The sequence below is a fragment of the Lytechinus pictus genome, chromosome 12 (genome assembly GCF_037042905.1).
Source record: "Lytechinus pictus isolate F3 Inbred chromosome 12, Lp3.0, whole genome shotgun sequence".
Lineage (NCBI taxonomy): Eukaryota > Metazoa > Echinodermata > Echinoidea > Temnopleuroida > Toxopneustidae > Lytechinus > Lytechinus pictus.
This window is the reverse complement of record NC_087256.1, coordinates 3779294-3840000: the sequence shown is the minus strand read 5'-3', so window position 1 is coordinate 3840000 and position 60707 is coordinate 3779294. Positions and strand designations below refer to the sequence as shown.

The 60707-nt window shown below is 35.4% G+C and overlaps 3 protein-coding genes across 3 annotated transcripts in view; all 3 read right to left on the bottom strand.

Annotated features, from left to right (window-relative positions):
• LOC129272851 (aqualysin-1-like) overlaps positions 1-5468 on the bottom strand; it is an 11356-nt gene extending 5888 nt beyond the window's left edge. The window contains exons 1-3 of the mRNA XM_054909943.2: positions 5352-5468; positions 4536-4676; positions 630-759 (exon numbers count right to left, since the gene is read on the bottom strand). Of these exons, the coding sequence (XP_054765918.2) occupies positions 630-759; positions 4536-4676; positions 5352-5468 (388 nt within the window). The remainder of the gene's footprint in view (positions 1-629; positions 760-4535; positions 4677-5351) is intronic.
• Positions 5469-6757: 1289 nt separating this feature from the next.
• On the bottom strand, positions 6758-20280 carry LOC129273382 (aldo-keto reductase family 1 member B1-like). The gene is made up of 9 exons (XM_054910409.2): positions 20001-20280; positions 15656-15823; positions 15004-15120; positions 13997-14074; positions 13245-13361; positions 12696-12802; positions 11953-12118; positions 11424-11506; positions 6758-10363 (listed from the first exon to the last, which is right to left on the bottom strand). Exons 1-9 carry the CDS (start codon positions 20073-20075, stop codon positions 10315-10317), a joined length of 960 nt encoding a protein of 319 aa, XP_054766384.2. The 5' UTR covers positions 20076-20280; the 3' UTR covers positions 6758-10314.
• Positions 20281-28158: 7878 nt separating this feature from the next.
• On the bottom strand, positions 28159-60416 carry LOC129273381 (WD repeat-containing protein 1-B-like). Its single transcript, XM_054910408.2, has 16 exons — positions 60191-60416; positions 57702-57823; positions 55950-56040; positions 54099-54243; positions 51614-51791; positions 49719-49796; positions 43313-43396; positions 40748-40839; positions 39398-39539; positions 38635-38716; positions 37199-37352; positions 35943-36027; positions 34369-34476; positions 33437-33610; positions 32687-32831; positions 28159-30282 (listed from the first exon to the last, which is right to left on the bottom strand). Exons 1-16 carry the CDS (start codon positions 60210-60212, stop codon positions 30176-30178), a joined length of 1809 nt encoding a protein of 602 aa, XP_054766383.2. The 5' UTR covers positions 60213-60416; the 3' UTR covers positions 28159-30175.
• Positions 60417-60707: the final 291 nt, after the last annotated feature.

Below are 60707 nucleotides of genomic sequence, written 5' to 3'. Positions count from 1 at the left end.
TCATGTCTTATTAAATGGAATGTCCAAAAGTTTGAGCTTGTGATTCGCGCTCGCAACATTTCGCGAGGATGCTCTTCAATAATTAACACTATAATTGACCAAAAAGTGAGTTTCATAACTTCAGGTGTGATATATATATATATTTTTTTTAACAAACTGCTCGCTCGCCGAAAATAAAGCCTAAATGTCAATTTCATCATACAGAAATCACTTCAAAATGCTTTGCTCAACTTGATTACTGCAAAGCACACAACTACTGATAATCTTATTGTAAGAATAACTGTTTGCACCAAAATGCCAATTTTGACATCTGACGATCTGAGTGCCCTTCTTTGGCTTTGCCCCCCCCCCCCCAACGAAAATACGTTTCGCCGCCCCCGATCTAACATGATTTACATCAGTACATTATATATTTGTTTCCTATCTGAAAATAATTATTTAAAAATGTACATATGCCTATTAATTTTCCATAGATATAATTAAAAATTTGAAAGTATTTCCTCTCAAGGACAAAAAGGTGAATTTAGTGCATTTCGGAAAAGTAATTTTTACATTACATTCACTTCAAAAGATACAGTGCATCATGAGTGTACGGGGAATGCCGACGCCCGTGGAATTATAGGTAATACCTGTGTAATCTGCTTTTCCGTCAAGAGGAAGGTCCTTCTGATCTACACGGTCCAAGCCCCATGAGGATACTGAGGACATTCGGACAACACTATCCTGGACAATGTACTTGATCTCCTCTCTAGCTAGCAGCTGAAAAGGAGGAAAAAGACATCGAGAAAATTATTTTAGTGACAATTTATAATAATTAATACAGAGGCCGCTGGAATCTGGGGCAGGGTACTTTATTTTATTTATTTATTTATTTCTGATATTTTGACAGGGTAGCCCATTCACCAATAAGTAGTGGTCTTCCATGGGGCCCTGAATAACAATAAACATATTTACAAAATGCATAACGTATGTACAGAATGTTACAGCATTAAGATTCACATTAGGATTTGAATGTAAAACGAAACATTAACAAACTTAGCAGCAAACAAAACGCAGACGGGCACTCGTTTGACGTATAATAAAATATCAATAAATCAAATTAATTAAGAAGGACATCTTGAAAATACTGATAATATACACCAAATCATCAAGGTCATGCTAACACAAAATAAGCACAACAGTGGATGTTCCGCAAGTTATTTATAAATTACAAGTTCTTTTAAACATTCTCTTAAATGAAATGACAGAAGGAGCTGTTCTAATTGAATTATCAAGCTTATGCCATTCAAATATTGAAGATACGATTGGACTACACTTATAACAATCAGTGCGAAACTTGGGCACGCGTAAATATCCACTGTCTCTCTGTCTGGTATGATGTTCATGTACATCATTTGGATTGGTTAAGTTTACCTGAAGGTAAGAAGGTGCTAAATTATGAACACATTTAAATATCATCAAAACGCGACTGAGCTCAAATCGTTTGTCTAGTGTCATCCATTTAAGACTTGTGAACAAATCAGCCGACGGTGTGTCGTATGTCTTGTTCAATATAATTCTTGCAGCCCTCTTCTGAATTTTTTGCAGCTTAATTGTATGGGATTGAAATCTATTCGACCATACAGCAGAACAGTAATCAAATATTGGCAACACTAAACTGTTATAAAGCAACTTTAAGGACTGCACAGGCAAAGAACTTTTCGCTCTCTTTATTATGCCAATGCTTTTCTGAGTAAGTTTACATACATTTTCAATTTGTTTTGACCATTTCAGTTCTTCATCTATCAAAACTCCTAAGCATTTGGTGAATTGAACTCTATTTATCAAATCACCGTTTAACGAAATCGTGAAAGAATCTACACTCTTAAAAATGTTGGGCAACATACGGTCCACACAACAATTGGTTAAAACTTTATCCAATTCTGGGTAGTTTTACACCAATAATGTGTAGTTTTCACCCAAAGCACACATTATTGGTGTAAAACTACCCAGAATTGGATAAAGTTTTAACCAATTGTTGTGTGGACCGTATGTTGCCCAACATTTTTAAGAGTGTATTTTCCTGAGATTAGCACGAGAACCTATTATCATGACACAAGTTTTTTCAGTGTTGAGGACGAGCTGATTATCTTTAATCCATGCCATGACCTTGTTTAATGCAACAGTTAATTTTTCTTCCAAAACTGTCGCATCATTCGCACTGACGGTAAGTGTCGTGTCGTCAGCGTACATATCTATAATACCTTCATGAATACATTCAGGTAAACTATTAACATATATTGAAAATAAAAGGGGACCTAGAATTGACCCTTGTGGCACGCCTAATTTGACGATTGAAGGGTGCGATTTGGCTCCTTTGAATTGTGTCACTTGTTGTCGATCAAATAAATATGATTTGAACCAAGTGATAGTCCTCTTACTACAACCAATGCAAGTTAATTTCTTTAAAAGCAGCTCATGGTCCACGGTATCAAAGGCCTTCCGAAGATCTATGAACGCAACTCCAGAAATTAAATTGTTATCAATGTTTAACGACCACTGATTTACAAGTTTTGCAAGGGCAGTAGTTGTTGAATGCATAGGCCGAAAACCAGATTGATTTGGGTGTAATAAATCATTCACGTCCAAGAATTCACTTAGCTGTTGGTGAATAGCCCTTTCTAAAATTTAACTCACGATTGGTAATATAGAAATTGGGCGGTAATTATTCAACGAAGACATATCACCAGATTTAAATATTGGTACAACCCGAGCCTTTTTCCATTCACGAGGAACAACTCCAGTAGTAAGGAATTTGTTAATAATATCACAAAGGGACTCTGCGATAACATTTTTTGTCATCTTTAAAAGTTTGCAGCTGACATGATCTTCCCCAGTTGATTTATCTATACTCAGATTATCAATCTGTTTCAAAACAAAATCTCTAGTAATCAACTCTAGCTCAAATTGAGAGTGAATTGAACCAACATTTGTATCATCTTCTACTTGAACTCTCTGTTGAGACGTATCCCTTTGCAGGTCCTTAGTAATATTAGTAGCATTTGAAATGAAAAATTCATTAAATGCTTCAGCAATATTTGCATTGCCCGACACATCTGTTCCATCTACGTTTATGGTGTTGGGAGAAATAGGTAATGACTTGGGCACAAGTTCTCTCAAACATCTCCACATTTTCTTACTATTGTTTTGATTTTGTGAAATCTGGTTAGCATTATATTCTTTTTTACTTTTTCTCATGAGATGAATAACTTTATTTTTCAGAAATTTGTATGTGTCCCAAATATCGTTATTTTTGTTAACTTTAGCTGTTTTTAGAACCTTATCACGTTCCTTCATTAGCTTGACGACCTCGTCAGATATCCAAGGACAAGCTTTTTTTCTTATCCGCTTTTTACAAAAGGGAATGTGCCTGTTGATTACATCATTGAAAAAAGTCAACCATACATCCCAAGCAACATCAACATCATCTATATCTACATGGGTACGTGGGCTCGATCAGCCCCTGTCTCAAACTTTTTTCCAAAACCATGTACAAAAACGTAAAAATTACCATCTAGCAGTTGTGTTTTTTTTTCGTATGGTCAGCTCCCTCCCCACTTTTGGCTCAGCCACCCCCCTTCAAAACCGTTCCGCGGCCCCTATAATGAAATAGCCTGCGTTGTAACTGTTAGAAAATTGTCGATCATAAATATACAGGATGATTCTGTATTTTTTTAATAATGTGTACTATAGTCCTACTGTGTTTTGCTCTTATACCAGCGTTGTACACAGGCGGGCGGGCAGGGCGAATTAACGCCCCTCATGAATTTTCAATTAAGTAGGTAATAAAGAGGAGAAAAGGTAAGAAAGTGTTTTTAAAAAAAGAATGAAAAATTATACGATTACTATGAATATTGAGGAGAGGTCTTCGGTCATACTTGTATTTCCCCTATAATTATAGGCCCATATAATTCAATTGAAAAATATAGGATGTCATAATTATCTAGGTCGTCTGCCGCCCCGCCCCACCCCCATCAACATAGCCTGGCACAGTTTCAAACTGTGAATGTAATGGGGTAATGATAATGATGATAATCTGTTATAGCACTCAATGGAGGTGTCTATTAGCGCTATCAGCTATTATTGATAAACTACAATTACATGCACACGACTTCCCATAAATGTACCTTTCCAGCTACTCCCAGAAGCTTTGAATGGCCCTAGAGTGATAGTAGTTGAGTTTTATAAAATATCAACGAAGATATCTCAACAATGACCATACAAAATTATCAGATACATATACCACCACCAGCACCACAGCCACCACCACCTGACCACCACCGACCATTATCATCATCATCATTATCATCATCATCATCATCATCATCACTACCACCACCACCACCACCGACCATCATCATCTGTATCAACATCATCGTCATCATCATCATCAAGGGTAAACAGCAAAAGAATGAGAGTTCCATGATGCTATGGTCGGGTGCAGATCAGCATTTCCATCATCATTATAAACACCCTATCTAATCCCCTAAATTCACCTTTTCAAGTCCTCTTTTCGGCAGTTTAACTGAGAATCCTCGAATGGTCTTAAAGTAGGTGTGTTTGATAGCTGCATCGGTGAAGATACCAGAACGATCCCCAAGGATAAGTTTCTTGATTGGGGACATGTCATATCCAGGCTATATATAGACAAACAAATATCATCAATTACTTATGTGATTATTGTGATGCGGAAAGAATAGTCTAAATGATTATACGTGAAGCACTACTGATTTTTTCACTGAAGTTGAAATAACTTTGTCTAAATTACAAGTTCTGTGGAAGTTAAAGCAGATTCTGCGTTAAATAATAACGTTTGAAGAAATAATTATATAACCAACATATTCGAGTAGTGAGATTGTTTTCTCTGTTCTTATATGTGTACTATGTAGTTCTATATAGTTATTACAAATGTTTAATTTTATAAGAATGGTGGGGACGTTGACGGACATAGAATCATACCAGCTAACGTAAGGGCAGCGGGACGTTTCTGAAATTGGGGGGGGGGGGACATAACAAAATCACGAGATTGCTTTATGTTCTCTGAATAGGTGGGGGCTGAAGCTACCTCAGACCCCGCGGCCCTATATACATTTACACATCATACACAAAATCAAAATGATACTATTCTGCACCCACCCCTCATATACTTCATGTACTTGAAATAATCTCCCCGATTAAAAAATAAAAATCTAAGGGGGAGAACTTGATGGTTACTGAATTTTAAGCATTCGTTATAAGATAGAAAATGATTATCCCGATTTTTGTTAAAAATTAATGATGGTCGAAATACAATATAGACAATATCCTCTTACCTGCATAACGACTATATAGCGATCTTGAATCGGTTCTTCCACCTCGTAAAATGTCGCATTCTTTTTAGCCGTCGAAAATGCCACAAAAGCTGTCAAAATCATGAAAATCTGCTTCATTTTCCCAGCCTGCTTTATTTTCACCGTTGTGCTAAAAAAAAAATTGCCGAGCTACCTGTCAGACTTGCCTCAACAGTCGTCTGCTATGGTCCCATGTGAGTGTTTGAGCTTTCAAGCAAATGCTTTTGTCGTTTGCTATTTTCCTGGTACATGTAATTGTTTTGATATATTTGGATTTTACTGAAGTACAGATAATCGCATGATCAGCAAATAGATTAAAAATCATGAGAAGCAACCGCAAAAAGTAAGCACTCACCATTATGAAAGTGGTATTTTAGTTATTCCCTTTTTTGAGGGGGGGGGGGTGGGTAACAGTACTTTATTCAGGTGCGGTGTCACATGGGGAAGAGGGGGCATCCGGGTATATGATTTTTTTTATTTAATGGAAAAACAAGAAAAAAGGAGAGGAAAAGGAAAATGTGGGAAAATGAAAAAAGTATCAAAATGAAAGGTCTGTGCCGTATCAGTATAATTCAGTAAAGAAAATCAGGTCGCCTTTAGGTGATTTTTTAAGGTAGCCTTGTCCACAATCAAACACACTGGCATCCCCCAACTCCATCCCTTCTAATGGAAATAAATCCATGATTTTGTTTAAATACTTATATAGTAAGAGTTTAAATGAAATTGAATAATTGATATTGATAAAGATAGAGAAACCGAGGTAATGTTATCGGTTCGCTGTAAAAGGATAGTCTGAAATACATTATTGCCTGTTAGATTGTAGTTTCAGCAATGACTTTCACAATTATTCCTATTTAAGATATATTAACCAATCTTAAGATCAATCGAAACACTATAGCGAACATGATTCGTCGTAGATTCACAATGGATATAATAATTCGTAAGATAGCCGATTTTTCTTATATTAAGGAGCATTTAGCCGATACCCCATTGTATTATTAGGCATCTGCCTAACTATCATTTATCATGGAACTAGGTATCCCATCTTTTTCTCTTCTCTCTCTCTTACCTCTTCGTTCTTATTCCTCCTCCTTTCTCTCCCAACTTCCCTTTCTTCACCCCTTCTTTTTTCTTCTTTCTCCTCCCCTTTCTTTACCCCTTCTTCCTTTCCCTCTTTATTCTTCTTCCTCCTCCTTCTTTCTCTTTCGTCACCTCATTCTTCCCTTCTTCCTCCTCCTTCATTTCCATCATCACAATGCCTATCACCAACATCCTTCTAACATAAAGCACAACATCACCACCACCATCAATAACAACATTACCCCCCCCCCCCCCATAAAAAAAGAAATTTGAACTAACTACACAAAATACACCAATCAAAAATGTGCTTTATCAATTAATAAGCAGATTTATACAATTTTATTCAAATCACAAAAACTCTCAATCAAATTATTTCTATAAAAGATGACAGTGTTTTCAAACCACACACCAGATGAATATCAATAGGGAAACAGTGCAATAACAAAATCATTGAAAAATCCTTATTTATTCATCCCGAGAATTTCTGATATCATGAAGAAAATTATACTATGGCCTATTATTGTGATTATCAATGCTTTTATCATCACAATCGTTGGTTAGTTAGTACAAAAGAAAGCTGAAATTAATTGTTAACATTTAATGCACATTTAACATATAGAAATAGTTACGGTATCGTTCTAGATGATTTAACAATTTCACATAATACTGTCCCCTATACTTGCTTACGGTTTGATATAAGGAACCTTCTTTTGTATATATATTTTTTTCCATCAGACCCCATAGCACATCAGGAGCTAATGCAGCACAGAAGCATACATACTTTAATGATAAATAGTTCATGTCATCTTTAAAATTATATAAATTTGAATTACTAGTATATCTAATTTACATAAATACCATTTATAAACATTCAAAGATCAAAAGATGACCTGCATCCGCGATTGTTTTTCTTGTTAAGAAAACAAATGAATTACTGCAATGTTGTAGCTTTTTTGTAAGAGGTGATCCTTTTGACTACATAAATACTTTTGGAACAAGATTTGACTCTGTGGATAAGTAGATTACAGTATTATGCCTATCCCCTCTTCTTATATGACTCCGTCAAAATACTTCAAATATTCCATCAACATTAAAGAATTCTGAGGCATACATGAACATGGGTTTTGGAAAGTGCTTACCAATGTGTGTTGGTGATATAACTAAAATGTTGCAGGATTTATATGAACAGGGCAAATGAAACATATATATCTGGCATTCAGTACTATGTTTGAATAACCAGAAAACTGGTAAAAAATTACTTGCTAAATTGTAACTTTTTTTTTTAACTACAGCAATAAATGGAATCAAAATGTTTCTAGAGAGTGTTACAACAATAGAATGAGGATCATCCTCAATTCATATTTTCTGCAGAAGGAAAAGAAAAGGATAATACATTGGCTTACTCCTAGATGTTTATAGTAGAAAGGTACATAAGACTCTTTTCATCAAAACCTCTGGTAACCAACCCCACAAAGGCAACTATGAAGATAAATATACACATTGGTATCAGAAGAGAAAAAGCAGGGGTTTGCAAGCTGAAAATATCTTCATTTACATACTACGATGTTATATTATCAATCTTAAACACAGATGGTGCTTAATTGAGCATGATAGGTTCAGAAATGGCTAAAATAATAGGAGTTTAAAGATTGAGTTTTGTGAAAACGTGATCCATTTGAAAATTGATTCATATCTAGAATCAAAGTGTTCCATTTTTATGTGACATGATAACTTTGCAGACTATGAAGGAAGCTGCTGATAGAGTTACAATTTAAAAAATGTTTTTCATGTTTGTTAATCGCACACAGATTTCACCTCTGTATTCAAAAATAAATATCATCTGATCATTCACCATGAATGAGTAACAATTGCTTAATGGAAATTGCGATACACAACATATGAGCATACTGTATGGTTGGATCTACCCCTTATCGACCACCTAATTTTCTAAGCATCATATCTGCGAAAATATTATCAGTTTTACCTCATTTTTGACTCATTTGTGCAGGTCAGAATCCCATATTTGGATCGACGACTAAGATTCTATGCACATAGATATTGACAATCGACGATTTTAAATTTGATCATTTGCACCCATTTGTTAGGACCAACCATCTGCCATACACTGATTTTACGGATGATTCTTGTCGCGCTGGCAAAATATTTTGGCACTTCCAAGCCAGTTCTATGATGTCATCATGCTGGTTGATTGTCTTGCTCCGGCACATCATTCGGCGACTGATGAAGGATATCTGTTCTAAAGCTGTTTCCTATTTAATTTCAGGTTATGAACAGCTATTTTGCAGTGAGGTTCCGGACTGGTCAACATAATTTTGATAAATTCTATGAATTTTCTACCCTTTTTTATTCCTTTTCTCTTGTAAAATTGAATTTTATAGTTCCTATGGACACTGCGCCTACTCTCCCACGCGTAAGATTTGTAATACGCAATAATCTTAATTAGTAACTGCACATTTGTAAGACTTAAATGAATGGATAAATATTTAATGTAATTTCCATCATACCTTATGATAAAATTCTAGGCATTTTGGTGGGTCAATAGTGAAGTAATGGAAACCACTTAAAAGGCAGTAAAGCAAAAGCTAGTGACTAAAGCCCAGCGCACACTACATGATGCAACTGCACTAGGATCCGCCTGCAACAAGTTGTCAATCACATCTAAGTGCAATCACATCAGAGGCCAGCGCACACATTGCAACAGCTCTGCGGCGCGCTGCATCTCATGGCGCCTCTTCTTTTGCGCTTAGGCTGTCTGCAATTCAGAAGCGCCGCAAATTGGCCATGACATCCTTTTCTAGGACAAATATGATTGGCTTAAATTAGCAAAGTCGCAGAAAATCATGGACAGATTTGACATGTCATATGTCCGAGATTTGGTCTGCGATCCTACTGCAACAAAGCGGGTTGCAGTTGCAGTGCGTTGTAGGTTGGTACAGTACACACTCTGTGATTTTGTTGCAATCGTGTCACATAGTGAGTGCTGGGCTTAAGAATACATTCTTACCTGTGCCCAGTATGTAATGCATATTCTAATGGTTAATTCACAGTATAACATAAAATATACAAAATACCAGTTATGATAGAGTTAAAATGCAAAAATAGTATCTCCTCATCTGTACAAATTCAAATGTAAGAATAGTGCTCCTCTATATTTCATATTTAAAAGATCATTCTTTTTCTTGTTTTTGGTTATCATTTTTTATTTCTCTACTTCTGATTTGTATATTGAAAATTGTTACAGAAATGAAATAAACAAAAAATTCAGATTCATATTACAGACTTATTTTATCAAACTAGATTGTGTGTCTATTAAAGACTGCCCAATAAACATGGCAAGAAATCAAAGGCTAAATCAGCTTTTCAAGCAAAACATGAGGAAATAATGGGTAAAATCTTAAATGAACAAAAAGATAACTTAACAGCAATTAAGGAAATGTTTCCTATCATTTCAATAATGAAGTACTGGTACCATCCCAATCTTCTGCATATAATACTGCATATCACATTGGAACATCGTATTGAATGGCTTTATAGATGTATATGATTTTGATTTTTCTTTGGTGATATAGGGCCCCTCCCCATGCAATAAAAATAACCAGCTGCAATTGATCAATCAAACAAACACATCAAATTCAGTAAAGAAAATACCAGAGAGAATTATACCCTCGAAATCTCAGACTGGAATCAAATAAATATCACAAACACAATCTAGAATAAAATGAGATCAAATAAAATTTAAAGCTGACAAATGTGATTTAGAATAAAACATGATTCAGAATCAACACTTTTAACTAAACTAATAAAGATGAAATTACATTTCATCTTCAGCTGCGTTTCACAATCGTCATTCGTCCTTCTCCTTTCCTGAGAATGGATGGTTTGGATGATCCACCCTGAGAATATACAAGAGATTAGAAAACAAAACAAAGACAGAAATAAAATTTATGACAGTTTAGCTTAGACCTAAAAATTGTTTGAGGTTACACATGTATATAAAGTGCACCTGCACTACAAGAACAAAACTTTATACAAACTAACAGTATGTGAAAATCCCCACACATACACACGCAACCAGTGCATTTATCTGCAGCATCTAACACTGGAAAAAAGATTGAGCAGTGTTTGAGCTTGTAAATAACAAAAAAATGTGGCAAATATATGTAATTAACCCTTATTTAATTGGGGGGGGGGGGTTCAATTTGACCCCCATCAACAAACTTTTACTTTCAAGTCCTGCGCATCTTTTGATACCAAATTTGTGATGGCCATGTACACATTTCCAAAATTATTTTGTGAGCGCATGTCAGACCCCAAATCGCTCAAAAACGTGATTATGTGTACAAAGTCTATGCAAATGGTGTTTTAAACCAAAAATCAAAAAATGATTATATTTACTTTTGTTGGTTTAAATTGAAGTATTTTATGCTATTTATTGCAAAAGGGTCCAGGAAAAAGTTCATCGAGAAACAATAAAAAAAAGAAAATACATAAGAATAAAAAAGAACAATAAAATACACAGGAAATCAATAATGTTTTGGCAATCTTTTTGTAGATATTTCTTAGAAATGTGAAAATTGATATTTTCACCAAAAATTAGCATTCTACTAGCTATATAAAGTGAGTTAAAGGCAAAAACATACAGAAAAAAACCCACCAAATTGACATGCTTATTTGCATAATTAATCAATAAAAAAGGTTAAAAAATATACTCAAATAAACAAGGCTGTTACAACTTTTTGGCCAATATATCAGGGCATGCAAATGAAAATAGTTATATTATGTAGGCACTCGGTGGGCGTTTGGTAAGGCTATTTGTAAAGTTACTCTCAACTTCACACACGGCTGGAACATTTTCTTAGGTATTAAGTCAGCTACATCGGAATATAGCACAAATATGGGTCACCAGTGGTACGTAAAGTCAGTCAAAAAGTATTATGTTTATAGATAACTCACCATTCAAGTAGACAGCCACGGTATCCATTATGCATCGACATAAGTTTCTTAAGATCCTCAGGATCTAGCTCAAAGTTTAGTGCCTAGTTCAAAAAGTCAAGAGACAGTGGGAAAAGTGAAAGAATATCTCTAAGAAATAATGTTACAAACCCTAAATTTTGCTAATCATATATAAAAAAATCATGACTGTTTTAAAAGTACATTTCAATTAAGGTATCATTATCAATCTAATATCAAGATAAGACTTCCGATTTTAATGCACATTTATTTGTCATGAATCAACTTTCTCATCATGTATAACTCAGAGAAGTAACAAAAGATTTTCTGAGAGAGACTATATCCTCATGACATGACAATGAAATATGAATATTTTGACATTAAAATGGCATTATCATGAAAGAAGACATTTAGCTCTGTTGGGAGTGGGGGAGGGGGTGCACTCTGCCCCCCTCCTTCCCAGATGTGAGATGGTTTCAATTAATCTAGCTCTATTAGGGATAAAGGTTGTACAGAAAGAGTTTCTACTCACCTCAAAGTTGGCCTGTATACGACTAGGAGTGACACTCTTTGGAATGCAGATCACCCCTCTATCCAGAGCAAATCTGATTAGAATTTGGGCGGGGCTCTTGCCCTTCTTTGCAGCGATGCCAGTAACAATAGGATCCTCCATTAGCTTTGGATCATCATCCTTTATCCTACAAAATGTGAAATAAAACATTACCAAATGATTCTTATATACAAAAAAGGTTAGATGAGGAGCTCTATACATGTATGTAAGTCTCAAGTACCCAAGAGGACAATAAATGTACCCCCCCCCCCAACAACAAAAATGGAACAGTTGCAAAAACACCAACAAAAGCTGATTTTTTTCTTCAATATTTCTACAATTTTGTCATTTGTTACTTTGAATTTCACAAACATATGAAATTAAGGTGTTTTTTTTGTTTGGCTGTTGGAGATAGAGAGGTCAGAATTCAAATTATGGAGAAAAAAACAATATGAATTATATTTGGATTAAAGGACTGTACATGAAATATCAATGGTAAAAAAGATTAGAGTGTACAGACACTGTTCCACACAACGATTATTGGTACTCCTGAAATGAATATAGGACTGAACAGATCACAACTGTATAATTTGGCCATTATTGCACATGCAAATTGCAAACCATACATAGGCCTAATCCTGAATACAGCATCTCTAAAAACATTCCAAATATTGGCTGATGAATAATGTATTAATCATATCAAAAGAAGCTACTTTTATACTTACCATGGTCTATGGGGCGCACCGAGGGGACTATAAGCTGTTATTGTTATGTTGTTTTCTTTGCAATACTCTATCAGCTTGGATTGATTGAGCAGTGGATGCATCTCAACCTAGTGATAAATTACATTTCATGAAAAAAAATCTTTCATTTTTCCTCTTGATGCATCAAGATATTTCTGAATTCTAATTTCTGAATTTAATTTTAATACATAAATACAATCCATATAACAAAACCCCTTCACTTAAAACTGAAACTCAATTGACTGTCACTATATCTGGATGCCTGAGGTGGCAGTCAGGCTAATCAAACAAATGTGCAGGAAGCATAAGATAGATAGAGAAAGAGAGAGAGAGAGTGGAAGGGACAAAGTAAAGCAAAGCGGGCTAGATTTTGAAGAGTTATTTCTGGACATGTTGATATCTTAAAACAAGTAAAATATATGTCTTACTTCCTATTTCTCTTCAGGCAGTGCCCTGTAAAATTTTGTTTAGACTATGAGGTAGAGAGGGGGGGGGGGGGGAGAGAGTTAAAAACCAGTATTGTTCATGTACCTGTAGATTAGCTACTTGAATAGTAGCTTTCTCCATAACACGTTTCATCATCTTCAAGCTAAAGTTGGACAGACCTATTGCTTTGCATTTGCCGTTTTTCACTAGATTCTCCATCGCCTACAAATAGAGAAACTACATGGAAGATGATGGTTCAAAATAATATTTTACAAGCCAAATTCTTATTAGATATTGCAATATTCATAGGCATGAGGAGAAATGAATGCATTGACAACCAGGGATTTAAATGATAAAATAAGCTTCATATTTTGGTCTGGTCTATGTGTGGTCTTGGAGTCGATATTGAATTGGATATATAGTAAAGGAGCAACTCAAGGAAGGTTGCTGACCTCTCAAATCACTCTACATCTATTTTTTTTCTATCTGATACTCTATTGTTATTTTTTTCTGATGTACTGCATTCATTTAATTATTATATCTTTTAATGCCAGGAAAAAATACAATAACCAACCTTTATGAGGTGGAGAGGAGGAAGATGGTCGTAATGATTATCGTGATCAAGTTGATTATGACGATGGAGATGGTGACAATGTTTTTATTAGTGCTACCATCCTTCTTTTGTTTATCATAACCACCACCACCACCATCATCATCATCATCCTCCTCCTCATCATCATCCTCCTCCTCCTCATCATCATCATCATCATCATCCTCCTCCTCCTCACCACCACCACCACCATCATCATCATCATATTCATTATCATCATCATCACTGCCTTACTCTTCTTACTTACAAGAAATGTATCCACATAGTCTACATCTTCAGGAATGAATTTGCCATTCTCATCTTTTGGAAAGTTGTTTGAGCCTCTCTGCAAACATAAAAGTGAAAACAGATACAAAGTATGAGCACTTCATTTCCAATATATTTCACATACTAAGAATCTTGCGTACTTACTGTTAGTAAAAACAGTAGTTTTAAAGAAGGTAAAGAAAAAGACCATAGGCTCTAGGGTGATCGCATGTCTATAAATGTTTTTGTTGCTAGATCTTAAAAGGCATTTTCTAGCGATATAATCAGACATGTGATTTCTATTCTTGAATCCAATAGAGAAAGTTATGTGAAAGTATGTGAACAGATCAGAGGGTATGAATTTGACCAATTCAAACAATGCAATTAAGGTTTGGTTTTGAATATTCATGGCTACGCATAGTTTCAGCAATATACTATGGACTACGGGCCTTATTTAATTTTTGTAGACCTACTAACTCCTTTTCCACATTGAAAGTTAGAAAACAAATAATCAGGATATAGGGTTTAATCATGGAAATGGAAGTTTCCTGACTGGAGTGGAGGCAATATTACAAGCCAGCCTTTTACCAGTAGTGAGTTGCAAAATAATTGGATGTATGAAGTTTCACTCAATCATCAATCAGATCCCCACTAACAAGAACTTTTTAACTGACATTTTAACATAAAAATTTTGCCATAAAAACTCTGGAATTTTTTTTACCAGAATTTTTTAATGTGTAATTTTCAATGGCATAATTTTGTTTATTTGACACAGTGTTTTTTATGGCAAAAGTTTTATGCAACAGGCTCCAGGTGTGGGATATATATCTAGTTTTATAGAAACTTAAATATTCCCCATATTACAAAATCCAACAATGGACATCAAATGCAACAGAGCAGCTGAAGATAGATTATTTTGCCCTTAAGAATTAAACAAGTGGTTGAATTAAGTTGTTACCAGTTACACACCAGCTCTAGATACTTCTCGCTCTCACAGAAATCACCTACCTTGTATGCCATTGGCCAATGCATAAGGTACATATCTACATAACTTAGTTGGAGGTCCTTCAGAGTTTGGTCACATGCCTCCTCAACATCATCTGGATGATGTTTAGTGTTCCAAAGCTGAGAGATTAAAAAAAATGAAAACGGAAGAGACAGCCATAATTAGTCAATGAATTACATAGTTTTTCTAAATGACCCAATTCACAAAGATTTTTATATACTACTAAAACTTTTCGTTATTACCATGCGTTGGTGTACAGACTTGCCTTGTGAGTTCCATAATTAATTGTACATACTGGTAATTTGTAATATTTTCTCAATGGCTTTTTGCGAGGGTCTACATGCCTTTGGGTGAGCACTGGCCCATGTAAACCAATTTTTACTCTCACCTTTTCTATTATTTTACTTATTTATATTTACTCAAATTGCATTATTGTATTTACATTGCATGATTTGTATATTTTTATGGCAAAAACAATATCTACAGTAATAATAACAACAAAATATAATGATAATAATAATAATAGAATAATAATAATGATAATAACAATGAAATAGTAATAATAACAATGATACTACTACTACTACTAATAATAATAATAATAACAATAACAATAATAACAATCACAATAATAATAAAATCATAAATGTTTACCTTACTAGTGATGAAGATATCTTCTCTCTTGATGATGTTCGCATCAAATTTTTCTTTGAGCGCTTCTCCGACCTCAGCCTCGTTGCCATAGACATGAGCACAGTCAATGTGTTGATACCCACAATCCACTGCTACCTTGACTGCCTCTCGGACTTCACCTGCTTTAGACTACAGACAAATGAAAGAAAAGAAAAAAACAAATCCTCTGGGTCAGAATGGAATTCGCATAAGCTTTAGACCAACATTCAATAAGAAATTACAAATTTTTAAATGAAATTAACCTGCAGGGGCCCGTTTCTCAACACCGTCATAAGTCTAACTTCTTGACTAAATCGGAGATAGTGAGCTACTTTACCAAGATCGGGTACAACAACCTCACTAAATATTTATGACACCTCCGAACCTGTCATAACTTCTTTCTTAATGACGTAGTGGTATCACGTGCGTAGACAATGACATGCAAAAGTGCCTAGAAATTTTAAAATTATAATCTTACGTAATCAATCATAGAGGTTGAAATTACATCACAAAACGAGTGGGTTAATGCATTCAATGATAATTGTAATACAAAGAAACTATAGAAACTGTTGGTAAAACGCCACAAAACCATTCATTTTGAAATAGTAAAATGATTTAATCGATAAAGATTCTACCACGTCAGGCCATCCATAACTGAACTTGTATCTGTTGTTTTCAGACCCCTATACAGTTAATTTATGCATATAATTTGTCAAATATCGTATGTTTTGGTATCAATGATTACAAATGTTTAATTCAACTATATTTTGATGATGCTTGGAATCGTAAAAGACCGTATAATTATCATCATTTTTACAAAGAAAACCGTTATGGTTTACTTTCGCAAACTATCAAAATTGGATATCCATCTCACAAGTGATTTTTTAGTCATGAAATGAATTATTCATAATTTAATTTTCTGTGCAATTGAATAATCCAGTCTTCATGGTCTAAGTATGTATGATGCATAATTCACCTATATGCTATTATTTTGAAAAGATTTATTTCCCAATTCATCACAATATTTGCAATTTTGTCATAATTTTTCTTTTTGAAAATTATGCCATTTTGTGACTAAGGCTACGTCTCGTCTGCTCTTTTTACCGATAGTGTTGATATCAATGTATTCTAGTTAGGAAGCCTTTCGAGAAACAGGTTTAGTAAGATTGGAACTAACTCCGTGGTTGGTCGATAAAGCTATGACTAACTTGTCCAGGTGTTGAGAAACGGGCCCCAGGATTTTCATTTTAAACTTTTTTTTTTTTTTTCATTAACTCTTTGCCTGGTTTGTTTGACTAGAGTAACATAAGGTGGACAGCCAACTTCAACTCAAGTCATAATTTCATTCTGAATCGTTCTAATTTTATTGTGTGTCTACAATATTTTGTCATTCACAATACACAATATTACAAAGTCTAATGTACATGTACACACACCCTCACACCCCCTCCACACACACAATAGTGATGTTTACATCTCATTGTGTATGTACACGAATCTAAGCTTTCTTAACAAAAAAATCATGTTAATGTGAGTCAACTTATTGTAGCATTGTGAATGATAAATGTCTCTTATGGGTGCACCCTACAATTGTTTCATAATCAACTCTACTTGGTACTATTTCGCCAAAAGCAGCAACTTGAAGTTATTTCTTTTAAAATAAAACCTGTGTTGACTGTTCACTCTTCACTATTTACACAGAATGACGGGAGGTGCCTGAATTCCATGGGATAATAGCAAGGAAGGCATTATTTTAACTGTAACTTTCTTACTTTTTAAACATGGATGGGCAAAAGATCAGTCAGTAGAGCAGGGGTTCCAGATTCCGGTGACCCGGGTTCGATTCCCACTTGGTTCACTAGTGCCCTTTGGTAAGGCATTAATCTTCCTTACCAGGTCCCTCAGAGAGGACCTTATAAAATTGGTCCTCTGGTTGAGTGCTTGCAAGCATGCATGCTTTCTTAGATCAGGTAAAAAAATCACCACCATTTCCCACCGTTTACCACATTGAACTGAACTTTGTAGATTTTAACAGAGATTAAAATGGTATCAAGGTCAAACTTGTTTATTTGTTAAAGGACAAGTCCACCCCAACAAAAAGTTGATTTGAATAAAAATAGAAAAATCCAACAAACATAACACTGAAAATTTCATCAAAATCGGATGTAAAATAAAAAAGTTATGACATATTAAAGTTTTGCTTAATTTCACAAAATAGTTATATGCACATCCTGGTGGGTATGCAAATGAGGAGACTGATGACGTCATCCACTCACTATTTCTTTTGTGTTTTATTATATGAAATAGGGAATATTCTATTTTTCTCCTCCTTGTCAAGTGAAACAATGATTAATTCTTCCCTGAACATGTATGATTCAGTCAAGTTGGTCCTTATTGTCAAATCTATAAAAATTGAAATATTATATAATTCAAACAATGAAAAACAAAAGAAATAGTGAGTGAGGGACATCATCAACTTTCTCATTTGAGTTGTGCATATCACTGTTTCGTGAAAAATAAGCAAAACTTTAAAGAGTCATAACTTTTTTTATTTTACATCCGATTTTGATGATATTTTAAGCGTTTTGCTAGTTTGATTTTTCTCTATTTATTCAAATCAACATTTTTCTGGAGTGGACTTGACCTTTAAGTGAAAAAAGCAACACCTTGTTTCAATATATTTATATAGGCAGTCATTCTTAGTGCTATTTCAGGCTCTAATCACAAAGAACACTTTTAAATTCTAATCTTAATTGAAATAGAAAGTAAAAAAGGGGGCCTAAGCTTTCGATCCTAGCAGAATCTTCGTCGGAGGCAAAATGACAAAAATAATGTAATAATTGTATTGTATAAACCTACTAGTTAGAACAAGACATAATAGTAATAGTATCATAGTGTTGCAACACCCTCTTTAATGTTGCATTGTTTTCTAAACAGTAGAGGCGCACGGCCAATATAGGAGACTCTCTCCAATAGGGGAGACAATCTCCCACATTGGAGACTTGCTTTGCAAAAGGACAAAAGAAACAACACCAACAAAAGCATGACTTTTTCCACCCAAAATTTTATCTCACTGAGGTCAGAAGCCCATTTGTTTTGTGTGTGATTGACAACAAAAATCCTTATCAAAACAAAAGTAGACAGTGAATTTTTAAAGTAGACGGTGAAAGGGGGTAATTTTTCATGAGGAATCTGCTTATCACATTTTTATTCATAAGGAAATTGGTCTCCAAAACTGGAGACTGTCTCTGAAATTGGATACCCAAATTCTTTACAAAAGTCTCTGGTATTGGAGATAATCTCCCACATTGGAGACAGTCTCCAATATTGGCCGGGCGCCTCTACTGCTTTAGGTAAGCGCAATTATTAAAATTAGGATAAAAAAAAAATTAAAAGGAAAAAAACAGTGACTTACTTCAGCTGTCACGCAACTCCCACCCTCAAACTTCCCTGGTTTATCCGAACTTAAAGGTCATGTCCACCTCAGAAATTTGAATAAATGGAGAAAAATCAAACAAACAAATCGCTGAAAATTTCATCAAAATCAGATGTAAAATAAGAAAGTTATGACATTTTAAAATTTTGCTTATTTTTCACAAAATAGTTTATGTGCACAATTTTGTCATAATCATATGCAAATGAGAGAATCAATGATGTCCCTCACTCACTGTTTCTTTTGCTTTTCATTGATGAATTACCGGTATACAATATTTCAATTTTTACAGATTGACAATAAAGACCAAATTGACTGAACCATAAAAACAATGGTAATTCCACATGTTCAGGGCAAAAACTTTGTTTCACAGGACAATGAGAAAATTAGATATTTCATATTTCATATAATGAAATACAAAATAAATAGTGAGTGATGCCATCAATTCCCTCATTTGCATACCGACCGGGATGTGCATATAACTATTTCGCAAAATTATGCGAAACTTTAAAATGTCATAACTTTCTTATTTTTTTTTACATCCGATTTTGATGAAATTTTCAGCATTTTGCTTGTTGGATTTTTATCTTTTTATTCAAATCCGCATTTTGTTGGGGTGGACTTGTCCTTTAATACATAAACATATCAATTAAGTCCCTGCACATAAAGATCGAGTCGACTTAGCCTAGGTCTCTATAAAATATTGGTGAGTGGAGCCAACACGGAGTTCAGCGGAACAACCAATATAACAGAAGCTTTTGGTCTAGTGCAATATTATAAGTTACAGCGTCACAGAATTGTGATGAGCTTATAATAACATGTGTGCAAAAAAATCGCATGTGCCGGTATGGAAATGGCTTCTTTTATGTATGCTTTGCTAACTTTTTAACTTACCAGCCATGTCCCGAGACCCAGGATAGGCATCTTGTTACCGTTGAACAAGGAGACAAATTTGTTCGCTGACGCCATTGCAAACGATTACAGCCAGATCAACACGATATTCCGGGACTTAAAAGAATGTTCTTCTGCCTCCGATCCGCTCTCGTATCTATTCCTCCTACAAATTACGGTACGCCCCTTAGCCTAGATTCGGCCACACACATGCGCCGATTTGATCTTGCGTAATCGTGTTGTGCCTATGGCGCTGGCCTGGTGGTGGTGTGCGTGTGTGTGTGGGAGGGGGGTAGTTGAATCCCTGCAGACCAAAGGGAGCACCAGATTTTTTACTTCTGGGGGAGGGGGCAAAGATGACATTGTTGTTTTCTCTCAGGAATGTCGGTAGAATAAGTTTTTCGGAGGAAAATTTTGACAAGCCAAAAAAAAAAGGTTTTCAACCACAAATTAAAGATATTTCGTATCCGAAAAAAAAGGTCTTCAAGTTCAAAAGAAGGGGCACACCTCGGTTTTAATGGCATTTTTACATTACAAATTTTAATTTTGCTTCTCAAAAGGGGGGCACGTGCCCCCTGTGCGGGGGGCACAGGGGGCACGTGCATGGATCCCCTGCATGGATCCGTGCCTGGCAATTATGAAACTCAGTGGTTATGTTTTATTGTGTAAAGGGCATATGTGTAGTCAGTGGCGTAACAGGCGGGGGGGGCAGGGGGGGCAAGCTGCCCCCCCTGGCGGATTTCACCGGGAAAATAAAAGAAAAACGGGAAAAAGAAAAAAAAGGAGGGAGAAAGAAAGGGAAAGGGGGAGAAAAGGGGAAAGGGGAAGGAGGAAAAGGAAAGGGAAAGGGAAAAGCGAAAAGAAAACGACGAAAAAACTTTTTTTTTATGGAAAAAGAAGGAAAGCGGGAGTATGTACGAAAGAAGAACATTTGACAAAGTGTATCATTCCGAAATAGGCCTATGTAATGCAATAGCACGATGGGAAATAAATCAAAAGATGACAAATTGGCAAACAATAGCGGGAAACGAAGGTAGAATGGAATTAGTCAAAAGCTACTAAATTGGAAAACAAAGAAAAGGGACAAGAACAAAAATAACAACCGGGCTGCCGATGATTGAAATTAAAGAGCGGGAAGAAAGATGGACATGCATACAACTTTGTGCTACAAGCTTGCTAAATTTTATGTAAATAAGCTACCGGGCTTTGCCCCAGACCCCACGCAGTAGGGGCTCTTCATTTATAACCTTCAAATGGCTATATAAAGCCCCCCGTTTAATCACTGGCATACAGGTGGGGGGGGGGGTGACCGTCTTGGTTCCACACCCAAGAGGAAATAGAAACAATGTATAATGAAATGAATGGAAACAATGAAATGTGTAATTTGTTGCATATAATGGGAAAATCTATCACATAATTAGAATTTAATTTCAATTGGCAATTTTTTCTTTCCAGCTCGCTTTGCACGCTGGCGACTTTTTACAAATTTTCCCACATTGCTATGTTTTGCCCCCTCAAAATATTTGGTTCATTACGCAACTGGGTTGAATAAATGTGTTGTGTAAAAGTTATATTCTCTATATGCCCGCGATTTGAATAGCGGCAATCTGCAACGTTTAAATGGCTTTGATATCAAGAAGTTCCGTGGGCTCCGCCCCGGACCCCATCCGTACAGCACTGCGTATGGAAGGGTTGGGCCATGGCCCCCAAAAGTTTTACAAACAAAAGCAAAAAAAAAGGAGGAAAGAAACGCAAAGGAAAAGTGTAGGATATGATTTTATTTACTGAATATAATGTCAAAAAATAGTTAGATTCTCATGAAAAGGTGATTTTTTTTCTCGCTCGCTTCGCTCGCTCGGGACTTATATATAGCAGCTTTTTAGCACATGTGCTATACTGTGCCCCTCGTATTTTTTTTTACTCTTTATGCTACTGCCGCAAAGAATCATTTTCACAGTGGTGTACAGACCACAAAAAGGGAATCTAAGGAGAGAAGAGTGAAATATATTATTTTTTGAATATCATGTCAAAATCTATCACAAAATTTGATTTTTGTATTTAAAAGGTCAAAAATTTTGCTCGCTCGCCTCGCTCGCTCGCTACTTTTTTTTAAAAGATAAATTTTGCCCGATACGCAATATCTGGCCTTCTCAAAATACCATGATATGACCGGGAAATTTTTGGCTCTTGCCCCCCCTGACCACCGACACCTGTTACGCCGCTGTGTGTAGTTTTGGGGTGGCCGGGGCCGGTGTCACATTCAATTTTGTCATAAATTTACATTTTAGTTGGAGTTCATGAAACCTTACATTTAGTTTCCTTTCTTTATTTTCAAAGATTTTAATTGGATCATTACCATACACAATTAAGATTATGACGTTTTTTTTTCATTTGACACCTTGACCTTAATTGAACCTTGAAGAGTAATCCCTTTCAGCAGCTTCAAGCTATCCCGGCTAAAACATTCTGTGTATCAGTTTCTTGTTATACTGGTAACTCACTCAAAGTATTTAATTTGCTTTCAGTAATTCATATACCTACATTGCAGTCATTGATACCATAATATTGATACAGAAAACTGGTATTAAAAGTTACTCCCAGTCATGGGGTATGGGAGATATTCCCTGAAGAAAAGTCAGTTCAGCCACATAAAGAGGCCCAGCAGAACTGATAGAGTGGGACAATACCACCACTTCCTCTGTTAGATACAAAGACAGAGAAATAAATATATATATGTAAATAAGAGTAAAATGAACTCTATAAGCTGAAATATTAGAGGAAGGGAGAAGGCAGGGGCACAGGCAGATCAATGATTTTCCAAGAGGGGTGAGGGCCGGCCGATTTTTGTACAGAAAAAAAAGGATTTTACTCTTAATTATTGCTGATTTATGTCAGAAAAAATTTGACAATAAAAAAAAGGTCTTACATGTGTATCCACAACAAATTCCCCTAATAATGATTTATTATGGCTCTCAAAGGGGGGGGGGCATGGGCCGGATGATCCTATCTGGATCAGACAATGGGGCAGGGGATCTCTCTCAAAGCTTGTTACGCACCTGGTGGGTATTTTATAAAGCTGTTCGTAAAGCTACGCATGACTTTACTTACAAACAGCTTTATGAAACACCCGCCCTTTTCTCATCTGCTTTTATCTCTCTCAAGGTTTCATATTTAGGATATTGAATTAATTTTTGCTTGTCTATGTAGATTGTAGAATATGTATTATCCCCTTTGGTACTAGCAATTTGTTTACCCTTCCGTATCATGCTAGTGCTCTCTTGCCATCTAAACCTGAAGCTGCACAAATGCATATCAAACAAAATATTTAAAAAAAATTGTGAGTCAAAATTCTACCTTTTATTGGTACTATGAGAAAGTAATGTAAAATTTTCTGCAGATAACTACTGCTTATCCCTGATCCGGCAAACAACAAGCATAGAGGAATATTGTGAAGCATAATACAGTTAGTGAAATAGAATGAAGTCAGAAAAGATACGAACAGAGCATGAAGCTTAAATGATATTATCTTCATTGAGAAAGATGCTAATTTCAATGAATTTTGATTCAGTGACCTGGGGAAAATCGCACTTAATGGAATTATGTTTCTGACTTTACATACAGGAATAAACTATACATGGACAATGATTCGCTCGTTGAGCACCTACCATCAATCCACAAAATAGCTCTGGAGAGTGTTTCACAAACATTAAGTCCAACTATCAATCACACTTAAAATCCCAGTTGTATGTAATAATCAAGATCATTCATTAAACATCATGTGTGCATTGTGAAACACCCCCTTCCACATCTCTCTGTGTCAATTTGCCTCCAGGATTTTCCTGGTGTAAACGATCCCATTATTCAATAATAAACTATGTCAGTGATATCGGTGTCAAGATCTTGATTGAGAACCGACCAGAATAATAATAATAGCAGGGCCCGCTGGTAGAACAGTTTACGAAACTGAAGTGGCTACCCTGGGTAAATATACCTATATTATTATTATTATTATTATAACAGAGTTCCAACAATTATTGTGGGTTTTGAAAAATGACTGATAACCACATTAAATCACAACGCAAGTTTTGCTTCGAGAAGGTGGTATAAGATAGTTTTTGTTTCACCCAACATTAACAATGAACTTAGAATGATCCCCATTGTATCAAAGAGATTTACCTAATACTGCCCAGATCTCCATTTTGTTCAAATGTAAGTTTCTTACTGGTGAAGATTTTGGTATTAGTAGACTTGTTAAGAGGTTGAACGCTGCATTTTTTAGTACAAATGTCCCACTTGGTACAAATGTTCCTTGAGTCAAAAGAAAAAGATTCATCCAAAGAGACACGCTGTATCTATGCAAATAAGCAAGTAATTTGCATAAATTTGCATATTATGTCGATATAGTAAAAACAAGTATTTCAGAATATATATTTAACCAGAACTGCCCTAAAATTGGAAATAAAGACTTAGGGTAAGAAAGGGAAGAAAATTGTCATAAAATAATTGGGATATCCTTGTTTATTATTACCTAATTTACATAAATTATGCAAATTATAATTTAAAACAGAGTATTTTTTCATGAATCCTGAACTGCTTTTAAAAAACAGCAACTAATACACAATGTCAACATTCTACATGAAAGAGAATATATTAGCGAAAACATCGATATGCTTCATGACAGTATTAGTGTCTTAATTTGCTTAGAAAGAGGGCAAATATGTCAAAATGTATGACGTGATATTGCGCTAAAACGAGACCAAAACAACCTCTATGTCACAGTCACACTCACGAATCGGACAATAAAGCGATCAATGGTATGTCATTCGAGATAACACAATCTCAACACAATAGCTTCCATCGGCTTCTCGTATCGCTTTTGTTGGTGTGTCTGCCACACCGTAATCTATGATACATACGGACAAAATGCATTTCGGTATCGGTAAAACACTATTAATTTTGTTTTATTTGTTTCTAATTTGTTTCTCTTGGAAAATTTACAGGAGACATTGCTTTGCAGGTTACTGCTTTGATGAAACTCTGGCACATGAATCATGACGATTGTATCCTACCTCAATCCATATTTTAACTTTATTAAAATATATATCTTTTTGGAGACCCCAAAGTGGCAAAACTGCATCCCCCTGCATTCCCGCCACTTTACAAAACCAGTTTGACTTGTATTATCGACTTGGAAAAGACAGATGTATGAGACATCAGTCAACATGTTTCCTGAAGAAATTTTTTTTTTTTTATTTAAGCCTACGCCCACGGGAGCCCTCCGAATTTACCCCATCCCCTCTCCGTATTTCGACTTTAAATAAAAAAAAATATCGTGTTTTAAAACCATCGGCAAGGCAAATTGCGTTTTTTGGTATAATAAAGCAACTTTTATATCTATATTTTTATATTTACATTCATCATTATTGATATTATTATTATTATTATTAATGTTATTATTATTATTATTATTACTGTTATTATTATTATTATTATTATTATTATTGTTCTGCCATTTGTAATAGTGCTCTAGCACAGTAAAGGCTATAACCCAACAGGAGCATGCCTAGGATACCCTCTCCCTTTTTGGTTTTATGTATTCAAAAATAGTTTATTGTCTTTAGAACTCTTAAAAGATTACTTTTGTTTGTATTGATATCTTGGAATAGATTGAGGAGAAAATACTCTACAACTGACATGTAGAGGAGCTGTGGTACATTGAAGAACAGCCACATAGCCCTTTATTGATTCCACTCTATGTTAAATTTAAATATTTTTAGAGCCCAATCGGAAGAAAGATGCATTTCTACTACACAAAGTAAAGCCTCTTTGCATTCTCCTCTTGAAAAAAAACCAAACAAACATAGAAGGCATTGTTTTATATCTCATAAAATAAGTTCGTGTACGTGACGGTGGCCTGTCGAAGTTGCCCAACCGTTTATTTTGTTTCGACAATATACATTATATTTAGAATATCGTCTAAATGAAACCCTCATCTGGAAAAGGGCACTTATTAAAGACAGCATCTACATTATATAGAGGAGGCCCTGGCACTGGGAAGAGGGGGCTGAAGCTTGTTAAATTTCTTGGGACCAAAATTTTACATTGAAACATTTTGCTTTTCAAATTTACATCAAGAAATTTAACAAGCAAATAAACAAAATGGTTTGCACTACAAAATTAAGGGTTTTTTTTTTTTGGTAACGTTTCTTTTTTTCGTTTTGTCACATCTGCCGGAATTCCAGGGGGTGCTGTCTATGGAGAATAACACACGCAGCACAGCCCCCCCCCCCCCCCCTTCAGAAAAATCTTGCGGGTGCTTCAGCCCCCGCTTCCAAGTACCAGGGCCTCCTCTATAAAATGTAGATGCTGCCTTTAATAAGTGCCCTTTTCCAGATGAGGGCTTCATTTAGACGATATTCTAAATATATATTGTCAAAACAAAATAAAGGGTTGGGCAACTTCGACAGGCCACCGTCATGTACACGAACTTATTTTATGCGATATAAAACAATGCCTTCTATGTTTTTTTTTTCAAGAGGAGAAAGTAAAGAGGCTTTACTGTGTGTAGTAGAAATGTATCTTTCTTCCGAATGGACTCTAAAAATATTTAAATTTAATTAACATAGAGTGGAATCAATAAAGGGGTATTTTAGAGCTTACGTGTGGCTTTTCTTCAATGTACCACAGCTCTTCTACATGTCAATTGTGGAGTATTTTCACCTCAATCTATTCCAAGATATGAGTTCTAAAGACAATAAACTATTTTTGAATACATAAAACCAAAAGGGGAAAGGGTATCCTAGGCATGCTCCTGTTGGGTTATAGCCTTTACTGTGCTAGAGCATTATTACAAACTGCAAAACAACAACAATAATAATAATAATAATAATAACAAAAATAATAATAATAATAATAATATTAATAATAATATTAATATAGATAAATATGAAATATTGATATAAAAGTTGCTTTATTATACCAAAAACGCAATTTGCCTTGCCGGTGGCTTTAAAACACGATATTTTTTTTTATTTAGTGTCGAAATACAGAGAGGGGATGGGGTAAATTCGGAGGGCTCCCATGGACGTAGGCTTTTAAAAAAAAACAACTATCTTCTGGAAACATGTTAACTGATGTCTCATACATCTGTCTTTTCCAAGTCGATAATACAAGTCAAACTGGTTTTGTAAAGTAGCGGGAATGCCGCGGGGAATGCAGTTTTGCCACTTCGGGGTCTCCCAAAGATATATATTTTAATAAAGTTAAACTATGGATTGAGGTGGGGTACATTCGTCATGATTCATGTGCCAGAGCTTCATTAAAGCAGTAACCTGCAAAGCAATGTCTCCTGTAAATTTTCCAAGAGAAACAAATTAGAAACAAATAAAACAAAATTAATAGTGTTTTACCGATACCGAAATGCATTTTGCCCGTATATACCATAGATTACGGTGTGGCAGACACACCAACAAAAGCGATACGAGAAGCCGATGGAAGCTATTGTGTTGAGATTGTGTTATCTCGAATGACATACCATTGATCGCTTTATTGTCCGATTCGTGAGTGTGACTGTGACATAGAGGTTGTTTTGGTCTCGTTTTAGCGCAATATCACGTCATACATTTTGACATATTTGCCCTCTTTCTAAGCAAATTAAGTCACTAATACTGTCATGAAGCATATCGATGTTTTCGCTAATATATTCTCTTCCATGTAGAATGTTGACATTGTGTATTAATTGCTGTTATTTATAAAACAGTTCAGGATTCATGAAAAAATACTTTGTTTTAAATTATAATTTGCATAATTTATGTAAATTAGGTAATAATAAACAAGGATATCCCAATTATTTTATTACAATTTTCTTCCCTTTCTTACCCTAAGTCTTTATTTCCAATTTTAGGGCAGTTCTGGTTAACAATATATTCTGAAATACTTGTTTTTACTATATCGACATAATATGCAAATTTATGCAAATTACTTGCTTATTTGCATAGATACAGCGTGTCTCTTTGGATGAATCCTTTTCTTTTGACTCAAGGAACATTTGTGCCAAGTGGGACATTTGTACTAAAAAATGCAACGTTCACCCCTCTTTTTGCAGTTAGCAAGTCTACTATATATACAGTGTAAATTCACAGAAAGAATTATAGAACATAACTTTTGATTTTTAGAACATTCTTTATTTGTACCTGTTACAGGATGATTAATTGGAAAATATTTCTTGCACGTTTTCTAGTCAAATTTTTGGTAAATTTCATTAAATCTACTCAATCTGCATTAATAAATATGATACATTAAACAATAATAAAGTAATAGAGACAATTAAACATATGGTATTTTGATGAGATGTAAGTAAGCCGACTTCATTTTCCTTTTTACAATCAAAATAAAGGAGTATTCAGAACAATTTACTTTTAATTTTTTCTCAATTTTTTTTTCTTCTTCAATTTACCCTAATTCATTTCATTATTTGAAGGGACCCCCGGGAACATGCCCATAAAGACAGAAGTCATGAAGAATTCAAACCGTCTGTGGTACAAGAACTTACATCAAAATAGGCATATAAAAACATTCAAATTCATTTCTTTCTTTTCCAAACAAAAAATAAAACATCTGTACTGAAAATATTCAAAGTACTAGATTAAAATTACCCAATTATTCACTTCTTACATTAATATAAAGGAAATACCGTAACTCTACTCAATCAAGACAAATGATAAATAATGACAAGTAGCTTTTTTTTTCTTTCATGAAAACTAAATACAAGCTGTATATCTAACCCACACATAGAAATATAATACAGTATATGTATACACTGTAAAACTTAAAACTTCTAAACCTTTGAACCAATATTAATTCTTTGGGTATATAACCAATAAATGTTCTTTAAATTCAAGAGATTTAACAAAACAAATGTTTCTGGTGAATACATCCTGATTTTAAAAATCCAACATGGATGAATTACCGCAATAATATGATTTTCAATTCAATTTAATTATTTGTGTGATAAATTACAAAGAAAATTATTCTGTACAATCTGTACAATAAATTGTGGCTGGGATATTATGTAACAGAACAAAAAAAATTGCATAAACTTTTGAGTAAATCTTGGAATTATTCTGTAGAATTCAAGCTTGATATAAATAAAATACATTTTGATTCTACAAACTATGCTCCTTCACATGGCTTTCAAATACCTTGATTGACCCCTCACAAAATCAAACCAATTTGTAATTTGTGCAAAAGTTTCAACTAATATCTCAGACAATAGACAATGAGACAGAAGTTTTCCGTTTACCGGTAAATCAAAATGAAAAATCAGTCCCTATAGATAGATATAATACAGAAAAGTTTCATCAGTCGATGGGAACCATACATACATATCCGACACCTAAGCAAATGAATTTGATACCTTTTGCAAAACTCTTTCAATCATCATTCAAATTTTCAATATAAAAGGAAAGAAATACATGAACTCTGATTTCATTAAATATGATATCAATGAGACTGAGTATTCTTCAAGCAATATCTGGCTAAATCTCTGCTTTATCTTGATTTAGAAAGTATCATAGTATTCAAATATATTATTGGTATCAATTTAGGAGAATAATATGACCATAAGATCCTGCACTGTTAGTTACAAGTTTTTGTTACAACATTAAGTTAGACAGTCTACATACCTGTCTATAAACATCTGTATGAAATTAACCTACAAATGTATAGTTACTGATTACTTTACTAAATGATAAACCTATTATCATTATCATACAAAAGATTAACAAGCAATCATTTTCTCATAATGGTAACATTTAATCAAAACTATTGATATTATAATCAAAATATTTAATAAGGGAAGCTATAATTTATTGCTGATTGGATCTTTAATGGTCTTAATTACTTTAGTAACTTCATAGTTCTCATACCAAACTTTAACATTTGAGTCATGATTAATTATAAGTGTGACTATTCATATGAAATAGAGGCTTTGGTGAAATTCAAAATGAAATATAATCATCCTACTCAATACAAATTTCAACAAGTATATGAAATAATGTACACATAAAAGAACAATGATCAGCAATGCTACTATTATTCTTTTGATTTTTAGTATCAATATATATTATGAGAACTGTATGACTTCTCATGGATATATAAATCTATAAAAGTTTACTTTTCTAGAAAGTAACTGTTAAGGTCCGCAAACAAGCATCACCTCCTCCGGTTACTATAGTTTCATCATCCAGCCAGGCAACACAGCTGGTCTCAGCTCGTCCGTGAACCTCTGAAAAATACAAGAATTCAATAATGAAATACTTAATTAGCTACATAGCAGAGTCTGATCCTAGAAAGGCCTTTGCAACCCACATGACAAGAGGTGAGAATCAAGGGGTTTCCTACAAAGGCCTTTGCAACCCACATGACGAGAGGTGAGAATTCAAGGGGTTTCCTAGAAAGGCCTTTGCAACCCACATGACAACAGGTGGGAATCAAGGAGTTTCATAGAAAGACCTTTGCAACCCACATGACAAGAGGTGAGAATCAAGGGGTTTCCTAGAAAGGCCTTTGCAACCCACATGACAAGAGGTGAGAAACAAGGGATTTCATAGAAAGGCCTTTGCAACCTACATGACAAGAGGTGAGAATCAAGGAGTTTCATAGAAAGGCCTTTGCAACCCACATGACAAGAGGTGAGAATCAAGGGGTTTCCTAGAAAGGCCTTTGCAACCCACATGACAAGAGGTGAGAATTCAAGGGGTTTCCTAGAAAGGCCTTTGCAACCCACATGACAAGAGGTGAGAAACAAGGGATTTCATAGAAAGACCTTTGCAACCCACATGACAAGAGGTGAGAATCAAGGGGTTTTCCTAGAAAGCCTTTGCAACCCACATGACAAGAGGTGAGAATTCAAGGGATTTCATAACAAGGCCTTTGCAACCCACATGACAAGAGGTGAGAATCAAGGAGTTTCCTAGAAAGACCTTTGCAACCCACATGACAAGAGGTGAGAATCAAAGGGTTTCATAGAAAGACCTTTGCAACCCACATGACAAGAGGTGAGAATCAAGGGGTTTCATATAAAGGCCTTTGCAACCCACATGACAAGAGGAGAGAATCAAGGGGTTTCATCGAGCTGGACCCCGTCTTACAAAGAGTTGCGATTGATCCAATCAACCACAACTATGGAAAGCCATCAAGGTAAGAATCTAACATGCACATTTGTTCAAATTATTTTCTAGATATGATTCATATTCATACATCCACTATTTTTCTTGAATATTCAGTGTGCTTCTCTTCGCTTACAAAGGACTTTGTGCAAATTTCCAGTAGAACAAATTATGACATTGGTGGATTTCCATAGAGTTGAGGTTGATTAGATCAATCATATCTCTTTGTCAGACGGAGCCCTGATCATAACTAAATGACTTGAATAAGGTGAAGCTAATTGTCTTGCAACTAACAATCATTACATAGCAAACATAAAAGTAGAAGGTATTTCATAAAGCTGTTCACAAGCTTTTCAACAACTCAATGAAGAAGGATGGAATAGGTTCTTGTGGGCTAAATCAGACTCTCAAAAAAATTTAATTCCCTGAAAGCTGAATTATGATGTAGATTCAGTCCCACATTTTTAAAACAATCAGATTGTGCTTCATAAAGCTATTGGTAATGACAATGCATAACTTAACATACAACTGGAACATGTTCTTAGGTGCTACATGTGCATGGAAGTGCTATCATTTAGCACAAGAAAGGGTCACCATTCACACATGAAGTCATTTGCAACTTCCCACTTTATGAAACATCCCCCATCAGTGTGTCTCAATTCTCGCTACCCCAAATAGCGATTTCGCCGAGATCCGGGAAAATCCCTGTAACGCGCATTGTATTATGGGATAGCTTTTTGGTATTACAATTTCCTGATCGGAAGTCCAATGCACTGTTTTGCCATTCAGATCAACAGTGCCGTCATGCACAACAACACAACGTGGCTTTCGCTCGGAAAGTTCGTGATCACAACCTTCTCTTTCACATTTTTACGTGAAATATATTTTTTATTTATAATTCAAATGGAATCAAAACTGACCAAATTAGATAAAAAGTATTATAATCTGTACATATTACGCTGATTGGCATCGATTTCAGCGTGGTGGACTCAGTATCGCGAACCTCGCGCGAGCATGCATGACTCTGAACCGGAAGTGGTGATGACGACCCGACGGAGTGAAAATTATCTCGTCTCGCGCATTATGAGATGTTTGTTCCTATTTGGGGTAGCGAGAATTCAACAGCATATGAACATTTTCCAACATTTTCATAGATACAAACAGCTTTCTTGAACAACCCTTGGGTCCTAAAATGCATTGTGCTCATGAAAATGGCACATTATCTTGATAACTTAAGATTGACAGAAAATAAAAGAGATAATGGTACTAATAATACTAAGATTTTATATATCATAAATTTAAATGACTTCTCGAAGCACTCTAAAGTGGAATTGAATATGAGAAAACAAAACTTAATTGGAACCTATTAATATGATGAGGTACAATTTGTGTATGGAAAAGTGATGGATGTCCGGGATAAAAATAATTAAATAGTAAAGTGCTTTGAAATACATAAATATTAATAAGTGCTAAATAAATATAACTATTATTTTATTACTATCATGAATGAGGTAAACTTACTATGCTGTGACATAGGCATAGGTTTCTCTAGATTCCATACAGACACAGCCCCATCTAGACAACTAGTTGCATAATGCTTGCTGTCTGGACTCCAAGCAAGGTCTGTTACTCTAGCAGCATGCCTGTATTGTCTACGATGACAATCCTTTGTATAAGAGAAGAAGGGATGGATAAATGCATGGATTGGAATATCTGACTAACAGGAGATATCTGTCACAACCCACAAAACTATATTTTGGTAAGTTTCTCAAAATGAATGTAAACAGAATTCAATAAAATATCCATCAATTGTTTTCATACACATGTATAAATAATAAAAAAATTGTGCCAAATGAATTTGATGAAAATGTACAAATTCTGATTCAGTTTTGGATCTATGAGATCCTCTTTTAAAGGGAGATTTATAAGTCTTCTTTCAAATTTTTTTTTCATAACCTACTGCCTAAATCTGCCACATTCGGTTAGCTTTAACACTGCAGTGAGTATATATTTAGTGGGGTTCTTCTTTTATTTTCAAGGGCTCTTTTGAGAACTTTGTGGACAAAAAGCCCCTATGTAAGTCTTCCTATTGGATTTTCATAAATTGTTTGGGGTTAAGCATCATATATTTATCTCCATTTATGAAATTCACACGATTTCAAGCCATAAAACACTTCACAGTCTGATCCTTTTATCAACATGTTCTTCTCAACTGCCCTTCATGAGAATATGGATAGCTGCATTTGAATCATGACAAAATAATTAGCTTACTTCGTAATCATTGGTGACTTTATAGAGTTCAATCTCTTTTGAAGAGCTGCAGGCTGCTAGATATTCACCATCAGGTGAGAATCGACACCTAGTAACATATTCAGTATGGGCATCAATGATGGTCTTCTCAGTCAGAGTGTCAGAAGATAGAGAGTAGATGTATATCTTGCCCGTCTGAAACAACAAAAAATAATGGTGGAAATTTTATCTTTTTACTCTGATACTACAACAAAACTCCCAAAAGATCAAGCTTTTATTGATTGGTTACTTAATGATTTAACAAAGACATACAAACAAAACAAAAGAATAAATAGGAATAAGCAATCTATCATCATCATTCTCATCATCATTGTTAATGCTATAGTAATTGAAAATATTTATACAGTGCATCACAGATCATGTTTCTACCACTATCATCATCTTCGTCACCATCATCATTGTCGTCATCACCACCAATATCATCACCCATCAGAGAAGTACAAATAGCAGCATCACCGTCCACAATCAAAGGCTTTCATATTAGAACGAGAAAAAAAAAGGTTGGAAGTAAACCAACTATCCATAATGAAATAAAGTAATTGAATTAGGGCTGAGAGAGCACCATGAAAATAGAATCATAATGCTGCTAAACCTCAAAGTATCATACATTGTCCTTCCCATCTCTCTCTTAAACACAAGAAACAAACACAACCACATGTACAATTCATCAGCACTGTTAAAATTTGTTTTCTGTTTGAAAGAGTTGTACTAGAAGCATGCAAAGTAACAGGATGGAAGTGCCTTTTAAGTATAAAGGGTTTGATCCCCAAAGTGGGGAGGGGGACAGGTGATATGATGTCCCCCACCACATTTCTAAAAGCGAAAGTAGGAATCTCCCCCCCCCCCCCTTTCCCCCAACCTGATGATGCCCATACTGTAACATTCTAACTCACCTCAGCACCAATGGCAACCTCTGATTGGTTAGGGTGGATATCAACAGCTGTTCCAACGTAGGTGACATCCAGTACTGATGCTTTCTGTGATCCCCTCACAATTGTCACCTGCAAAAACAATCAACAACAAAAAAATCCATATCTTATTGTTCGAAATAGAAATTTGAAATAGAAATACTCTGAAAATTAATTTGTCCAATTGATCATGGGCCCAGCAGCCACTGTACATCGCCAGATCAACGTTGATCTATTCATTAAATCATTAAATGCTAAACAAAGTAGCAGCAACTTCCACGTCTTTTTATTCCGACGCGGCCAATGCTTGAACTCCTGACCTTACACCACTTGATGAACAATGTACACGCAATTCTCATATGAATAAAAAACTGTGAATTTGAACTGTGACTACATATATCAATTAACAAATGGCAGGTTGCATCAAGACTGGCCTCCTTACACGAATCAAATGGTTCCTTCCATGTTAACAATGCTCATTATTATTATTATTATTTTGTTTGGCGTCACCTGTGCCTGGGAGGCGAAAAGCGAACTGAATCACTATGACCCGCAGGTTTCTCCTCCCGATATAACCGATTGGGGGGAATGCAGGTGGACCACTACACCGGGGTTTCCCCCTACTCTTATACGAATAGTGCAGTGGGATCTTAACGTGCAAAGGTGGTGACTCCTCTACACGGGGCCTCCATTTAACGTCCTATCCGAGGGACGGAGTGTTTTCCATTGTAACATAGCCTGCATCTATGAAACATGGGAGAGACGTTTACACACAACGCGCTGGCTTCAGTCAAGAAAAATTTACTATTGGATCTTTCATATTACAGGAATACATGTTGTGTATTTGCCTTTTTACCCATCAGGTAACCACAGAATTCTTGCACTTTCTTAAAAAAAAAAAAATCAAAAAAAATCAAGAACTTATCCAAGACTCTCCCGAACTACAAACGTAGAATTGCCAAACTCCACCAATGTTGAAACAAGGAAAATATTATAATAATAGAAAATTTGTATTACCATTTTGATTAAAATATATTACTAAATAAGACATACTTTTTTAGCACATTTTGAAATTTTGTGACTTGCCAGGACTTAATTTGGAATTCAAGGACTTCAGGCTTGGAAAATGGAAAAAAAGATTCCAGGACTTTCAAGGTTTTCAAGGGCCAATAAGAACCAAAATGATACTGTCTTCAGAAGATGATCAGCAGAATGAAGAATGGAGGTCTGTTGCAAAATTGCAAGACTTGGAAAAAAAAAAAAATTGAACTGTACTGGGGCCACTGCATAACAAAAATTCCAACTGAATTAATCTAAATGCACTTTTGATTGCTCCAAATTTTAGTCATGTTTGAATTTTGGATTTGTTTTTTATTGCACTCCTTTCTAAAGCAGGTCCCTGTTCATGGATATAAACCTGTGGGAGAGTGACTAATTTGCTATAACATACATTTTCCACGGACCCCAGCCCAAACTTACATGTATGCATGCTTAGTCTCACAAGGCTTAACAGGTCAAGGAACAATATGAACCATATGGAATAAGGAAATGAAGCTCACCTTTTCGATTCCAGCAACAACAGTTAGATCCCCTGCTCCTCTGCACAGTGCCCGAGGCTGTGAGTCAAGTGCGCATGCGTCATCACTGAAACATAAACATCAATAAATAGTACAAATAATACACAGGTGAGATTGTGGAAAATCCATCAAAGATTAAGAAAATTATTAGAATGTAAAGTTTTGGATTTGCGACGTCATATACGAGCAGCTGCTCGTATGAAATATAAAATAAATAAATTTCAATTTTCTAATGGTTCGAGATAACTTTTTTCTTTCATTTAAGGAGCGGGTGTAAAATGATTTGTCTACGATATACTGAAGGAACAATAAAAAGCATTTTCAATTTTCAGAGAAAATGACATTTCATTGATTTTTTACCATACGATATGTATGAGAGCTGCTTGCATATGATGCCACAAATCAAATAATTAAACTTTTAATAACTTTTTTTTTAATCTTTGATGGATTTCCCTTAAACCTTCACCTATATTTTTTCATTATTCTTTCTGCTATTATCTACAATAAACTTTTTTTCAGGATGAACTTCCCTTTTAAGTAACAAATACTTTTGCAGGACATTGTTAATAACTGAGATGCCTGCATCATGACTAAAACAACAAACATAAACCTGTGCATTATTTGCTCTAAAGTGGGTCGGCAGTATTAATTTTTAGATATTCTGAAAACTGCTCCAAATTTCCCTTGATCACAAAGACAGGGAGTTTTATTCTTTTTATCATTTCATAAGCATAACCATGAAGTATAAAGCACAATTAATTGTTGTTCCAAAGTCCTTGCCTCTCTATAGCGAACGAAGTCACTACGAAATGTACAAGGAATGCGTGTCCCTTTGAAAACAAATATAAATGAGGCCCTTTGTTTTTATCAATAGTCATATATTTACTTATATAACACTCTGAAACTATATAATGTTTCTGAGTGCTTGCACTTTACACAAGTGATAAAGATAATAACAGTAACGAAAAGAAAAATAGTTTTTCTTTTTTTCCAGATAATTGACTTCAAAGAAACACCTGAAACTTCAACTTTCCTGAGACACAAAGATTTGTTGCCATAGCGGCGAACTAATCCTTAACCATATTCCTAGGAAGGAGAATGGAATGTAGGGCCCAATTATACACCTATGGCCATTATAGCACCTACCATGGTAACAGGGCTCAGCAGCCAATCACAATCACGATCTCCATGGTATTCATGGCAACGTTACCATAGTTGTAATTCATAATTAAACTCACTCAAACTCTTCCTTTCCTTCATCAACTAGTCGCATGGAGTCATCTGAACCGACGCTAGACAACTTGCCATCTCTGTAATCTATCTGGGTCAAGAGCTTGGGTTTGTTCTTACCCCCGATCGCCTTGGCAACGCCATTCTTATACTCCCAGCAAGGTGAATCAGTGGTTAAGGAATTTAAATGAGGGAAATAATCCTGAATACAGGACCTACATACTGCACCAAGCATGCCTCAAGTGTCACCATGTCATGGATCACATGTAGCAGCTGAATCAGTACAACTTTCCCCAGGTGCATCTCATAAAGAGTTACAACTATGTTAACTTTGACATCATGGCAACTTACCATGGCAACAGGGCTCAGTAACCAATCAAGGCTTAAATTGATAAAACAGTTACCATAGTAACTCTTTATGAAATAGTCCCCATGACATGTAGGCACCTACGCCTTTGGGGAGAGCATCAATATATCGGTGAAATTTACTGAACAATTGGTCAAAGATATCCCCGCCCCCATAGAAAAATTGTAAATATATATTATATCCCTCTTATGAATATTCATGAGTATTCTAGATAAACGATTGGTCAATTCGTGATCATGTGACAAAGTATAATTTCAATAGGAAAACACATCGCTGCAATTAGCTCCGTATAGTTTTCTTGTAGCTCCGTATATTTTTCGATATACTTTCATGGGCAGAACTGCGCATGCTCATGCACGATATTTTCTCTCAACTTTGGATTGCGCATGCTCCCTGACTTAACCCAGATATCGATCATCCACAAAAAGTAAATAAAGTAAAATACAAGCTCTTGCCCAAATTGCCGTACCGACAATCTGAAAACAGTGTGGAATTGGGTCTAGATTACAATGCAGAATATCTAATTCCGACTGCCATTCATACAGGATCCTTTAATATGGAATAAACATACCTAACAAGGTGAGTCAAGATCCGATACTAATTTTTAGAGCATACATTAACTGCACGTATTTATTTTGAGTGCCACTGCAGCAACGGTCAACGCAGCGCAGCGGACCTCTCATTAAGTGCAGTCGGATAGAAGCCGCGTGCAGCCTACCCATCAACTGTCGAGCAATTAGCTCGACACAGGCCTAGAGTAGGACTAGGTCCGGCAACTCTAGATTTGGTCGAGATTGGTTAAATATCAGCAAGGACTAGGTCCACAAAGTTAAAGAGGGATATAAAACAAATATATCAGGCGTTTCTTTCGAAAGCATAGTGGGAATTATTAATCCTCGGTTGGACTGGCAATGTAACTATTTTTCCTCGGGAAAAATAGTAATTGCCAGTCCAACCTCGGATAAATACTTCCCACTATACTTTCTCAAAGCATGATATATTTGTATAATATTCTACAACTCACTATTAGTATTACAACAATTACAGCAATAACTGGAAATGACTTAAAAAGGATATTTGTAACTCCATCGTAGCTTCCAGCAAAGACCTTAGTTCTATCTGCATTGACGCACAGGGATTTGATGGGTTTTTGATGGCCCTACAAAGAAAAGAAGAAAAAAAAGATGTTTCTGTTTAATACATATATTTTAAGTATTTTTTTTCTTTTGAACTGGGAGAGGAAAAGGTATAGAATTTCAGTATTCCAAATATACTTCAATTTCCTGTACCAAATCATGAAGCGAATACATCTCGGCAGAAAATTGTATTGTATTAGTAAACCAGGAATCACATTTGTTTAAATGTAGACTAGAGATTAAAATTTCCAGCATACGTGTGCTATTTTTTGGTACATAAAACATTATGCAAGTGAAAATTCCAAATAACAGAACAATTGTGCATTCATACACACATATTACCATCTCCAAATATTCAATAATCGACATGATTTTTTAATTATTCACTAGGGTTAATATTTTGTTATATTCAACTCTACTGTATTGTGAATCATACTTGACAGACTACTGTAGATGCATATCTATTTCCTTTCAAACTTTAATTGGTTAAATTTATTGGATACAATTAGTTTTTATTCAAACAAAATCACAGAATACTATGATCATTTTGTAAAAGTTTAATACGGAATTTTCATATAATGAAAACAATCTTAATTTGACACTGAAATTTTTTTACATTACATGAAAAGTGGTGATTAATGGATGAAACTGTTTTTGTGTATAAAATCATGAAGAAATTATGTAAAATATAATAATAATTTTACCTTGATCATTCTGCAAGGTTTGGCAGGTGCGTTAGGGTCAATATAATTGACAGTACCATCGAAAGATAATGAGAGGAAGAAATTATTCTGCAACAGGCAACCGTACTGCTGATCTCCAACGGAATCACCTAACACAGTCTCACTAAAAAGGGGTTAAAAAGTAATGCTTAACAGGGTAAATATAACATCAAGGGAAATTTCCCCCATGAAGACCAAATGCATAGGGGGCTTCTGTAATAGACTTGTGTGCTGTGGGTTAGTCTTGTTACATAAACCTGTTGATAAATGATACAAACTATACTGTGAAGGTTGGTTACAAGTTTCCACAGCCATTTGATCTGTATCGGAAAAATGGAATGTTTAGAAGACATCTGATAACTGTTTTCTTCCTAAGCAACTATATTTTGGAGTAAAGTTGACAATTCATTTAATTATAGTATAACATTACATGATTAAAGTGTTGCAGTCTGAGTAAGGAACCAGGCGATAATTCAAAAGTTAACCCTTTGAACCCTAAAAGCCAGAATACTGGCTTCACCATGAACGCGCATATACCCCAAAAACCGGAATACCAGCTTCAAATCATGTGACTAAAAAAACAAGGATTTTAGATGTTAAGTGACGTCATCTGAGAGATATTCAGTCAATGACTTCAGTTTATAATTTCGTCGACAAATGGTTTTCATTTGTAAGGTTGTAAAATTTAAAAATGACCAAAATTTACAACCCTACCAAGGAGGATTGTGTGATAATACATGGTGAGTCATATACAGAGTACAGACTATGCATAAGCTATTGGTGAATTTTACTTCCATCAAAGCAGAGATTTTGAGACAAAATTTGAGATTGTTAGTATGGGAAGCTACATAATATCAGCCGGGCCAGGGCCAGGTACCAGCAGAGTAAGGTGCTGATATGGTTGGGCACAAATCAATAGAATAATAAATTATTTCAAATGTAGTGTATTTTTTTATTTTGCCGATAAGCTTGATATCTGCAAATAATTAAGGGTGAGGGTCACGACCGTCCAAAATAATTCAGGGTTCAAAGAGTTAAAAGCCTGTGAAGCTGCTATTTCAATGTGATTTTGGCACTTCACCTTTACGTAGAATGTGGATTTGGCGCTCTATAAACATTCTATATTATTATACAAAATGAATAAAATGTCATTGAAAACTATGGATTATTTGTGAAAGCCTTTTATTCTATTTTATTCTATATTATAAAAGAAAAGAAAGCTCAGATTAATTTATGTCTTTAGCCAGCAAGAAGTATTCTTTTGGCACTTGCATACACTAACAATCATGGATGAAAATTATATCCTTCAGCTGGTGCATTTGTTTTACTTACGCAATACATTTGCCAGTTTCCACATCCCATATCTTAGCGGTTTTGTCAGCGGATGAGGTGAAAATCTGCTTGCTATCACTACTCCAAGACAACTGTAATGATAGATAAATGAATTATTAGAGAACTCCTGAGAATTTTACACAATGAGAATACTAATGCTATCTCTAAAACAGAACAAGCAGACCTGCCAACCTCTGGGAATGAAAAATTGTATTTGGTAATAAAAAATCTGTATTTTTACCCAAAAAAGTGTATTTCATAATAAAATGCGTGGCGCACTCGCTCATCATGGCGCTCAAGCTGCATGCAAGCTAAAATGCGCACTGCTCTAGCAGATAAAAAAAAACAACATTGAAACATGTGTATATCTCACCCTGGTTTTAACAAAATGATTGAAAAAAAATGTTACCTGAAATAGAGACATATAGAGATGATTTTTCTCAATAAATTACGATTTTGTAAAAAAAAAAAAAAAAATTGGTTGCAAAAACGTACTAAATACGCCAAAAACGTACTGGTTGGCAGGTCTGAACCAGTCCTCTTTCTACTACAATTAATAAAGCAGTTCAACCATATTATAATATTGAGCATCAGAATATTCTCTGCTGTATTATTTAATTGGTCACATCTTGCTTCAACTTCTATTCTTTATTTCTCCAAAAATTTCACTTCTCATTGGCAATCTCAGTCAGACCGCAGGTCCTTATGCTAATGAGCAAAAAGGCCACATTCATCCAAATCATCTCGTGGCTGAATCCTCCTCCTTGCAAAATCTTGTGATTCGTGAGATTTTCTTTCTCTAAGAATTTACCTGTTTTAACCTCAAGTTAAATGAAATATTATTGCACCATCAGATAGAGTAAATGTTACTCTTTCATATTAGTCATTTATTTTGTATACAATATTTTGTTAAATAAGTAAATTTCTGGCCTGAAAATGTGCCTCAAAACTGGATTTTCTTCCTCTGTTTTCTTTTGCAAATTGTGCAAAACTTTTGATTTTGAGCCTCAATGATATCTATATCACCATAAAGCTGAACATCTGTACTTTCTCACAATGCCAATCTTGATATGCGGCACCTTTTAATCGGGTCAAGATCACACTTTTCCCACCAAGGTACAAGACGAGATTTCTGAAATTTTGTACTTGCATGAAATCCATAGTTCTGATTGGCTGGATAGGTTCACAGAACAACAGGCGCGGGGTATTTGAGGAGATCACCACAGGGGAAGTGTGACCTTCCCATGAACCCAGGTACTGGAACCATTGGAATTTGCCAGTGTGTGGTCTCTTTGACCAATCAGAGTGCAGAATTCTTGTTTTCAAGCTGCTTTATGTACTTGGCAAATGAAAAGTATGATCTTGACCCGATTAAACCAATTCTTATTTTGAAACCTATATCATTTTAAAGCATACATATTCAGCTTTATCATGATCTAAAAATCATTTGGGCTCAAACAAAAATAAAGTGTGAAAATAGCAGCATTTTTCAGGTGAAAATAATTATTTTGTAGCATATTTTAGATCAAAATTTTAACCTATATTACAAAATCTTTAAATAAATTCAAACACATGACCTAAAAGAATGATTCTTCTTCTTTACAATGATACCAAATTCATGAAATTCAATGCACAATTAGACCAGCAATGACCGAATGAAAAGAGGTGTTTTAATCCGCATCAAGCTCATTAAATATGCAAAACATCTCAAGTCATGAATATCACTTGGATGAAAGAAGCCACTTTCTTGGGACCTGCCGTTTGACTGATCTAAATACTAACTGCATTTGTACTGTTTTACTTTACCTAGCATACATGTACATCAGTACAAAACCCTATAATTCATATAATTAGCTACATAGTCTTGGAGAGAATATATTGTGATTTGAGATTAGACATACCAAAACTTGAAAACAAATGTGTCTCTATTAAACAAGGCAAATATCTTCAAATGATTACTTTATAAAAAAAAAATGGTGACCCACTAAGGTTTACTAATCAATCATGATGAATTGCAATCACAGACCCAAGAGTCTATTGATACATGTACCAGTAAATGTAAATGTGATGTCCATTAACATTGTTAGAAAGTTAATTTGAACTACAACAATTCACAAAACATTTCAAGATCAAACATTAATTGCTGTGATAGGAGACCTTCCTAACATTAAAAACATTAAAATTAATTACTTAATTTTACATAGACATGTTGTGGAGCGTTGTGGCCCAGAAGATTAGTCTTCTGACTTTGAAACAGAGGGTCATGGGTTCGAATCCCAGCCATAGCGTAATTTCCTTCAGCAAGAAATTAATCCACATTGTGCTGCACTCGTCCCAGGTGAGATAAATGGGTACCTCGCAGGTATTTATTCTTTGAAATGCCACCGCGCTGTAAAAGGCTGCAGGGCTAAAGCCAGGGTACTAATATCCAAGTCCTTTGGAAGTGCATAGGGTCGTTATGAAATAATGTGATATGCACTATACAAGAACTGCATTATCATTGTTATTATCTTTTTAATTTTTTTTTAATCCAACGTGATGGAATTACCAATTTACAATTCTTACCCCATAAATGGTCCCTTTGTGAGCTACTCCATCCTCTCCGAGGGTTTGTACTATCTCACCTTCATCCCAACCATGAAGAATTAACTGTAAAAGAAACATAATTCATTAAAAATCTACTTTCAAGACAGTTCATAGGGCACTGCAAGGAACTTACACTCATTCCAAATCATAAACAAGTCCCTTGATTATTAAAACATCATTTTGAGGTGTTTTGCGTTCAATTGCAATTCAATTTTCTCACCCCATTACGCTTGATTTGCAATTGAACATAAGTTACTTGAAATGCCCCATAAGTCAGCGCTTCTCAACCGGTGGGCCGCGAAGCTCTCTCAGGTGGGCCGCGAGAAGCCCCAGAGAAGAAAAAAAATAGGGGGAAATTATAGTATATTTAACATGTTCTATTTAATGTCCAAAAATGGTATGTTTGATCGGTCTCCATGGGTCAAACAAAGCTAAAGGCACGCCTATAGGTAGCATGTTGTGATATACATACACATTGTAAGATGGTTTCGATCTAACTTTGATGTGAACATCAGGCCTCCTGTGCATGCATAGTTAATTATCGCCCATACACCGGACCTTTGCAAATGCATTCATTTCTCAAACTGATTGCTTCGAATGTGCTTAAGAGCTTTATGTTCAAATTTCACGAAACATACTTTCATCAAAATGGACTGTGTTTTGAAGCGAAAGGGTGAGGGAGGAAACAAATGTACTGTTGAAAATTCTCAGAAGGTAACTGTAAGAAAATATGACCCTGAATACATTAAACTTTGGATTTATCATAACTGTGCAGTGACGCAAAACAAAAAGCAATATGTGTCAAATTATACTGTCAGAGCTTCAGAGACACCTAAACATAAAACACCTGAAGAGTGCAGGAAAGTCAAAACAGTGTTTCGAGAGGAAAAAGGCTGGATTTACTTCACAGCAGAACACTTGCGTACAGATGGGGGGGGGGGCTTTTGGCCCCAGATATTTAATGACCGTGAAGAAAAAAAGAGAAAAGTAAAGAAAAGAAAAGGGATAAGGGTGAAATACGATATCATTTTTTTAATATTGTATCAAAATCTATCACAATTTTGGATTTTTGTAATAAAAATGTCGAAATTTTTGCTTACTTGCCAAGCTCCCCTGCAACATTTTATTAATTGAACGTGATACGCCATATCAAGCCCCATCAATTTTTTGGCTCATTACGCCATTGCACCAGAAGATCATAAAGTTATGCACTAATATGCTCTCTATAATTGTCGAGACAATCTCTGAGTCGAGACAAGTAGTCATATCCTTTTTTTTAAAAGTTTGGTACATGTAGGTGGGCCTTGAAAAAAATCTGAGAGTCAAAGTGGACCTCAAGTAAAAAAAGGTTGAGAAGCACTGCCATAAGTCTTTTGCATAGCTAGAACCTCATATTCCACAAATCTAGAAGTACGCTGAGGGGTTTCATTATGATAACTTTCACAAGCTGAATGATGAGTACACTATTTTCACATTTATTTATAGACAACAGCCGTTTCAAAATAAAAATAAACCTCCAATTTTTCCACTTGATTAATTTGAGGTTTGATATTGAGTATAAAAGTGAATTCTGTTCTTACAATGTTCAAGTATCATGACATTAAATTTATGTATTTCTTTATTTCATTAATAAATCTATTTCAATTTAGTAAAGACTACCATCAATACAATACTTGTTCCCACTCTGAACTCCCTTACCGCATAGCATTCCATCAGTCAACCCTATATGCATTTAAATCCACTGGTACTCAAATATGGAATTCCCTCCCTTCCAAAGTAATTTCTAGCACTGTCACTCAAAAGTTCACTTATAATTATGTATGCCAAATAATCACATAATTCATTTTCAAACCTTTTTCCTGACCCCCCTTCCCTTTAGGTTTACTGTCTTATTTCTTCTGTATTGTTTGTAACTTTATTGTTACCTTTTTTACTTTTTTATATTATGTATAGGGTGCCCCACTCACCAAGCTTCTGCTATTAGGGCCACCCTAATCATTTAAACTTTTTTTTTCTATAATTGTGCATTCATGTATGATTTGTGTGTGTGTATATATATATATAAAAGAGGCAAAGAGGTAATGCATTAAATACTAGTTCCAACAGAGTTCCAACATCATGAATGCATCTTTTATTTCCATATCTTGTCACTGTGAGCTTTATTGTATCCCTGAAGATGACGAGGGATTTACGTCGAAAATTTGGATTTAGAAATAAACTCTGTTGGAACTAGTATAATGCATTACCTCTTTGCCTCTTTTATCTCATCTATGTCTAACACGCGAAATGTAATATCGTTTTATATATATATAGATTTTTAAATTATTAAATAAAATGAATAAAAAAAAAATTGTCTCCCCTGCTCCCCCTAAAAAAAAATCACTATTCGGCACCAGTCAAAATAAGAAAACAAGTGGAACGCCTCTGGCAGTCTCGCCTGCATTACACGATTTAATATAGCAGCAGTGCTAACTTTGAAAACTACTATAAAATAATCATTCACAAAAACACCATTCATATGACATAATACGGCGTTCTTTGACCACAAATGACATTTGAACGGTGACTTAAAGGACAAGTCCACCCCAACAAGAAGTTGATTTGAATAAAAAGAGAAAAATCCAACAAGCATAACACTGAAAATTTCAAAATTGGATGTAAAATAAGAAAGTTATGACATTTTAAAGTTTCGCTTAATTTCACAAAACAGTAATGTGCACATCCTGGCTGGTATGCAAATGAGGAGACTATGACATCATCCATTCACTATTTCTTTTGTATTTTATTATGTCAAATATGAAATATTCTCCTTTTCTCCTCATTGGCAAGTGATACAACGATTAATTCCTCCCTGAACATGTGGCATTAGCACTGTTTAATACTATATGTTTCAGTCAAGTTGCTCCTTATCAGGGTTGTAATAAAAAACTTTTTTATTAAATAAAACAAATAAAACGTTTTTTATTGTTTTAAAACGTTTCAAATTGTTTTTTAAACGTTTTTTTTCCAACAAATGATGCAATTTTCCGTAAATCAATTTAACTATACAGTCTGATTTATTAAAGCTCTTGATGTTTTAAATACATTTTTGGAGTAAGTAAAGAGAAGACAACAATTTTTGTTACTGAATTTCCAACAGAAAAGTTAATATTTCCCCAAAAAATTACTAAATCATGAAAATTGAATTCCAAAAAAAAAAACCCAATAAAGTTGACATTTTATAAGTTTATTCCTCATACATGTACATTTACATGTAGTCCCAGGGTATTTTGAGCCTTGTCAATCTAGGGGAGGGGGGGCGAGAAGGATTTGCACAGTGGACGAAAATAAAATACTGTAATCTATGGGGTTTCAAAGCTTAAATACATTAAATCAAGAAATGCTTTATTTCATTTGAATCAATTATGCCAATTTTAATTAAATCTAGCCCTTGAAATGCTTATTTTTTCAATTGAGGAATTTAGATCAAATGCATATAAGAATAAAAATCAGTATAAAATTTTTCTTTACTTTTTCTTTTTTTTTAACAGAAATTATTGGCAGTACAAATAATGATATAGATTTTGGTGAAAATTTACAATTGGCTTTATACATGAATCACGTTTTTGAGCAATTCGCGGTCTGAGGTGCACTTGTTGTGTAATATCATAAACGCATACCCATGCATGCATCCCATAATAGTCTTGAATGATATGGCGTGACTCTGTCATGTTTATAGATTTATCATATAACTTTTTGAGGGGGCCATTAAGGTCCCCTGGGATTGTTATGGTTAAGGTTTGCTAGCTGATTATCTTATACTGTTTAAAGTACTTTTCTTCATCTTTACAAAGCGCAGTTTCACCTGCTTTCGTGTGTACCTCAAGAGTATGATGTCAGTTTTACAGTCTATTAATTGTCGCCTTCCCGCACAAAGGCCGTTAGCGCGTCGCCTTCCCGCGCAAAGGCCGTTAGCGCGCTTTGCGCGTCGCCTTCCCGCACAAAGGTCGTTAGTGCACACTGCATGTCGCCTTCCTGCAGAAAGGCTGTTAGCATGCAGTTAACAGTGCGCATTAACAGCCTTTGTGCGGGAAGGCGATGCGCAGTCGCACTAACGGCCCTTATGCAGGAAGGCGGCGGTTTCTAAAATATTATTATGCTTGTGCAACACTTCCATTTCATTCAAGTACTACTCTGTATTTGAGCTTATTTTAAGTAGTGTTTCTTTCCCTGTCCAAAAAGTGAGCACAACACTCAGATATTTTTGTTGAAATGAGAATATTCTTAATGTGGATTGATGTACATAATTGAACAGGTAGGAAAGGAACATGACAAAGCAATGGAGAAGGAGAGAATAAAGGGGGAAAGAGAAAGAGGAGAAAAAGAGTGGTGTTGAGAAAGAGTTTTATTTAGTTAGAATAAAATAGTACACCACTTCAGAAAATCACATCCATGCAAATTTACAACACACAAGTCTATTCGGTGTTTTAAAACATGTTTTAAAACACACCGTTTAAAACGTGCCAACCCTGCTCCTTATTGTCAAATCTATAAAAAATGAAATATTGTATAATCCAAACAATAAAAAACAAAAGAAATAGTGAGTGATGGACATCATTGACTGACCCACCTAGTTGTGCATATCACTCTTTTGTGAAAAATAAGCGAAATTTTAAAATGTCATAACTTTCTTATTCTACATCCGATTTTGATGAAATTTTCAGCACTATACTAGTTTGATTTTCTCTATTTATTCAAGTCAGCATTTTCCTGGGGTGGACTTGACCTTTAAGACTTGTCAACTACACCCATGTTCACATTTCATTCACTCTATCCATAAACTTTCAAAGTTACATGTATGATGGCAATCAAACAATTACCCCAACATGGCTTAAGTTTATTGACCTTAACTGACCGTTGACCTTGGTTTTGTGACCTGAAACTCACAGGGGATGTTCAGTGATACTTGATTACTCTTTTATCCCAAGTTTTATGAACTAGATCCATAAACTTTCAGAGTTAGGAATAGGATGGTAATTTAACAAATACCCCCAACTTGACCAAAGTTCATTGACCCTAAATGACCTTTGACCTTGGTCATGTGACCTGAAACTCTTACAGGATATTCAGTGGTACTTGATTAACCTAATGTCCAAGTTTCATGAACTAGATCCATAAAATTCAAAGTTATGATAGTAATTCAACAAATACTCCCAACTTGACCAAAGTTCATTGACCCTAAATGACCTTTGACCTTGATCATGTGACCTGAAACTCAAGCAGGATGTTCACTAATACTTGATTAACCTTATGCCTAAGTTTCATGAACTACATCCATATACTTTCTAAGTTATGATGTCATTTCAAAAACTTAACCTTCGGTTTAGATTTTGAAAATAATTCTCCCAACATGGTCTAAGTTCATTGACCCTAAATGACCTTTGACCTTGGTCATGTGACCTGAAACTCAAGCAGGATGTTCACTAATACTTGATTAACCTTATGTCCAAGTTTCATGAACTAGGTTCATATACTTTCAAAGTTATGATGTCATTTCAAAAACTTAACCTTAGGTTAAGATTTGATGTTGACGCCGCCGCCCTCGGAAAAGCGGCACCTATAGTCTCGCTCTGCTATGCAGGCGAGACAAAAAACCTGACTTGAGCTAAGTCTGAATATCATTTACAGAGGTGCACATGAGGAGAAGTTATAACATGATAAAGGATGTCATGAAATAAGGTAGGGCAGAGGAAAGGCAGGGTGGATAAACAGGGCGACGAGAAATGGGAAGGTGGGGGGTCATAGCCCCGGGGGGGCCACTTCCATTGACAAGTGGATACCATGCGCGACCATGTGGTCTCGAAAAGCACCCAGTCCCTAAACACGTATTTTCCATATTCTGAAAATGCACCCCTTAACAAGTATTGGCGTCTGAAACCCTACCCTTAACAAGTATTGGAAACAAAACGATACTCTTGGCAAGTATTCCCTGAAATGAACCCCTAAACAAGTACAGCGATATTTTATTATGTCACGGGTCCGTCGGTCGTCGGTTTTACCTTTACACACCGTTTGGTTTAGTACGGCCCCACCTTCCACACCTCTTGCAAATCGGACTCTAAACACGTAGTGTTGGGGCAAAAAGGACATCCTTTATAAAACATTTTAATTTTGTTTTATCATCCCCGCAAATTTGACCCTAAACACGTAGCTGTCCTAGCGAAATAGATACCCTTTTTTCATTATTTTAGTGTTTTTGACACCCTTATTACGTTACGTACGTAACGTGCCCTATCTTGAAAAAGACATCCTTTTTACATGTTTTTTTTCGTCGCGCATGGTATCCACTCGTCAATGTTAGTGGCCCCCCCCCGGGGTCATAGCAGATAAGTTTTTTTTATCTTACCTTCCCGTCTGAGCCTCCAGATGCAAACAGTTCACCATTTGGCGCATACTTGGCTTTCTGCACCCAGTTGGTGTGATCCTGTAAAAAAAAAAGAAATTTAAAGATAATCAATCTCAGAGAAATGTGTCCAAAAGATCTTATCATTTAGTTTCAAACAGACATATCCATGCTATCTGTCTGAGGATTGCGGTGACAGATCCCTTGCTCTGTTTTCTGGCAATATCACATTATATGTTCTTCATTCCTTCCTGTGCTGAAACTATGTAAAAAAAATTTACATGGGGGCTGAGTGCAATTTAGCCCCCGAAATGCTCAAAAGAGCACTGCAAACTAAAGAAAATGAGCCCTGGTAATCCCCATTCATTGCAATGTTAAATCTTATCCAATGTCGCAGATTTAGGTAGTAAGTTGTGAAAATAAAGTCCACGAAAATAAAAATATAATTTTTGCCTGGCTCAAACATGCTCATTTTCGGTATTTACTTGTCCCTTTTTTCTATTTCCCTCCTCCACCCCCCCCCCCTCCATCTCGCCAAGTTGACACGTAAAAGGTTGCATGTAAACCTGACGAGATTAAGTACTGAAATAATAACGTTATTATATTACGCATTGTGAGATAAATAACCTCACCATCTCAACAAGTCAATGGCACTTTAAAACTTCCGTAGTTTACCTCTCATTCTGTCCGAAGATTTTTTTTTCTGCTTTTGACAAAGTTGATTAATGCCTTTAATTACCGAGCATCTAGAAGAAGATTACATCCCTAAAGCATAACCACCTGCTAGTGTGCATACACATTCCATATTATATCATGACAAAGGTCAATTTATCAGGTCAAGAATTAAGGCCCTGGCACATCGTTCCATGAAAGCCTTGTGGGTGATTGCCCACAACTCATCCGCAACAACATCATAACTTTTCTGAATGCAAATCAGACTTGCTTGCGTTTCTGCGGGCAACTGCGTGTAAGATGCGTGCGATATGCTGTCAGTGCGGGCAACTTGTGGGCGACCTGCGGTTAGCAAAAACAATTATCACAAGTCAAATGCAAGGCTTGCACGGAACAATGTGACAGGGCCTTTAACCTTCACAAATGAAACCTAAATTTGTATATCATGTATATTAATGATAAAGTTTCATAACACTCATACTGATAACAAATGCAAGGAAATAAAAAAAATCAAATTGCAGGATTCTGGTAGCTTTAAATAAAACATTGTTATTTCGTCAGTGATTTTGCGAACTGGCACAAACCTAATTTTTAGTCAAATTGTGAAATTAAGTCTTTTGCATATTCGGAAAGCCTGTCATTAACTCTGTAGAATGGCCAATTTTCACATCACAATTCATATTATTTTCATAGAGCACATTCAAATTTCACACGAAACGTCACATATTTTACGAAGAGGCACAAACCATTCAATCTTTACTGGAATGACACGCAAAGCTCAATGATTTTACAAACAATGCACATGATACACGTGGTTTTACAAAGTGACTCAAACCCCCAGTTGTTTATGTAAAAATGAGCAGTCTCTGAAATGCACACCCATGCTTCATTTCAAATGTTAAAAGAATTCAAATTGTGAACAAAATTTTGCATATCATAAAAAGGATAGAATGCATGCTTTAAATTGGTATAAATAATTGCTCTGGTTTCTTTCAAAACAGAAACTTTGAACACGATTATCTCAAAAATCAGGATTTGGAGACTACCCAATGTTTGTGCCGGTTCGTAAAATCACTGACGATTAAAAAAAGTTAGCAATCTGTGTGAGACTGGGTCTAAAAAATTTTTTTTTGGGGGGGGGTTACTGGAATTGGATGATCCCTGTAAAAAAGCCTATGGGAATTATATAATTCAGATAATAATAAACTTTATCATGATATACTCACATAACGCCTGGTCAAGCGGGTGAAAGGAGGTCCTTTGAAGATATCTACAGATTTACCATCCGTTCCAGCGATGGCACGATATGGACGTTTCTGTCTGATATCACAGGAGTTTGTGCGTTCAATTGTATCAATCTTCCCACAAGATGCCCCAGTGTCAAACATTATGGCAGCTCCGCATCTGAGAATATGCAAAAGGATTCATTACCGTTTGGACATTTTGGGAAACGAGAGCATTTCATGAATAAAAATGGCCGTTGATGGTTTCAGATCATTGTTACAAGCTATTAAAATTCTTTCATCTGATTGGTTCAGATCAAAAAGTCAGTGAAAATCACTGGCTTTTATTTCCATGAAATGATCCCCAGATATTAAAACAAGGCAATGCATATTGCCTGCATCTCGCCTGCATATTGCAGTCATGAAGAGACTGCATGTCAAATCTGAAGGGTAACATTTAAGAAACTTTGACAGCTTTTCTATTGTACAATTGGCAAATTTTTGTGAATATTATAAATGGTGCCAAGAACTATAGCTCATTAAATAAATAACAACAGTTTTCAAAGAATAAACAAGTAAAATACAAAATCTGGTTCAGGTATAGAGAGTACTGAGTTCTGAAGTAAAATGTTAGTGTTAAAAAGTATAAAATTATAAAGTTCATGTCATTAGAGGAACAAAGTAGTGTGAAAGTTCATTGACCTTTGACCTTAATCGAATTCAACTCACATTCGAACCAACCTGACCTGCACCTTCAAGATATGGACCTCTGTTACAAGTTTGGCGATCCCACCTCGAAGCTATAGAAAGTTATTGTGTGTACAACACAGCACAGTGCCAGTCATGGAAAGTTCATTGACCTTTGACCTTTGACCTTAGTCAAATTCGGCTCACATTTGAACTTGACCTGCACCTTCAAGAGATGAACCTCTGTTATGAATTTGGCGATCTCACCTCGAAGCTATAGAAAGTTATTGTGTGTACAACACAGCACAGTGCCAGTCATGGAAAGTTCATTGACCTTTGACCTTATTCACATTCGACTCATATTCAAACTTGACCTGTGCCTTCAGGAGATGGACCTCTGGTATGAATTTGGTGATCCCACCTCGAAGATATAGAAAGTTATTGTGTGTACAACACAGCACAGTGCCAGTCATGGAAAGTTCATTGACCTTTGACCTTATTCACATTCGAACTTGACCTGTGCCTTCAAGAGATGGACCCCTCGTATGAATTTGGCAATCCTACCTCGAAGATATAGAAAGTTATTGTGTGTACAGCACAGCACAGTGCCAGTCATGGAAAGTTCATTGACCTTTGACATTTGACCTTATTCAAATTCGGCTCACATTTGAACTTGACCTGCACCTTCAAGAGATGGACCTCTGTTATGAATTTGGCGATCTCACCTCGAAGCTATAGAAAGTTATTGTGTGTACAACACAGCACAGTGCCAGTCATGGAAAGTTCATTGACCTTTGACCTTATTCACATTCGACTCATATTCGAACTTGACCTGTGCCTTCAGGAGATGGACCTCTGGTATGAATTTGGTGATCCCAACTCAAAGATATAGGAAGACATTGTGTGTACAACACAGCACAGTGCCAGTCATGGAAAGTTCATTGACCTTTGACCGTATTCACATTCGACTCATATTCGAACTTGACCTGTGCCTTCAAGAGATGGACCTGTGGTATGAATTTGGTGATCCCACCTCGAAGCTATAGAAAGTTATTGGGTGTACAACACAATTGTTGACGACGACGACGCCGCCGGCGACGCCGGAAATAGTAATACCTATGTCTCGCTCCGCTACGCAGGCGAGACAAAAATCACATCCCACCCGCAAGAAATATTTTACCAATAATTATATAATTCTGGAGGTATAAATAGACAATGATTGCATTGGTCTGTAACATTTTCATTTATTTTTTATGAAAACTGCTAGGCATTCGAAATTCTGGTAACTTGCATTTGTATTGGTAACTTTGAATTTTATACATGCACTTTAGCATGAAAATATACAACAGTTTTCATGTAAACATGATGACAGTGCTTCCAACATAACAATGAATAATTCTACTCTACAATACAATCTAATCTATAGAGAAAACAATAAGTTTTGATCTTGTTTTTGAATAATTGTACTGAAGGACATGAACAAATGTTTCTGATCAGACAATCTCAAATCTTACATAAGCAATTCTATTTGGACCGGTAACCGGAGAATTTCTTTCAACAAAGGACATAGACGATCATACTTTATGGCCAATGAAATGATACAAGCTGCCCGATTCCAGATTTGTAGTAGTCTGTCAATCTATGAAACGTCAATATTAACCAGAAGAGTAACATAAATTCATATTTTGATATTGGTGCATGCACAATGTAATGCTCAATCATCCAAACCTTACTTTCATTTGAAGCCTTTTAGATTTCTTAGCAAGTATATTTTTATGTATGCTCCTAAATGTGGCCTTACTTTTCAGCACCTTCTCCAACAACGACAACTCGTTTGCTATCCTCAGTCCAGGCGATGTCTTTGATGGCCCCGCCCAAAACACGGTACTCCCTCACCTTAGCCTCAGGGTTGTTAGGGTCCCATATTTTCAAGTTACCTTTATCATCTACAAAAATTGAAGGAACAGAAAACAGAATTCCAGTATCAGCATCAGTCAGTAGTTTCAATCTACACAAATTGTAGCACACTCTTTCAAGAGATAAGACATGCCTTAAAAGATCAAGTAAAAAATCAGAAAATGTAACTGTAGAAAACATATATTGTACATGTATATTTCTTGAGATATCTTGACACTTTAGGGAGTAGACAATGAGCTCAGATAGGTTGCTGTACAATACAAAATTAGAAATATGGGGGGGGGGGGGGGCACAATATTAATACACAAATGGCTAAAGTGTCACAGAGATACACATGAGTTTAGGTCCAGGGTAGCAGCTAAATAGTCAGTCACAGGATATATCCATCCATGCAACATGTATATAGAGCTCTGTTCAATGCTGCATGGAAAGCTACCAATTTAAAAGAAAGCCACATATTATATTGATACACGAGGGAGGTATCATTTAAATAGCAAAAAATCTCAGCCAACATTTGAAAAATTATATCAACATTTTTTTATTTACTCTGTTCTTTTGATGCACATTTCTATTCTTTTCGTACAACTTACATGTAGATGGTTCAAGTATATATTTTTTTTCTAAAAAATTGTTTAACAATTACCAGATATGGTAAAAAAAAGAAGAGATATAGTATACATAGCTATATATATATATATATCTTTAATGGTACTATTTATAGATGCAAAGTAAATCGTTTGTCCTAGTCAGAGACATCTAATGTTCACTTTCTTGTAATAGTCATTTCGAAGCTCTCTCCTATTGGAAATATGTTTCTATATTTTTAATCTGAAGCATCTAATTTTATTAAAAATGGTTTAAGATTCTTAAGATGATTCATCTCATTTTGACAAGGACTTATTGATACAAAATGCTCAAAACTGTAGGCCTATCCTCAACTACTTCAAATTTACTATCAAACAGTATCAAAAATATGTCCCTTTTGTGCTTCAATAATAATATACTGATACAATAAATATAAGTTTTTGTTCATGCTTTTATTTTTTGTTCTATTGTTCTCAAACTTTCATTGATCATATTCTTTGATTTTTTGGTATTCATACAAGCTAACTAGTACTCCTTTCAAGAAAAATACTGATTTCATATGTGTTTCACTTGGCAGTGATATTCCTTATACTGTATAGCGAATATCACTGCCAAATGAAATACATATTGAAATCGACCCTGTGTTCTTTAAAGGAGAACAAGTTTAACAGCTTGTATAAATACCATCAAAATCAAACAATAAGATCAGTGAAAGTTTGAGAACAATAGGACAAACAATAACAAAGTTGTGAGCATCTGAATGTCAAAATCACTAATGCTTGCTATAGATCCCCCCCCCCCCCCATGGTAATTCGAACAAGTGTTGTGATGTCCAAACTTGGTCCAAACTCTCCCTTTTGTACACTGAAAACATATTAACCCAGCAAATATTTGTTGACTCATTCTAATGATAGTACAAACTCTCTGTCCTTTTCTTAATATAAAAAAATCCTACAATTGATAGACAGTGACCAACATGTTGATTACACTGCCAATAATAGGAGAATATCTACCTTATAAGTGATCTAATAACATTCATAACTTTCTTCTGTTCATTTTTTCTTTTGTTGCTTTGATTTATCTGTTTTCACAAATGGTAACTTGTTCTCAGTCTTTTATTCTCCTTTAATACACTTGTAGATTCACTAACCTCCAGATGCAACATAATATCCACTTGGAGCGTACTTGGCGCATGTGGTTGGGTTACTGTGGTAATTGTAGATATTCACTATCGATGGATCCTACAGTAAATAAAAGAAAGTTTTAAACATGAGTTTAAGGATGAAGCCAACAGCAAATGCATATATACAAGTTATGCTTCATTGCACTGTGCATTTCGAATGCATAATTTTACTCCTACATGTACATGTAGCATATAAAATTTGAGATGCCATCTGAAATATGTGTTCTTCAAAGAAAAAAAAACATGACAAAAAATTTAATGTGCTTTATTTAATACTCGCGTGAGCAGACTGGATACGCCTGTGATGTCATAATAGAAAGTTGATGTGACCTCTTCCCGTCTGTGCAATCCAAGGAAATTTAGAGGGATTTTAACAAACTTTCCACTGCAAATTCATACTGCCGACCCATTTCATAAAACAAATAATACACAGCTCCAAATCTGGTGGCATTGCACGAATCTTGGGTATTCCCAATGTGATGCATCGTTACTAACACCACTCACACCTATATATTGTATATTTCACAGTGAAAAGAAGTTTCCCGTTAACCCGTATACACCATGGCATCTGAAATGCAGGGTGAAATGTACCTTTATGCATGAAGTGAGTGCATGCAATTTAAAACCTTTCGTTAGTTTTGGTAAATCCCCAAATGTGCATGCCGCTATTCCAACTCATTTCTGGATTATATGAATGTGTGTACACCAAAACAAACATGTGAAGGATGAAATTAGCAATTTTACATCAAACTAGAATTTTAATTTGCATATTTTTTTCTTGTTTATATATGGTTTGGACTTAAATTTTCAGGACATATTGTTTGTATCTTTCTAATATCCAATTACTAAATCTGTAAAATGCTCAAATTGCTGTTTTTCAATAAAACTAAAAACACTACTGAGAGGACACTACTGTAGTACTGTTGATGCAAAATTTAAAATCTAGTGACTGAATATATGGTTAACGTGAATTCCAATGACTGAAAAATTTAAAACAGAAAAATCAAAGAAACGACTCAATAAAAGTTGGAGAACAATCGGATTAACAGTAAGAAATTCATAAACGTTATCAATTGTCAAAATCATTCATGCCATGGAGATCCTCCCGTAGGCGATGCAATCAATATTTGTGATATCATGTACAACTCTCCTTTTGTTCAACAAAAATATACTCCAAAACGTCTATTTTTGCTCTTTTTTTTAGTACAAACTCTTTGTCCATAATATATTTCATGAAACCTCCATTGAATGTCCTCTGATGAAAAAAAAACAGGGCCCTGTTGCATGAAAGTTACCATTATTGTAACTTTGCCCTCCGATGGTAACTTGTACGCAATCCTTGATTCTGATTGGCTGTTGATCATTGTTGTTACCATGGTAGTTACCATTGGATGGCAAGGTTATCATAATAGTAACATTTATGCAACAAGGCCCAGATCTTTGGATCATAGATTTGATAAAAGTGATGTTTTAAGTCAAAAATGAATAATGGGGAGTTGTATATGTTGGTTAAATTGTCAATCGGAGGATGTCCACAGTCTTCAAATGCACATAACTTCCAATTTGTCCCATTGTTCTCAAACTTTCAATGATCTTATTCTTAGATTTTCCTGTATATACAGCTAACTTGTTCCAAGGGTTTAATTCTACTAAAGGACAATGTGTCATATTCCAATCAAGGCCTGTCAACAATAACCTTGTTGAGATCAATCATCTTACCTCAATATTTCTGACCAGAACATTGTTTTGATTCACATAGACAAAGTTCTTGCCGCTGGGCTCACCCTCGAGAAATCCCTGATATCCTCGGACAGTCTGAGGGCAACAGCCCCAGACACGTGCTGAAATAAAAAAAAAAAAAAAAAAAAATTAGCATCAAGGTCCTCTAAATCCACATTTTATGAGAATGAACTCCCAAGATTATTTAATACAACAATAAAACAAATATATAGTACATTGATAATATAGTACCAAAAAAATATACATTTTTGTTAATAGATATTTGAAACATTAATCAAAATATCAAATACTCATATTTTGTAGAAACATAAGAGTTCTTAATACTAAAGCTAAACTCAACCATCTGTATGTTTAGGCAATCAAATTATGAGAAAGTGTTTAAAATCAGGTTTTGTGACTTGTGAGTATAGACATCATTAGATCTATTAAGTTTACAAAAAGTAGTTATTTGTACAATTGTAATAGCATTTTCATGCCCTGTACAAGTTACTCTGCAGGCAGCACATGTGCAAAAACAAAATTGCAATTATTCACCAACTATTTTTGACTTTGCATCCATGCCCAATGACAAAAGACCCTTGAAAGTTGAAGTGACATTATTGCAAATCTGCCATGAAAATTTTACCTCAACTTCTGATTTTGAGAATTAGATATGCGCGGATGAGTGTTGCTGCCCTCTACGTTCGTTGCATACAATGTTTTGAAATCGGCCGTGAATAATACATGTGAGGAATTTGATACTGGCCCAAAATCACAAATTTTGAGGATAACCGGAGGATGGACACAGAGTGAAATACGGGTGTAGAGTAAGATATTAAGCTATTTATCTTTCTCGTTATATTTTTTTTCTGTAATTTTTACAATAAACCATCACCGTCACTCGGTATATCCGAAATGGTTCACGGTCCCGAAGTTCGAGTAGGTGGAGCGTAGTGTAGCGGTAGTGAAGTGGAGTGGAGCCTGCATGAACTTCGCCCGAGGTACCTATTCATGTGCGTGTATAGTCACGTATTGTATTACCGGACACTATTATGATTCCGGACGCGCATATTACTGCGTTCGAAAACAATTTCGTACCGTAAGACTTTCGCAATTCAATTTCACAGAGCAATACATAGAACAGGATTGCAAAAACAAGGCGAAAAAATCAAACTTTTACCTTATTTATCTCTAAAATGACAGAAAATGCTTAAAATATCAAATAACATAGCTTTGCATTAACAATTGATATATTTTCTAACGGAAATATGGGTCTGATCTGCCGAATTTCAATCTCGTCCGCTCCTTCGATCGAATGATGAGGTGTGGTGTATTGTGGGTGATCGTCGACGGCTAGAAACTTTCTCAAGGTACCCGTGCGCGAGGTTTACCGTGAGTATAGAGCCGTCGACGATCGGCAGCGCATCGATAGAACTTGATGAGCATCGTATCACGATACGAACGAGCATAATATTGGAAAGTTCCATGAAACATGCAGCTAACAAGAAAAAATAAAATAAGTTATCAAACACGAATTTATTACCAACATCTGCTCAGAATCGATATAAAAACAAACAAAAACTTAGAATTTACTCATGATATGATATAAGAAGAAAAAATCACACAAATTTGTTCTTACATCATTATAATCAAGAATATCTTTACCCGTCCGGCGCGCGTCCGGAATCATGATGTAATTTGTCACGCATGAAAATAACTGTTTTTCGTGGAGGGGTATGCGGCAAGTGCGATGCAAAGAAAATGGTTGGTAAATATAAAATAATTTTACCATATTCATAATTTTCATAATATTTGGAATAGCAAGTGCGAATTTTTCTTGATTGTATTTCCTCTAGTTGTCATTTTTAAAGCACTGAAATAAAGGTGTCCGGCAATAGGATACACTGCCATACCTAAAAAAAAATGAAATTTTCGCCCCCGAGATTTCTACTTTCCTTCTAAAAGATCTAGGCCTAGCCCTAAATCATGTAAATGGGATACAACTTAATTTCCGACATTTATAAAATTACGAAATTTATTGATTTCATTTTAAGTTAAACAAGTCAAGAATTCATTTAATTTAAAAGCCGAGAAAATAATTATGAAAAGACAGGGAAAAATTGCCAAAATGTTTACGTCGCCATCTTGTTCTCTTTGTTCTTCGGCAAGCTACCCTACAAGACGCATATCATTAAATGACAAAGTTAACTTAGACGAAACACAGAGACTGAAGGCTTATATGTGCTGAGCTGAGCTGCCCGAGTATGGATAGTGAGCGGGCCTAAGAATGTGTCGGAGCCCTCGTCCGCCGGGCGCGGCCGGAGCAGTCTCAGCTAGCCGTGGCGCCACCAGTCTCAAACTTTCTGCGTGCGACTGCGAGGTAGAGGTGGTCAATTTTCTTCGGTTGTTGATAAATGCCATTCCACTTGTACGCAAAATCCACACCTCTTCAAAGTAAAACAAAACTCAATGATTAAGAGACCTCATACCTCTCTCAAACTTTCCAGGCATTTCCTTTATTGGAGTTTACTGGTCCAAATCCAGCCACTTTTACACTTCACACTTCCCGTTTAGAGTTCCGTCACTCGTATGTGAGTACGTGGGACCGACCGTATACCGGATTGTATGATATTGTATATCCCACGAATCGGTAATACGGGTGCTGCGACAATAGACACGCCCCATCTGTGTGGCAATCAAATTGTAATGTATTGTGTGGCTTGGGGAAAATGCTGGTCCATATTTGGAGAAGTATATAATTTGCCATATAAGGAATTTCAGTAAAACCTTGCCTGGTGCCCTGTTCCATAAGGTATCACAGATTCTAGGTTTTTAGTATTAAGGTTAATCCAAATATGGAAATGTGTGCCCTTTTAGTCTGACCGGACCCCCTCAATTCGTCCCCATCTCCAACTATTTATTTTCCTACTAAAATGGTAAAAAGCCCTGAGGTATCATCTTAAAATGTCCCCTATTTAAATTATTACCCTCCTTGTTCCGGGCCGT

Excerpts from the sequence above, each read along its gene's own strand:
- LOC129273382 (XM_054910409.2), bottom strand. The coding sequence starts at position 20,075 with ATGGCGTCAGCGAACAAATTTGTCTCCTTGTTCAACGGTAACAAGATG. Across the intron at positions 14,075-15,003 it reads ATTGGCCAATGGCATACAAG|AGAGGCTCAAACAACTTTCC; the intron begins GTAGGTGATTTC and ends TTATGTTTGCAG. Across the intron at positions 11,507-11,952 it reads GTATACAGGCCAACTTTGAG|GCACTAAACTTTGAGCTAGA; the intron begins GTGAGTAGAAAC and ends TTTTTGAACTAG.
- LOC129273381 (XM_054910408.2), bottom strand. The coding sequence starts at position 60,212 with ATGCCTGGAAAGTTTGAGAGAG. Across the intron at positions 40,840-43,312 it reads ACAAAGGGACCATTTATGGG|TTGTCTTGGAGTAGTGATAG; the intron begins GTAAGAATTGTA and ends CTATCATTACAG. Across the intron at positions 33,611-34,368 it reads AGGTTGCCATTGGTGCTGAG|ACGGGCAAGATATACATCTA; the intron begins GTGAGTTAGAAT and ends TTGTTGTTTCAG.